Genomic DNA, 72,089 nt, shown 5'->3' on the forward strand with positions numbered 1-72,089 from the left:
TATTCTTTGTTCCCCATTGTCATCCAAGAATTTAATATCTTTATCATAGCAGTCAACCTTAGTCCTGTGAAGATACAACCAGTCCATACCTAAAAGCATACTATATGATCCCAATGGTAGTACGTTCAAATGTGTTGAAGTAGGAATACCATTCAATTGGACTACACAATCTCCCACCCAATGATGAACTCTCTTCTTTGTAGTCGTAGTCAATTGCACTAACCAAGATTCTGCATGTATTTCTTATTAAAACCACACTAATACACTAGGTCAGGACTTACATAACTATAATTAGATCCAGGGTCAATCAAACTATAAACAACTTGATCACAAATCTTACTGTCCATCTCGATAATAGATGACTGGTGATCTGCCTACCTGTTATTCAGTGCTACATATATATGTGGAATGGTCTGCCCAACTTCCCCAACTATCTGTGCGTCCTGTGGACTGTAAATCTGAGGCCCACCACTTTGATTATGTGGACAATCTCTCTTGAGATGCTCCTGACCACATGTCCAACATTGCAACTGTCATTTACCATCACCTTTATTCTATTGTTCTCAAGGCTGAGGCCCATTAAACTTGTAAGGTGCAACATTTTCTTTCTTACCTGAATCCTAAGGTCTTGTTCGTTTTGGCTCCCATTTACCTTTAGCCTTGTCTTTTCCCTTCCAAATTGCTGAGATTTTGTCTTATGCTTTTATTGGTCATAACAATGCTTCAATTTCTTAATGACTTCTTCAAGTGATCGAGGCTCATCATACTCAATCTGATCTCTAAATTCTAATGGAAATCCACTAACAAATCTATGAATTTTGGCTTTTTCATCCTTAAGATACGGTACATACCTCAAAAACTCTAGGAGTTTGGTCCTATATTCCTCATTCGTCATTGACCCCATCTTCAGCTCATAGAATTCGTTGGCTTTGCTATCGTAATAGCTCTCTAACAAATATTTATTCTTGAAATGTCTCTTGAATTCATGCTAAATCAACTCTTTTATCCTGATGTCTCTAACCTGCTTCACATCTTCCCACCAGATGTTTGCTTTCCCTTTGAAGTTGAAGATAGTTATTCTCGCCTTCATATTCTTTGTGTAATCATGCAACTTAAAGAACTTCTTCATCCCAATTAGTTCTACCTCTACATCTTCTAGTTTCTTCAAATTTGCATCAAAGGTATGTGGTTTTTCTTTCTTTAGCTCGTCTTGAAAATATCCCTTGTCACTCCTCCTATAGGGATGATAACGATGATGACCATGGTACCTGTTGTAGCTTATATTGTGTTTAAGGTTTATTTATTAGTTATATCACTATCGGGAGTTCAAACTCAATAAAACTCCTTTATATTCTTTACCCTCCCCAAAAAGTCTAAAAGAAATGAAATATTTTGTATTTTATATATTGGCATCGCTAAAGGAAGAAGTGTAAAAGAATCGGCCCGGAGTAGCCAAAGTTGCTATACAAACAAATCAAGTCATTATATAAACGGTTATATAGAACTAGACCCGATATATATATATATATATATATATATATATATATATATATATATATATATATATATAAAAGTGCATATTGAAACGAGAAGCAAATAAAGAAATATATCGGATTTACAAAGGAAACAAGTGTTAAAGTGTTAACACTGGACCTGAAATATATATATTATATTTAAAAACCCAGCTGGTCTGCGAAGCGCTGAATGCATATATGGGTTCCGCCGATTGCGATTGCGATGGATGGACCCGAAACACATATATATTATACTGTAAAGTTTCGGCGGGTCCGCAGTTTAACAAAGCGCCTTATATATATAGGTTGGATTTCGCCGATTGCGAAATGTGATAGGCCAAACCCGATATTACATGTACTATGTTTAACTCTCCCGTCGGGTCTGCGATCATCGCATAACCTTTATATATGTATATAACTTATGCCGATTGCAATTTGTGATTCCGGACCCGATATTATATTTGGCATGTTTTATCCTTCTGTTGGGTCCATCATATCGCAGATTGTTAAGAAGTGGGTCAATACAATGTTGAAAAGGGCCAATTGCGATTGCGATAAAGCTATGCCTCGATAGTTGTGCAAATCTCGCGTTAAAAGCGGAAAAGGCATGTTCATGTCGTATTTCTATTATAAAAGATATATAATAGAAATAACGCAAATATGGAGGATTTATGTGTAAGTCCAACATTATAATAGAAAGGTTGGACCCAAAGCGTATATATATTATGATTTATAAGCCTCGGTGGGTCCGCGAGGCATACGAAAAGGCAGATTTCAAGCTACAAGCAGGTTTTCGAGAGGAGCAAAAATGGTAAATGGTTTTATTGGAGCTCACTCGATCCCACTTATCATTCGACATGTAGCAGCTAGGTGGAGAGAGAAAACCGCCCATTTCGGGCAGGTATTCTCCGGGCTTATGTCCTACCTGAAATGTTTGTAGATCGTCTGATCCACTAAGTGCAGATCTACGATGGGGATCTATTGGGCAAATCTGTTGCCTAGAGAATTGTGCAGAGGCTTTGAAAGTGCGAAAAAGGTATGTTATGCATGCTTTATGGGTATGTTCATTATAAATGGTTTATAATTAATTTAGTGCGAATATAGGGGTTTATAAGTAAAGACCATGGCATAACCAATGTTAAGGAGTGGCTTAAGTAGGCATATATATATTTGGATTAATAAAAGGATATTGAACGTTTAGAAGGGTTGATTGAGTCCCGATAAGTGAATGTGACTAAGGGTTAGTCTATGTTGGGTTTAATAAATCATTCCGCATAGGGATTCATGAAAGGGGCCTTAACCATTATGGATTAAAAGTCTAACTCGGAAGATTATTAAAGACACAGGTCCTGGTACATGCGTAAGCCCAGGTTTACACAGGTCAACACAATTCATTACGGCTAAAGCGAATTAAACATCATTTAGGGCATTTACAAAGGAACTCGGCAACGGATTAACAGAGCAAGCCAACAGTTATCGTCCTCTTCTAAATTCAGTTATGTTCATGTTATTTCATTTTCTTTGAATAATTTTTACTTCATATAGTTAGAGAAGCAGTTAAATAATTTGGGCAGTTTCAGAAATTAACAACTGTTCCACAATGTACAAAAAGATGAAAATTTACAAAGAAAGGGTTCGAATTTTGGAGAACCTGGAGACTAGGCCACTGTATTCTTGATATCGTCGTTGATTAATGAAAGAATTAGAAGTTTCCATGAGTTGTTGGGTATAATTTTGTAAATTTCACCGTTATGTGTCATGTTATGTTTTCTTCTTTCAAGTATAGTAATGAAGCTGTAGGTCTTTATTTGATTATGTAGATAAAGTTAAAATTCCTTAAAAGAGCGCTCCTATACTTGAAGTTCTGACCTTCTTTTATAAGTTATAGATAATAGTTTCTGTGAAAGACCAGCATATTATATTTAACTTCTCCAAGAGTCACAGATAGTAGTTTCTGTGTTAAGCAACATATTGTCTATGATTCAGTTCTCATTTCCATAATTATTCTAAGTGATGGATAATAGTTTCTGTGAAAGATAAACATACTATCTTTAACTTTTCCTTCAAGCTTTCTTCATTCATCATTTATATGTAGCAACAAATGGCATTCTGAGATGTTCTGGTCATACATGTACTAAGGGTTATAGACCAAGTTTTCAGGTCCTTCATTTAAATACACAACATATATCTAAGTGACAAAAAAGTGACAGTAAATAATATTTATTAATGTCGTAAGCACAATTTACCTACAAGTAGGAAATTGGTTTCTTAAGGAACAACATTAATTGGCGCTATTGCCGGGGAGAGAAGACAAGAACACTTTTCCCTGGGTTTTTCATGTTTTCCTCTGGTTGTTCAGTGAGGAGGAAATATTTGTTTGTTTCAAATAAAAGCAATAAAAGGCGGCTCCATTGTAACAAAGATCACAACTTGCAAAACAATAGAATAAAAACACTTTTCTTGGGTTCATTAAGTTTGAACCTGATTCTTGAGAGTGACAAGTTTCATTGGTTGGTTGTACATTCACATCTGTGATTTTCACTTACCACATTGATTGGTGACTCCAATGGACTTTGAAGTTTTCTTTTCTGGGATTTAATGGATCTCCCTGCATTCTTAGTCCATAAATTTGATCCATTTGATTTTACTGGGATCACTGGCTATCCTCATGATATGCCTGCATTTTTTGTGTGGAATGAGTATCTTCCAAAATTTAGTAGAAAGGAATATGAAGATCTAGCTCAGCATCTCCAAGAGTTTAATGAATGCATGGAGCAGTAGGGCATCATTCATGAAGATGTGAAGATGAAGTTGTTTTTGCTTTCTTTAGACCTAGAAGATAGGGCTTGGTTCAGGTCTCTGCCTCTTTCAAGCATTTCATCTTTGAAAGATTTCCATTCAGTATTCAATTCTTCTTGTAGAACTTATTATCCACACAAGTTTCTTTTTGAAGGTTGTTGTGAATATTATGATTCTAAAGAAACTTTAAAGGCTCAATATAATCTTGTTGATTGAAAATGATGATTTTGTTGATAATATATCAAGCATTCAGAGTTATGAGCAAGTATCTAAAAGTGAGGAACTATCATGTTCTCAAAATGATGCAGAGAGGGTTATAAAACAATTTTCTTGAATAATCTCCCAAGCAGAGAATGGGTTGACTCTGTGCCAAGCAGATCAAGAGAGTATTCAGATAGAGGAAAGTTCAAGCATGCATCAAGAATTTCTGCTAAACAGTTGAGAGGAGGAAGAAATAATTAAGTTGCAAATAAATCCCCAAAGTTCTTATTCTGTTAAATTTGATGATCCTCCTATCTATAATGAAAATGGTTTAAATGGGGAACAGGATGAAGCTTTTCAAGTGCATCAGTTGGGTGTTGAACATACAGGGAGAAACCAACAAGTGGGATATGTTGAACAACAATATATTGAGCCATCTATCATAGAAAAAGAGGCTATCTCATGTAAAAAGGAAGCTGATAAAGAGGTTGTATATCATTGCATTGAAGAAGATAATGATGCTCATGGATTAGAGGTAAATAATCTATTTGAAGTTGATCATATGTCATATAGTAATGTGAAAAAATTCCTTTTTCTTCCTGAAGTTACAATTACAAGTTATTTTCAATCAAAGCTTAGAGATGAAAAGTGGAGACATGAAAGTGACATAGATCATTTTCTTAAAGATGTTACTGATTGTTCTGTTAAGCATATTATCCCAACAGAAGGTATATGTGGGCAAAAACCTTCTTACACAGAGTATTTTTTTTTGGAGCTAATTAGGATCATAATTTTTCTTATACTTTTGAAGATCTTGTGGCAGATTACATGAAGAATTTATCAGCAGTCTACAAATATCATTTTGTGGATACTCTTCTAATTTTTGCTGTGAATTGCCTTTATGCATAGTTTATTTTTCATTCAGGATGAATTGCATTTTAAAAATTCACTGGCAGAATAGTTCGATATTATGCACTCAAATGCTAATCTGGTATCATTGGAAGATTGACTTCACCTGATTGAGGTCAGTCATGTACATATGTAGGGCCTTGTACATAGATAAGTTCAGGTGTTGAGCATTTGGTTTCTAGTTGCAGTTCTTCAGTTTATTCATTAGTTGATGAATAAGGGTGACTTACCCAGTTGGAAACTGGTTTGTAGAGGTTTCAAACTTCAAGAATGTTAGGTTTCAGTTTTTCAAATTTTAGGGTTTTCACAGTTTTGGACTCCATGCCCAACTAAGGCTACTGATCTATGATTCCCAATATTTTGCTATCAAAGTGCAAGCATCTTATCACTACAGATATCGGCGTGGGATCACAGTACAAAATTTTTACACAGTTAAGATTGGAGATGCAATATATGACTCCATGCCCAATGGATAAGGCAGTGATCCGCGGTTCTTAGTGCTTCTGTGGCAAAAGCACTATCCCTAGTTGGAGCCAGATGTTGTATCTTATATTGTGTTTGAGGTTTATTTATTAGTTATATCACTATCGAAAGTTCAAACTCAATAAAACTCCTTTATATTCTTTACCCTCCCCGCAAAGTCTAAAAGAAATGAAATATTTTGTTTATTATATATCGGCATCACTAAAGGAAGAAGTGTTAAAAAATCGGCCCCGGAGTAGCCAAATTTGCTATACAAAGAAATCAAGTCATTATATAAAAGAAATATATCAGATTTACAAAGGAAACAAGAAGCAAATAAAGAAATATATCAGATTTACAAAGGAAACAAGAAGCAAATAAAGAAATATATCAGATTTACAAAGGAAACAAGTGTTAAAGTTTTAACAATGGACCTGAAATATATATATTATATTTAAAAACCTGGCGGGTCCGCGAAGCGCTGAATGCATATATATGGGTTTTGCCGATTGCGATTGCAATGGCCAGACCCGAAACACATATATATTACATTGTAAAGTTTCGACGGGTCCGTAGTTTAACAAAGCGCCTTCTATATATAGGTTGGGTTCCATCGATTGCGATATGCGATAGGCCGAACCCGATATTACATGTACTATGTTTAACTCTCCCATCGGGTCCACAATCATCGCATAATCTTTATATATGTATATAACTTATGCTGATTGCGATTTGTGATTCCGGACCCGATATTATATTTTCCATGTTTTATCCTTCTGTCTGGTCCGTCATATCGCAAATTGTTAAGAAGTGGGTCAATACAACGTTGAAAAGGGCCGATTGCGATTGCGATAAAGCTATGCCTTGATAGTTGTGCAGAGCCCGCGTTAAAAGCGGAAAAGGCATGTTGATGGCGTATTTCTATTATAAAAGATATATAATAGAAATAGCACAAATATGGAGGATTTATGCGTAAGTCCAACATTATAATAGAAAGGTTGGACCCAAAGTGTATATATATTATGATTTATAAGCCCCGGCGGGTCCACGAGGCAAACGAAAAGGTAGATTTCAAGCTACAAGTAGGTTTTTGGGTGGAGCAAAAACGGTAAATGGTTTTATTGGAGCTCACCCAATCCCACTTATCATTCAACATGTAGCAGCTGGGTGGAGAGAGAAAACCGTCCATTTCGGGCGGGTATTCGTTGGGCTTATTTCCTACCCGAAATCTTTGTAGACCGCCTGATCCACTAAGCGCAGATCTACAATGGGGATCTGTTGGGCAAATCTGTTGCCTAGAGAACTGTGCAGAGGCTTTGAAAAGTGCGAAAAAGGCATGTTATGCATGATTTATGGGTATGTTCATTATAAATGGTTTATAATGAATTTAGCGCGAATATAGGGTTTATAGGTAAAGACCATGGTATAACCAATGTTAAGGAGTGGCTTAAGCGGGCATATATATATATATTTGGATTAATAAAAGGATATTGAACGTTTAGAAGGGTTGATTGAGTCCTGATAAGTGAATGTGACTAAGGGTTAGTCTATGTTGGGTTTAATAAATCATTTCGCATAAGGATTCATGAAAGGGGCCTTAACCATTATGGATTAAAAGTCTGACTCCGAAGATTATTAAAGACACAGGTCCCAACACATGCATAAGCCCAGGTTTACACAGGTAAACACAGTTCATTACGGCTAAAGCGAATTAAACATCACTTAGGGCATTTATAGAGGAACTTGGCAGTGGATTAACAGAGCAAGCCATCAGTTATCGTTCTCTTCTGAATTCAGTTATGTTCCCATTATTTCATGTTCTTTGAGGTGTCTTTTACCCTCTGTAAAATTCTGTAATAGTTTTTACTTCATATAGTTAGAGAAGCAATTAAATAATTTGGGCAGTTTCAGAAATTAACAACTGTTCCACAATATAGAAAAAGATGACAATTTACAAAGAAAGGGTTCGAATTTTGGAGAACCCGGAGACTAGGCCATTGTATTCCTGATATCATCGTTGATTAATGAAAGAATCAGAAGTTTCCATGAGTTGTTGGATATAATTTTGTAACCTTCTCTGTTATGTGTCATGTTATGTTTTCTTCTTTCAAGTATAGTAATGAAGTTGCAGGTCTTTATTTGCTTATGTAGATAAAGTTAAAATTCCTTAAAAGAGCGCTCCTATACTTAAAGTTCCCACCTTCTTTTCTAAGTTATAGATAATAGTTTCTGTGAAAGACCAACATATTATCTTTAACTTCTCCCAGAGTCACAGATAGTAGTTTCTGTGTTAAGCAGCATATTGTTTATCATTTAGTTCTCATTTCCATGATTCTTCTAAGTGATGGATAGTAGTTTTTGTGAAAGATCAGCATAGTATCTTTAACTTTTCCTTCAAGCTTTCTTCATTCATCATTATATCTAGCAACAAATGGCATTCTGAGATGTTCTAGTCCTACATGTACTAAGGGTTAAAGACCAAGTTTCCAGGTCCTTCATTTAAAGACACAACATATATCTAAGTGACAAATAAGTGACAATAAATAATATTTATTAATGTCTTAAGCACAATTTCCCTACAACCAAGAAATTGATTTGTTAAGGAACAATAATACCTATTAGAACCAGAAAGAGAATAGAACCCGTGTCCATCACCTCTTGTATCTGGCATATCCAAGAACCTACCACCTCTCATCATGTCATCCCTATCCGATCAATTTCCACCATGAGATCTACTACCATATTCCCCATTAGCCCTATCCTCATTCCCATGTTTGATCCTAAGTGGTCCATGTCTCTATATGTCTGACAAACTCTAAAGGATTACTGCATTAAATTCTGCTTGTTTCTCCTATGCTTGAATGATTCTGTCATTATTTTCTTTGTGAATTCTTATTTGTTCCTTCAAACTTCTCAATGTGTCTACTAAGTTAGAAGAGTGCCCACCACCATGTTGCTCATATTATCCATAGGGATATTCTCATGAATTGTAGTCTACCATATTGTTAGTCATCTTTGATCTTCTTCCTGCAAGTATACCATGTCAGCTTAAACCAAAACATAACATAATTAACATACCCCATTATAGTTCACGGGAGGATATCTCATCTGCAAGATCAACCAGAATAGCTCAATACATATATATATAAACATAATCATATTACTACATAAACATCATTTCAACCATTAGCCAGTTACCATGGATGACTATATCAACCACATACCATGACCTCATGCACAACAACTATAACCGACACACACTCACGACAAATACATCCAACAACAACACCATCAACTTTCACACGATGACACAACTCCAACCATGCCTACACAACAAGTACATAACCACAAGCATAAAGAACACATATGCAACCGACATGTATGCATTCCCAACACATTCCTCCAATCTAGTCCAAGGGGTGAACCGTGCTCCAATACCACTCTAATACACCCTCCTCCCACATTTACCCAAGGAAACCGGTCCATCGAGGTAAACATGTGACAAAGACTTACTATGATGTCATTCAACTCCCCGTGTACAGTTAAGGAACTGGAATTAACAAAAAAACCAATTTGACCTTCCTCATAAGCTACCAGACTTTCAAGAGACAACCAACCCTTCCAGGTGCCCAATCCCTTAGATAACTTGTCATTTTGCTGAGCTAGACCCCTATTCATTCCCATGACAAGCCATGCATGCGATTGAGACCCTCCAATTTCTCCCACAAAAAGGCATGTATGCGAATGTGGCCTCCTTTAGGCAGTTCCGAGCCAACAACACTAGATTATGTGCCACTTTTTCAGGGCTAGGTCTCAGGCCCTTGCCCAAAACTTCATGAAACTTCCAGAAATAATAATTAACAAATAATCAAAGCTACTAATGCAAACTGGTACAAGGGATTAACATGACCCCTACTAGCCATGACATGCATTTCATCAAGCATATCACAAACATGTAATATACATGTCATAAAAACATATATGAGCATAGGGGTCTCATACTTATCTGGGAGTCGTCAAGAAAAATTTATGCCTCATCACAATAACTGCATTGACATCTATTAGGTTATATATTCATTCACATTTCTTTTACTAATCAAATCACAATGAGAGCGATAACCAAAGTCTGTTAAGAACTATGCTTATAACCAACATATAACCAACAAAATAACAAGAGTAGAACAACCATAAAAAACCACATATTAACAAGTAGATTTACACATGAAATACCAAAGGAAAAGGAGTTCTTATTAATGTATACATAAGTCAACTAAGTCAAGGACTTCCACGAACCACCCGACCATAGATTAGGATGATCTTTATTTAAGCCAATCACCCCAGTGCCATATTCCAAGCATGAATGTGGGACTAACAACATAATCAATCAAGGCTACCTTGGGCTTTACCATATATCCACCAAGGGATTCCTAAGCCTAAAACCCTCATCAATACAACTAGGCTTTACTACAATCCCACTGATCAGTAGGCCCTAAACAAGCATGGATGCCTCCAGATCTCTCCACCTAAACCATGAGGAATTCGTCTGTCTCTGCCTCTAGGCTTTACCGTATATCCCAACATTCACTGGTTGAGGATTCCTACACCCAATGAGGCTCCACCCTCTAGGATTTACGGTATATCCCACCATTCACTAGTCGAGGATTTGTAGGCCTAACACGGGCATACACAATCGGGATTTACCGCAATCCCACCTCCACTAGTCTAGGGATTCCTAGACCTTGCGTTTCTCCCTTGAGACCACCCCACTCAGTTTCGAAACCATCCAACAATCCACCTCAACCAAAACAAGAGAATCCCATCAAACCATGACTATCCAGAAATGGAAAGACAAGGCTGAATACCACTGTCATACCTGGAAAAACCCATGCCAAAGGCAACAAGAGAACCAAAAACACACATGCATGTACCATGCATGCCAAAACTAGTAAGGGAACCAAACATTCAAGTGGATACCTACAAGTAATCCTACTGTAGCCACTTGAATCCCGCTCTTCCTTGCTTGATTTTTGCTTCCTCTTACTCTCTTGTCCATCCTTTTCCTTCTTTCCTCTAATGCTAGAGTGCTCCAAGAATACTCTAAGTGTCCAAGAGTATGAGAGAGATAAAATAGAGAGAGAAATCCAAAACATAACTGAAAAAAGGTTGTGAACTAATCCTCATAAGTATTTTTATTAACGAGACCTCTATTCCTCATTTTCCATTATTTTCCTTCATTTTACTCCTCGCATGCAACATGTGACCTTTCACCTTCCTTTTCTCCTAATTTCTATTATTTTCATAAATAAAATGCCAATTAATGCCACTTTGCCTTTCCAAATTCTTTGCCATTTCCTTTGCCATAATAAAGCAAATGAACCCCCACAATAGGATGTTTTGCCCAACATTTAGCTTGGAATATGTGTCCCATGACCCTGGTTATTATTTTTCTTTTATTAACTTTATTACATGGAATTTTTTACTAGGGTTGTTACACTGTCAAACTCTGAGGTGGAGGAGGAGGTGGTTGGTATTATCTATATGGAGAAACACAAGGCACGTCCTATAGCTTTGGCATCTCAATATCAGGCGATCGAGGAGGTGTACTACCAGAAGGATCACTGACACCTTGATGGCCATGATTTGATGGGGTAGTACTACTAGAAGCATCATGCTCAGCACCCTTATTGTCATGATCATGATCACCACCTTCATCATCATCATTATGATCACCACCCTCATCTGATGTATATGTCGTTGCATGCCCTACATCCCTAATCATTGCCAATAACCTACTAGTTCCGAAAATATGACACATAAGGGGCATCATCTCACATGGATAGTCCCTATAGAGATCCATGAACCTAGGATCTATGTTGATATCTAGAGCCTTCGTAGGGCAGACTCCCTCCTCAACCAAAACTTTGGCCAATCTCTCGCAATAGTCCATCTGAAATCGCATACCAACCCTACGACTTTGGATGCCCATGGCCCCTTGAGGATGTGCCTTATCCTCTTGGGCCTCGTCCATCTCCTCATCTCCTCGATATGGTGGGGAAGGAGGCATTTCCCCATCGAATGTGCCGATTTATACAAAATATAGAGTACACAACAATAATTAGGAAAATTTCATTAAACAAATTAATAAAACAAGTTAAAGAACGTCTTAGAATAAAATTTATTCTAATTAATTAAAACAATAAAATTAAATTAGATTAATTTAAAGAAAACATTAATATTACCTCTATCATCTGGAGGCTCAACCAGTGTGGAGAGGATGTTGGGACACAATCTACAATTAATCCCCACGTATGGAAATGACAACAAGATAAACAAATAGTCAAACTCACTGGTCAGTAGCACTAGTGCCTCGGAGGAAATCCTGACCGGATACTCTGACAGGCCCCTCTCGGGCATGATATAGCCCCACATGCTCATCAGGACCTCTGTGATCGGCCTTGGAGGGTGACAATCAAATGTAGGCATCATTTGAAAACCTCTCAAAAAACAAAAATATAAAAACAACTTTGAAGTGAAAGGGAAGCTCGCCCTCCCATGTGTCAACGCACAACATCTATCAAAAGCCACACAAAACTGCCTCAAAAAAATGGTAGACCATTTGATACAATGTGGCACCCGAATCAATGAATCGACATAATACAAAAGAGGCTACCCAACAATAATAAAGGGTGAAATGGTGGTGAGTAATAACGAGAGGCACCTAACCTCCTGTGCAGCAAAAGAAGAGTTTTGTAGATGTGCACCACACACCTAAAAATTTGTTGGACATACTGCTTGAGGCCCAACATATCTTTGAGAGTAGGCAAGATCTACTGCAACCCCATGGGGGACATCGCGGAGCTGGGGGAAATAGCCCCCTCCTAGATAGGTCAATGATAAAGTATATGTCTTCTCTTTGCGGTGTGTTTGGTAAATATAAATGCACTAGGCATAACCTAAAAATGTACACACCAATGTACAATTTAAATATTTCCCGATGCATTTTCATTTAGGAAACACACCAGAACAATAGCGGCGCATTATGTTCACGCACTGAACTATGGTGCACATTGTAAATTTACAAGGTGTAATGCTATCGTTGCGAGCATAACATATCAAGCACACCGCACATTTAAAAACGAATTAAAAAACAATGATTTTTACAAGCTAATTTGTAATTCTAATCTGCTAAAAAAATAAATTAGAGAGAAACATAAACATTACCTGGGCATTTGCTCGTAGGGGAGGCATTTTTGACACGTAATTGAGAAAATTCAAATTTCAGAACTGTTTGAAAAAATTGGAAAGTCAGGCACTGAGCATGGTACTAAAGGATGGTGAGTAAGAGAAACAACAACATTAGGGTGCTTGCATGAGGCAAGAGTGGCAATGATGCTTCAGAGCTCTCCAACATTGTAGATGATAAAAATGAAATTTATGGACATGACACACATATATATATATATATATATATATATATATATATATATATATATATATATATATATATATATATATATATAAATCGCTTAGCGGTGCTCTTCAGAAGATGCCCTGGGGCATTTTAATACATTTACAACACCACTGCATCATTGGAAATTAGCACCACATTTTTTTGAAATTTAAAAAATATAGCGGTGCCCCCTCTTGGTATGCACCGAGTTGTTTTACGACATTAACGTCACTGATGCCGCAGGTGTATCTAGCACCGACTATTTTTAAAAGTTAACATTTTTTTGGTGTTATCAAATATTCAAGCACTCGTGTGTTGTGTTATTTAGCGCACCATGTTTTTTTATTTTATAAAACAAAATTTCCATGGTGTAGCATGTTCTATCTAACACCGGTGCTTGTATGGATAGTAAAGCACCAATGTGTTTTTATATTATATATGCACTGTCCAGAAAACATTGACCTACCCACCTCCTCTAGTGACCTCCGCTACAAACAAATTTTTGGGCTATTTTTATAGGGGTTTCCGCAATAACCTCCACTAGAAGGTCTTTTCCTTGTAGTGTTTCTCTTATGGCGAGAGTTAAAATGTCAAACCCTATTAGAAAACCCTGATTAAAGTATTTTTCATGGAGGTTGGAAGGGGCTTCAGCTTGATTGAAGGTCTCTATGAAAAGGGATTCACCTTGATTCAAAATTCCATGAAGATAGTGGCACAAACATCCCAGGGGTTTTTTTCTCTAGTTAAACAATGTCATGCTTGACACTTCATACACGGAACATGATTAAGGGATCAAATTTGGTTTAGGTCTTAACAATAATCACATTGAACAAATCATCATCACGATTTGTAACCTATCGTGATTAGAGCAACCCGAAGAACTTTACGACATGGGTAACCTGAAGACTATCCAAGAAGGAATCAGAATACGCTCGACTAGTTTCGAGCCAATTATAGGTATGATTTGTTCTTTACTTTTGTACATGTGGTGAAAATGATTTCACAATTTAAGAAACATATTTTACATTTTTGGAACTAGTAGGTTCCTTCATAGATATAAATATGTAATCATATCTGTAATGGGTGGTTATACTCTATTCGTGTAAACTTCAAACTATAAACTTGTGTCGTAAGACTAGTTTTCCTTTATGAATATAATCATGGCACTTTGGGTTTGACATGTAGGTTTTAATCATAGCTCTACTATGGTAACTTGTTGGATTTAGGCACAACCCAAACTTGGAGTAAGGCTTGCTCAAGGTAGGACATTGTGTCATATTTATTATCATACGTGAATTTGTTAAGGGTTGATTTGGTCAAACTATATTTTGTATCTTCATTCTCTTGTTGCTACACTTGCCTTATTGTATTGTATATTTGTTGTGTTGTTACTTCCTTCCGCATCTAGTAGATCATCAAGGTTGAATTTACAGTCTTATCCTTTACTACTTTGTATACTTGATTTTTTGTAGCTTTAGAGTTTTTATGTCATGTTGATGTGCTACAAAATAAGTTGTAGAACTAGTTGTTATAGAATTTAAAGTCGCGCCTTTAGTGTGTTAATGATTCTTCTTAATTAATTCTTGCTACATATAGCTAATGTTAAGTTGTGAATATGTTTTTCACGGATTATGACATACGAGTGGTCACTGACCAAGTTATAAATATGGAATAATATTGATTATTTTTTTTGTACATTTTCAATTTACATGCAAAATAATTTGTAGTTACTTTCTTTTTAGTGTGATGAATAGAATAGATTAGATCATGCAATAAAAAACCTATTTATGTTTTTACTGCAGTGAGTGCCTCTCAAGTTCCCAATAAACCTCAGGCTGAAAAACTAAAAGGTTTTGTTTCTACTAATTTATCCTAGATATAGGATAACATATAAAAACACAATCAACAAGTATGCAGTCAAGTTTATTCTTACTTGTTTTGAATACAAATTAAAGGGTTGCATGCAGTCTAAAGAGAGTTTTAATATTCGTTTTGGTGAAAATATTACATATATTACTTGTAGTGCGTTTTATATAGTGAGGATAAATGAGAGATAAGGGCGGGGAAGAGGAATGAGAGTTTTTATGTTTAGAATGTTAGGATAAGTGTAAGGTCTTGTTGACTTGAGAAATTCAATAACAATTAGCCACAAGGGCCTTAAGTATTGGGTTTTTTCCTTCTCAAATAAGTCGTGATCTTAAATTAAAATGACTTTTACGATGATAGAATTTTGGGAAGGGTGATAGTGAGAATGGACATGAAGGTGTTGATGAATGTGAGACTTTTTCCTATAAACTTGGTGGGTGAGAATGCCATTAAGGAAAGCAAGTAATGGGAACATCTAAATGGGAAGCGAGTTTTCAATTTGGATTTCATAGTAAATTATAGGTGGGGAAAATCTTGTTAAGATGGTTAAAGAAAGAGGTTAGAGAGGGATGTTTTTTGGTGTGTTGTTGGTCTCCAAACTGTCTCAACAACAAAGAACAATTTAGAAAGACATTCATTGAGGATCTAAAGATCCTTACACTTTATGATAGAGACTGATCCTCTCTATCCATAGCAGGTATTCCATGTATTTAATATTATTTAAATAAATATTTTACCAAAATAAATAAATGTAGCAAGAATATACATCATAGATTGTTTTAAATAAAATAATATCTCAATTTGTATTTGTCAAATAATATTCATATTAGGAGGAAAGGTGGATCAAATTATATTATAGTAGTTCAAATGATTGATCAAAACAAATACCCATCCAAAAAGATTAACGCATTCAAATAAACTCATCTAAAAGTAGATATTCTTTGAATGAAATTGAAGGTAAGTTGTAACCATCATTAGATGGAGAAGGGTTCCAAAATTTCCAGCCAACATGCAAGTCCATTGAGATATAAGGGTTCACATGAATTTTGATGAATGACCCATATTTAACATCAGACCAGGCAGTAACTCCTCAAAAACAATTCATTCGTATTCATTCAGGTTGGTCTTTATTATATACATGAGGGAGAGACTGTTCACTTCATCTCCCAGTGACTATTCATATTTCTTATTTTCTATTTACATCAATTACACTTATTCACCCAATCCTGATGATTAGGTGTCAACATTCCCCCCCTTAATTTGAAGGGATGTTGGTGAGTCCAAGCGTCGTTCTGAATCGTTCAAGCTTTTCTCTTCCAAGCACTTTGGTGAATATGTTTGCAATTTTCTCATTAGTGGGACAATGGCGGAGATGGATTGTTTTGGCCTCAACATGATGTCGAATCAGATGATATTTAATATTGATGTGCTTTGTTCGATCATGGAACTTTGGGTTCTTGGCCAACTTTATTGCCGAGGTATTGCCAATCATGAGTGGAGTCGATTGTTCTTGTTTTAACTGCAAATCTTCAAGAATTTTCCTGAGCCAGACAATTTCTTTTGTTGCCTCAACTGCTGCCACATATTCTGCTTCTGTTGTGGAATATGCTGGAACTGATCTCTAGGAGATAGCTCCCGATCCAAGACTCATAACATAACCTGGAGTAGATACCCCAGTTTCTTTGTCTCCATCGAAGTCTGAATCAGAGTATCCAATCAAGCTGAAGTCGTCCACCTATGTATACTTGATTCCAAAGTCTTGAGTTCCCTTCAAGTACCTTAGAACTCTTTTTGCAGCAAACCAATGTCCCTCACAAGGTTTTTTCATAAACCTGGAGAGGATTCCAACAACAAACGAAATGTCTGGTCTGGTAGTAGTTAGGTAGTTGAGTCTTCCTACAAGCTGTCTATACTTTGTTGCATCCTCAAATTCTTTTCCTTCAATGGATGTGAGCTTTAAGTTTTGTTCCATGGGAGTAGTAAGACGATTGCATTTTGTCATGCCAAACTTGTTCAACAGATCTCCAATGTACTTCTTTTGGGAAAGGAATATGGACTTCGGATGTTGAGTTACTTCAATACCAAGATAGTAATGAACATAGCCCAAATCAGTCATTTCAATACCTTTCTTCAATTCATTCTTTATGGATGCAATGTACCTTTCATTGTTCCTTGTCATCAAAAGATCATCTACATATACCACAAGATATAAAAATGTTTTGCCAACTTTCTTGACAAATAAAGTTGCATCCTCAAGATCATAATGTTTGAAATTGAGTTTTAGAAGATGCTCAGTTAGTTTTTCATACCAGGCTTGCCGTGCTTGTTTGAGGCCATACAAGGATTTCAAAAGTTTGCATACTTTATGTTCATGTCCTTTCATAGTAAATCCTTCAGGCTGGGACATAAAAACATTCTCTTTTAGATCTCCATTCAAGAAAGCAGTTTTTACATCCATTTGATGGACTTTCCAACCGTTCTAAGCTGCTAGGGCAAAGAGTGTCCGGATGGTAGCCCATTTTGCTGTGGGGGCAAAATTCTCCTCATAATCGACCTCTTCCTTCTGTGCAAAACCTTTTGCCACAAGCCTGGCTTTGTGCTTGTCAAGTGAGCCATCAGCTTTATACTTGTTCTTGTAGACCCACTTGCAGCCAATTGGTTTGGTTCCTAATGGAGGATCAACCAGCTTCCAAGTGCCATTCTTTATTAGGGCATCATACTCCTTTTTCATTGCTTATTTCCTTTCATCATGAGAAGTAACTTCTTTGAAGGAAGTTGGTTCGAATTCTGTAGACAAATTCAATTCACAATCATAAGAAACATCCATATCAACAGGTGAATCAGAGTCATCTACATCACCTCCATTTTGTCGGTTTGAATTTCTAGTTCCTGTTTTTCCAACCTCATCAGGATGAAAACTTTCAAGTGTCTTTTTTAGCCACTTTGGGGGACCTTTCTCAGATGGTCTAGGCTGCTCCGTTGATTGAGTTGGGACTGAATCAAGATTGAGTCTCCCAATTCTATCAATCACATCACTTAAAGCATCATCCGTTGTTGGGGTTTCATGCGGGGGAGAGAGTTCTTCAGAAGAAGATTCCACATATTGATCTAGTATAGGAATCCCCCCTTCAAGATGTGGAATCTGATTATCAAATTCTTGAAATGATTTTGCATTTGTGAATCTATCCAAGCAATCAAGTTGCCGCTCAACAACATTGTCAGTTTTGGATGACTCAAGAAAGATTACATCTCTAGATACAACAAACTTTTTATTGAATTCATCATAGAGACATATGCTTTGGAGGTGTTTGAATACCCTAGGAAGATACACTTATGACTTCTTGTACCAAGTTTGTTTCTATGTACCTTTGGTATCAAGGCATAATAGGTGGAACTAAAGACCCTGAGATGCTTTACCGAAGGAATGTGCCCATACCACATTTCATATGGAGTCTTGTTTCTAATAGCATTAGATGGACATCTATTCTTTATATATACAGCACATAGAACTGCATCAGCCCAAAACATCAACTTTACATTTTTGAAAAACATCATGGAGCGCACCATATTTAAGATTGTCCTATTCATTCTTTCAGCTACACCGTTTTGTTGGGGATTATAAGGCACAATTGTTTGATGTTTGATCCCATGTTGGCGAAGATAGTTTTCAAATTCATTTGAAGTGTATTCTTTTCCATTATCAGTATGAATAGAGCCAATATGAGATTGTGCATCATTTTCAATCCATTTATGAAAGTTCTTGAATGTTTGAAAATCATCAGATTTGTTCTTAAATAAATAAACCCAACACATTCTGGTGTAGTCATCAATAAATGTCATCATATATTTATTTCCATTTGCAGAAGGAAGAGGCATTGGACCACATAAATCTGAATGAATGAGTTCAATTTTTCTATGTGCTCTTGAATGTAAATCATGAAAACACTGTTTGCTATGCTTTCCTAGAATGCAAGCATCACATTGCTTAAGTTTCCTAGGAATTGTAGGCAAACCAACAACACCATTTTTCTTCAACAAGCGGAGGCTGTCATAGTTCAAATGTCCAAATCTAGCATGCCATAATAAACTTGATGGAAGTGTACCTTCTTCATAATTAGAATTGTATGAGAAATGTTGTGCACGAGCAGAGGTACCTTGCAGCTTGAGAAGCCTTTCTTCTTCTATTCCCCTCATGACAAGTGCGTGGTCAGATGCTTTTCTCACCTCAAGCTTGCCATCAAACATATGAATGGAGTGACCTTGATGGCGGATGTGGACCAAGGACAACAATTTTCTCTTCAGCTTTGGGAGATATAGAACATGATGCAGAAGGAAGTCTGGAAGACCAGGAAATTTAAGCTTGATTGTTGCAAGCCCTGATGGCTTGATTTTTGATTGGTCTACAAAGTATACTGCTCCATCAAAAAAATCTTTTCTATGAGTCATGTGGCAAGTTGCTCTTGAATCAAGCAACCAATCATTTTTCCAAGAAGCAAGTGAAGCTTTAAATAAGTCTTCATTTACTCCAATATTACATTGTGCCACAACATAATAAGCGGATTTAGGTGCTTTACCTTTGTCAATGTCATTAGTTTTACCTTTGGGTTGATTTCTTTGTTGCTCAATTTTGTCCCAAGGTAACTTGCATGTAGAGGCATCATGTGATCCATTTCTTTTGCAGCATATGCAGTGCAAATGTGACTTTTCTCCTTGAGATGTCTGCGCCCACTGCCTCTGAAATATCTTCCTCTTCCTCTTCGACCACCTCTTCCTATGGAAGAATCTTAGACAAGATTCTTTTCTTTATGAGCAGGGCACACAACCTCTTTAGAAGATTCAGGGGCTGTCCTCTTTCCAAAAGCTTTCTCTCTTTCAACAATTTTTTTCACAAGAGAGTCAAAGGTAATATCTTTGAGATTTCCATTTTCTTGCAATGACTCAAGATAATTGGAGTAAGTAGGATAAAGTGCCTTGAGAAAAGCGATAAGAGGAATATCTAATTCAACCTTAGTGGCTTTGATATCATGCATTATAGATTTTACTTCGGATGCAAGAACAAGAGGATCATTATTTTGTAATTCAAGAGTGAAGAGTTTAATCATGAGTTGAAAAACTTCAAGTGCAGAATGTGAGTCATAGAGTTCTTTCAGCTTTTGTAAGGATTCGAAAGAAGTTGAAAATGGCGAAATATGGCGACTCACCTCTTCACTTATAGATGCTGCAATTAATGCATAGGCTTTGTTGTTCTTATTTTCCCAAATGGCAAACTCTTTGTCTTAGGTAGGCTGTTCTGGATCTTTGTCTCCATCTCCAATACACACTCCTTTCCACAACTCATTGAAAATGAGGGTGTGTTTTATCATTCGGGATCACTCAGGATAGTTCTCCTTTCCAGTGAGAACTATTCCCACAATAGATATGATTGAATGCATACTGTAAAAAAAATACTTTTGCTGGAAAAAAAATCTGTGTACTGTAAAAAAAATACTTTTGCTGGCAAAATGTGCTTCAAAATAATACAACCTTATTCTTCCTTCTTGATTAGGTAAGAAATTGATTTAATATACAAAGAGCAAAACTATATTCTATCCATATAGAATATCACCATTTTTTTTGGCATTACAATATGGTTGCAATTTAAGAGAAATAAAAGATAAACAATATCAACTGCTCAAAAGCGAATTAGAATTCTGATGCAAATCAGAATTTTCCAAAAACTTGGATGGAAATATAATAGGCAATATCATCTCGCGAGTACCAAGATACCATAACTTGCATGAAAGTTCAAATCCTATGCTTTACACCTTGACTGCATACTTTTTCATTGGAAAATACATCTCTTTCTTTTTCTGTCTCTCAGTCTTCAATTCTTCTGGGGACGCAAATCAAGAGGCAGGTACTTCTTTTTCAGACCAGCTAGCCAAAGAGCAGAACTAATGCATGCTTGGAGCAGAACTATATTCTATCCATATAGAATATCAATGGAACGCTGGCCATCAACGTGGAGAGAGCAGCGTAAGGAACCTAGAACCTGGAGAACTAAGGTTTGAATGATAGACATAGCATGAATATACGGTTTCAGTCATGCGTGCCAAAGCTCCAGGAGATAAAACCCTATAGGTGTATATAACTTCTCCTTTTTCCGCGCGACAGTAAAAAGAACTCAGGTAAGTATCTTATAGAACCTCCGAGCAAGAGACAATTGAAACATCAATTTGGTAAGTAGAAGAATGTTTGTACAAGTTTGGAAGATGAAGGGTTTCACTCGTTTGGTAAGCTTTCACCCAAAGTGATGGGAGTAGGGCCTCCTTCTCTCGAGCGGGCAAAGAATGAATGTCAATTAGGGCCTATTCACTGAATACGGTTACCCAAACCTAACCATCTTTTGGTGAGCGTTTTGTAGGAGCAGCATAAAAAACAAAGTTGATCAACGGAGCAGAGAATAATGGTAAATAACAGATGGAGCAGGTCTAGAAATGGAGCGTTGTTATACCAGTGTGGAGAGAGCAGCAACATATGGAGTATTCAACAACATTTATGGCTTCCTCACTCAAGCGTTACCCAAATTATCATGCATAGGGCAAACCCTGAGTTAGATGGCAGAAGGGAGTTACAATGGCATAAAATGGCGCTGGCTCTGATACCATGTCAGACCAGGTAGTAACTTCTCAAAAACAATTCATTCATATTCATTCAGGTTGGTCTTTATTATATACATGAGGGAGAGCACAACTTTTCATCCACAAATAAATGGCCAAACAGAAGTGGTCAACATGACAGTGATCTAGTTGCTTAGAGGCTATTGCAGCAAGCATCCCAAGCTTTGGGATGAACATTTATGTTATGTGCAGCATGCTTACAACCGAGCTAAACATTCTTCTATACAGAGATCTCCTTTTGAGACATGTTTTGGTTTCACACCAAGGTCTCCCTTGGATTTTGTCTTTGGTAAAGACACAGCGGTTGGTGGACACAATGATGTGGACAAGGCAACCAAGTTCATCGAACAAATCCAAGAGATTCACCAGGAAATACAGGAACAGCTAGAAAAGAGCCAAGCCAAGTACAAGGCAAGGCATGATAAGCATCGAACTGAGCATAGTTTTCAAGTTGGTGATCAAGTCTGGCTGAAAATCAGCAAAGACAAAATGCAAGGTGAAGGTAAGAAGTTGAAGCCAATAAGGTGTGGACTTTTCAATATACTTGAGAAAATTGGTGAGAATGATTTTCGCCTTGATTTACCAGCTTACATGCACATCTACTCAGTTGTTAATGCAGACAGCTTGAGACTATTTGAACCTTCATTGGTTGAAGATCCCAAAGAGCAGAGTCAGTTTCCTTCTATTGATGATCTGTTACTTGAATATCTTAATGAGTTGCAGGAAGATATAGTTCTGGACAGGAAGGTGAGAACTACGCATAGGGGAATGTTGAGTGGCTTAGGATTAGACTCAAAGGTTCAAGACCAAGCAATGCAAGATGGATAAAAATTAAGCAAGCGAGGAAATTGTATCCTCATTTGATTGGTGCTTAAAAAACCAACTTTTGGTGGTCCAAAAGCTTTTTCAGTGGGAAGGTCGTGATCCGAATTGGATCCTAGAACACTCTCTAAGTTTTCATGAACTCTTTCAATTATGCCAAAAAGATTCAAGTCTTAAAAGGATTGAGCTATCAGAAGGAATCCTCGTGACAGTTGTAGATTGTGACCAGTGCGGAGCAATGAGGACCCATGGTAACACGCGCTGGGGGCAAACTGGAAAAACCGGGAGCCGGATCAGAGAACGGGAGCAGATTCTAATACGTGATTAGTGCTAAGCGCTAATCGCGTATTGCAGGGCATCCCCCTCAGTGAAGGAAAGCCCCGAAGCGCCCGGACTCGAAAAGGTTATAAAATGTGGAAAAGTACCGGTTTTGGTTCTGGCGGAGCAAGATTCCACAAAAACCAGGTAGGATATTGGAAGGGCCTCAAGGTGGTAAGTGGTTTAGACCGAGTCCCGCCCGATGCCACACAACGAGTGACACGCGTCCAACGGAGGAGAGAGAAAACTGTGCATATCGGACAGGTAACCGTCGAGCTAATTATTTGCTCGATATGCATGATGACTGTAGGATCTGGGGGGTCCAGATCAACGGTGGAGGCGCGTCCCGATGAATGACCAGATTTGATAGATGATAAAGCAAGATTATATGGGATTTGAAGTCCAGTATGGATGATTCGTTGGTAGGGATTCATATTTCGCGGGCAATCTTGGAGCAAATGGAAATAACGACCATTCAAACATTTCCAAGAGAACTGACACTCAGTTCGTTATGAAACAGGTGGCCACCTCCCTGTGAAGCGTTACACAGTGATGATGACACAGAACAGAGGAATTCAAACGGACAGAGAGGTAGGAGAACCAGAGCGCCGAGAAGTGGAAATGAATAGTCAGAAAGAAGATTGGCTTTAAAGCCACGAACTGACAGAAACAAAGGAGGCAGTGAGTTAGTCAAGGCAGAAAGCCAAGAGTAGAGAACAGAGAGAAGAAGCTGAGCTGACCTGTAGGCAACATCGAGCCAGACAGAGTCAGAGAGAGTCTGTGTACTCCAGAGAGGGCTTGAGAGGTTCAAGCGAACTCCTCTGTACTTGCCTGTCATGTATGAGTCTCAGATTGGGCTCATACTACTGTGACCAATAGAGGTCAAGTTTCAGTAAGGAGAGTCTGTGTACTCCAGAGACTTGGGGAATCCAAGTCCAGTCCTACTGATTTATATCTGTTGAGTGAGACTCAAATTGAGCTCACTATTGTAAAAACTCTGCTTTGAAAACATAATAGAGAGGCCACCATTGAAGGCTAGACCAGGAGACATAGCCTAGGAGCATTGGGTGAACTCCTTATTAAACTTGTTGTGTTTACATGTTTTACTGTTATGTTTTCTCTAACTGCTTTAGTGTCTATGTATTTCGCAATCTTATCGATCCGTTGCATAAAGTAACATAGGCACCTCCATGCACATGAGTCTGTAATACCTTTAATTCTTTATCCTGGATAAATTCCAGATCAATTACTCTTATGAAATGTTTGTTGTTAATGTTTCTTATGCCAGAGGCTAATACTTCTTATTGTTTATGGAGGACCATTTAACATGTTATTCTTGATTATATATATATATATATATTTTTTTTTAAGATTTAAAGACTGTAAAGCTTGAAGATAAAATTCACTCAAAATTTGTTAACCAAACCAATTGAGAAGAAAACACTTTTGATTAGAATATTAAATTCAACTTTCATAATTTTCTACAAAGCTTTTAACTAAATATAATTGGCACGAAATAAAGTGGTTTTGTTTTATAATATTTTATAATATCAATAAGATTTCAAATAAATGTTTTTGAAATTGATATCAACATGTGAACTTGCCTTCACATGTTGATATCAATTTCAAAACCATTTATTTGAAATCTTATTGATATTTATAAAATATTATAAAACAAAACCACTTTATTTCGTGCCAATTATATTTAGTTAAAAGCTTTGTAGAAAATTATGAAAGTTGAATTTAATATTCTAATCAAAAGTGTTTTCTTCTCAATTGGTTTGGTTAACAAATTTTGAGTGAATTTTATCTTCAAGCTTTACAGTCTTTAAATCTTATAAAAAAAAATAAAAAATAAAAAATAACATATATATATATATATATATATATATATATATATATAATCAAGAATAACATGTTAAATGGTCCTCCATAAATAATAAGAAGTATTAGCCTCTGGCATAAGAAACATTAACAACAAACATTTCATAAGAGTAATTGATTTGGAATTTATCCAGGATAAAGAATTAAAGGTATTACAGACTCATGTGCATGGAGGTGCCTATATCAACATGTGAACTTGCCTTCAATAATTTGACTGGGATGCGCTGCGATGCTTCAGGGAGTGAATTCGAACCTGGGTCGACGGTAGGGTTTCTGAGTTGCAGGTCAAACGGAGAAAGCGTAGACTAGGGAGGCGGAGTAAGGCAGGAGGGCGTAGACATAGGTAACGGCCAGGTACAATTGACGCCTTAAGTAAAGTTGGCAGCAGAATAGTGGATTGGGAAGGACTGAGAGAACCAATGGAAGAAAGGCAGGGGGGGGGAGAGATCCCCTCCTACAGAAATGTAATGCTAGGAAACTCAGGGACCGAAGAAGGGCAGAGGGGAAGACCGGAAATGAGCAGGGAACCTCCAGTCTTGGGGAATAAATGGCAAGCAAGAATGGTAAACAGATGCCTTCCTAGGGCACAGAAAAAACCGAGGTATGTGATTCCAAATAATAAATTGGAGAATTACCGCTGCTATATGAGAGATCACGCTTTAATTTGCAAATTTATAGGATACTGGCCATCTGAAAGGGACCTCACGAGATGGATTCAGCAGAGATGGCGGCCGAAAGGGCATATAGATCTCAAATTGGGGGCTAAGGGATTCTTTACAGTCATTTTCGCAAACCTTGCAGATAAGGAAAGGGTTTTTGAGGAGGGACCGCACTTCATGAACAATGCGGGTTTGTTTACAAGATATTGGGAAGATAGATACAACCCTGATGAGGAGAAAATTATGGCAGCCCCGATATGGGTCAGATTATTTGGGTTACCGGATGAATTCTGGGATCCTGAAATACTGGAAGGAATAGGAAATTCGATTGGTACTTTTGTCAAGGTGGCAGAATCGACGAAAAGAGGAAAATATACTTCATATGCTAGGATCTGTGTATATATGAATATAGCAGACCCTTTACCGGAATCCATTGAGCTTGAATATCAAGATGAAATATGGCAGCAGCCCATAGATTACGAACATATACCGTTCAGGTGTAGGAGATGCCATGTATATGGACACCTCGCCAAGGAATGCCCACAAAATCGATCAGTAGCGGCAGAGAAGGACAACAGGGAGGAAATCAAGAGAGCAGAGGGATTGGAAGGGGCGGAAAATGAATTTAGAGAGGTACAGAGGAGAAGGAAGCAAATTTCGGGAACATCAAAACCCCAATTCAAGGAGACCACTTCATCAATTGAGAGTCGAAACAAGTTCAATATCCTTCAAGAGAAAGACGAGGAGCTGGAGGGGGAAAAACAGGTAAAGGAGGTTAATGAGATAACTCCAATGGAAATTATTAAGGATGGAAAACGGAAAAGCATGAGTCCAAGTAGAGAGACGGAAGGAGAAAGGGGAGAGAGAAAGGAGAATATAGAAGAACAATCAATGTTAGTTACGGAGAGTATAAAAGAAGTGGGTGCAGACGAAGAAAAGATAATGAAAAAATTACTCAATGAATGGAAACAATTGGACGAAAGATTCATTCCGGAGAAAGATAAACAGTTGTATAAAGAAACCTTTCAAAGATATAAGGAGAAGAAAGGAGGACTGATAGAAAACAGGATAGATCAGGCAGGAAACCAGGAATCCCAATGTTCAGAAGGGGATGGACAAGGAAAAGGTGGAAGGAAGAAAGGGAGAAGAACTTTAAATGAATCAATCCAAGCAGTGGGAGAGACTTTAGTAAATTCAGGAAGGGTGATACCTCTGTCAGAGGTATTTCAACAAACTTCTAAAAAGTTTTAAATGATTGTTACAAGTTGGAATATCAGGGGATTAAATAGTAAAGGGAAACAAAGATATTTGAAAGAAAGAGTTAAGAAAGATAGGCCAAGCATTATGATCATTCAGGAAACGAAAATGGAAAGCCAGCAGATGGCAGGTATTATTAAGCAATTAAAAATTGGATATGAGGTTATGGCGTTGGATGCAGTTGCAACAGCAGGAGGCGTGGCTATTTTGTGGAACCCGGAAGAGGTAATTTTTGAATACTGGTTTAGTTTGCCTAGAATCCTTTCAGGGATGTTTAGATTAGTGGGAATGGGGGAAAGAATTCTTATCACAGGAGTATACGGACCTCACAATCATAGGGAAAGGCATGACTTTTTAAAGAATATCTATACTATGAGAAGCTTAATTCCGAATACCCCGTGGATAATTGGAGGGGACTTCAATATGATAAGGGATCTACGAGAGAAGAGAGGGGGAATAAGGAGAGAGGACCAGAATATGGAGGAGTTCAACGACATGATTAGGGACCTGAGGTTAGTCGATATTTATACAAATAATGGTGTCCATACCTGGAACAATCGAAGAGGAGGACAACATCAAATCGCTTCTAGATTGGATAGATTCTTGCTGTCAGAGGAAATTTTGAATCGAGATGTGTTTATTGAAGCTAAAATCGTGCCTAGCCTGGGTTCAGATCATTGGCCAATACGATTAGATATTGATATCAAGAAGGTTAAGGGGAAGAAGCCTTTCCGATTCGAATCTTTTTGGCTTAGAGACCCACAATTCATAAAGAAAGTGGAGGATTGGTGGAATCAGAGCACTATCAGGGGTAAGGGGAAAATGCATACTCTACAATTGAAGCTCAAGGAAATTAAAAAGAGAATAAAAGAATGGAATAGGAAAGAATTTGGGAATATTATGGAAGCAAAGCAGAAACTAGAAAGAGCAATGGAGGATATCCAGCAAAAGATAATTTTGGAAGGACGGGATGAAGAATCGAGTAGGGAGGAAGGCAGAATAATAAGTCAGTTGGAAGAGCGAAGAAAGCAAGAGGAGATTCTGTGGCGACAAAAATCAAGGATAAAATGGTTAAGGGAAGGAGAACGGAATACAAAATTTTTCCATCAAGCTATGATCCAACACCGGCAGAGGAATAGAATCTTTTCAATTAAAAATGCTGAAGGAGACAGAGTAATAGAACAGGAGGATATAGAAAAGACTCTGGTTGATTACTTTAAAGGAATTTTGACAGAAAACCAAAGGGATAGAGGAGAAGCTATAAATAATATTTGCAGAGAGATTCCAAGATTAGTAACTGAGGAGCAAAACAAGGCATTAATGAGGGTAGTGACAATGGAAGAATTAGGAGAAGTGGTAATGAATATGAGTAAGAATAAGGCTCCTGGTCCAGATGGGTATACGGTGGAATTCTTCCAGGCTAGTTGGCATTTTATGGGAAAAGAAATACTAGAAGCCGTAGAAGAATCCAGAATGAGACAGCGAATATGGCCTGGAATAAATTCGACTTTTCTGACCTTGATTCCTAAAAGTAATAACTCGGAGGAGCCACAGGGTTTTAGACCCATAGCCTTGTGTAACGTCGTCTATAAGATGATTTCCACTTTGATAGCGAAAAGGTTGAAACCTCTCTTACCTAACTTAATTGCGCCTGAACAGACTGGGTTTGTGGAGGGGCGGCAGATCCTAGATGGGATAGTAGTATCTCAGGAGGTGATACATTCCCTAAAGGTGAAAAAACAGAAAGGGATGCTGATGAAGTTGGACTTATCCAAGGCCTATGACAGATTGAACTGGGACTATCTCAGAGCGGTTTTGGAAGCTTACGGTTTTGAGAGAAGGTGGATAGCATGGATAATCAGTATGATCTCTACTCCAAATTTCTCAATCTTGGTTAATGGTATTCCTACAGACCCGTTTAATGCTAGCAGGGGAATTAGGCAGGGGGACCCAATTTCTCCGTTTTTGTTCATCTTGGCTATGGAAGGATTAAGCAGGAAAATTAAAAAGGAAGTAAGTGAAAGGAGAATCAGAGGAATAAGGTTGTGGGGGAATAATTTGACTATCACACATCAACAGTTTGTTGATGATTTGATGTTATTTGGAGAAGCGTCGCTTAAGGAGGTGCGGAATTTCAAGAGGATCTTAGAAGTCTTCAAGAGCGCATCAGGTATGGAGATTAATAACGATAAATCTTGTACTTTCATATTTAATTCGCATGAGTCTATCAAAACTCATTTAACCAGAGTTCTAGGTTTTAGAAAGGGGGAGTTACCTACCAAGTATTTGGGTATCCAATTGGATATAAACCCTAATCGGATTAAAAACTGGCAAAGTCTGTTGGATCGAATTAGGAAAAGATTAGATAGTTGGTCATTCAGATTGTTGAATATAGCAAGTCGAATTGTCCTATTAAAATCGGTCTTGTTATCTATCCCCGTATACCACCTGTCTATTATGGCTGCTCCCAAAGGAGTTTTTGCAAAAATGCGAGAAATACTTGGAAAATTTTTATGGGGCGGTCCCAAGCAGCAGAAGAAATGGACTCTGGTTTCATGGAAGAATGTAATTAAGAGGAAAGAGGAAGGGGGCCTGGGAGTACGAGACCCTGAAATTGTAAACAAGATTCTAGGGGCGAAATTATGGTGGAGATGGGTCCAGGGAGGATCTGATGTGTGGAAAAGAATATGGTACCAAAAATATGGCATGCCTGACACCACTGAAGGGCGCTTAAGAATAGAGGAAACACCAAGAGGTTCACAGATCTGGGATTTTGCAAGTAGAAATAGGGATATAGTTAGGAACTTTGCCTTCTGGGAAATCCGTGAAGGAAACTCAGCAAGATTTTGGGAGGAAAGTTGGCAACAACGGGGCACTTTGGATAGGCTTCAAACTCTTCATGAAGTTCAAGAAAAAGCGCAAAGAGCAGGATTGAAATATGTAAGGGACTATTGGAAAAGAGGCGAATTAAATGATATATGGAGAGCTTGGAAAAGACCGGAGGAATGGGCTGATAACATAGGTCAGGAGGCTGGGCAAGTGTATAACAGAGAAATAGAATCAAGGAAAATCAAGGTTCGAGAAGGTAAGGATATCCTTAGATGGGGTAAAGCGACGAAGGGCATGTTCACAGTAAAAGAAGCCTATTACTGGGCAACGAAAGAGGAAAGAGAGGAGGAACCAATAGGATGGAAAACGATTTGGGAAGGAAAATGGTGGCCAAAAGTAACATGCTTCGTATGGCTGGTATGCAGAGGAAGGATCCTAACTTGGGATAATATGCAGAAAAGAGGAATGATTGGGCCATCAAGGTGTAGTCTCTGTATTAAGGAAATAGAAACTCAGGAGCATCTATTGAATAAATGTATATATACTAAGAGCCTATGGGAAGAAATTAGAGTGCTCTTTGGTATGACAAAAAGGGATCCCGACAGCATCAGGAATACTCTGTTTCAGTGGGGAAAAGGGAATTTCCAAAGCAAAGTTGTAAGGAGAATATGGAACTTAGCGGTTGGTTTTGTAATATGGGCGATCTGGAAAGAGCGAAATCGACGAATCTTTAGGGATAATAGTTGGCAAGAGTCGAGAATTTGGGATGAAATCTGTAGTTCGATTAAAGAAATGGTTTTATCAGAAGTGTGGGAGGAAGAGGATTGGAGATTGAACCCGGAGGAGCAGAGAATAGTCTCCAAATTGAATATGGAATTTCAGATGATTTATCCTCATGCAGAGCGGAAGATTAGAAATGGAATGCCGAGCCCCAATCATTATAGGTTACCTGGTGAGCGACGGGTTAAATTAAACTTCGACGGGGCCTCAAAGGGTAACCCGGGACAAGCAGGCTTCGGAGGTATTTTCAGAGATAGCAGCGGAAACACGCGGTGGGTTTATGCTGAAGGGGGAGGGGAAATGACGAACAATGAAGCAGAATTGTGGGCAGTGCACCACGGACTCCGGATAGCAGTTAGGAACGGGTATATGAATCTAGAAATCGAAGGCGACTCACAAATCACGATTGATATGTTGAAGAAATTAAGGGATGGGAAGAGCTGGGAACATGTATCGAAGAGTTGGCGGACAACAGGGATCCTACAGGATATTGAGGCGATGCTGAGTAGGATCGAGTATACTACAATAAACCATGTACTGCGAAATGGAAACCGTGTAGCTGATCTATTGGCTAATTGGGGAAGCGGAGGATCGAATAGGAGCGTAGATGGCAGCTGGATATCATTACAAGATGATCCAAGGTGGAATGAGTTAAAAAATCTATTAAGTCAGGATCATGATGACGCGACTGCACAGGGAAGGAATAATTAGGCGCCTCCGGATTATGGTAAGGAGGGGGAAGGATAGAGTAATAAATGTTCGATCAAAGTGTTTGCAGGATCAAGATTATGTAATTAATGTCATGAAGGCTGACAGCAATCAACCCACGGGAAGGATGAGCATTCCAAGGGGGAAATCGGGCAAGGTACCGAGGAGAAGCGGTGGCAACGTCAGAGCGTAAGCCAGCGTTTTCCATCATGGAAGAGAATGTAGAATGGGTATTAATGACGATGACAGGTTGTAGAGAAGCTTCAAGAAGGCAAGGTGGCAGCATAACGATACTATAGGGCTTGCATGCAATCGACCAAAGCAAAAGGAGACTTCAGAAGAGAAGCAAAGCAGAGCGAGGAAGTGTAGAGAGAAATTGCAACAGAAGAAGGACTGGAAGATGGTAGAGCACCAGGACAGGGGAGCAGGAAGGTGGACGAGGAGCAAGGCAGCAACTCCAGCGGAGAAAGGAAAGAGCACGGTCGAAGAAGCTTTGCAGAGGATATATCTTACTATCCAGGATGACTCGGAGGAAGAGTTTGATTTTCGCAATTATATTGCAGACGAGGAGCCTCAATGCGCAATGCACGGAAAAACGGGTACGGGGAAGGTCCACGAGATGGAAAAGGGGGACCGCGAGGAGGAGTATGAGGATCAGGAAGACGACGACGAAGTGGAGGTGGATAGACGCGGACAGGGTAGAGGAGCGCGAGGAAGCGCTAACCAGAGAGGGAGAGGGAGGCCTGGAGGACGAGGCGACCGAGGGAATAGGAATGTGCGTTCTGAATTTGAGGAGGCAGCAGCTAGTGAGGTAAGAGGTAGAAAGAGAGGCAAGAAAGACATGAGGAGGAAATTACAGGAAGTAGAAGAAGCATATGCCCAAGATACCAATCCAAATATCAGAAGGATTATAGAGCATTTGGAGGAAGAAGATATGCAAGAGATCTCAGATCCTGAAATGGAGGATTGGGAGCAGTTCCTCCCTGATCCGGGACATACGGGAGGACGAATGTCCTTGTATAAACAGTCTTTACATGTTTATTGGGGCATGAAGCGGTTATTGGCCAAAGCTATGGAGCAGGTGGCTCTAGAAATGGCTGAATTGGTCCAGGGCATTCCAACCATGAAAAGGGAATTGAAGAATATTCAAGTTACTCTCCTTATGCAAGACAGAAAGATGGATGACATCATGCAGATGCTTCAAGTGGGTGGAATGGGCGTCAAGGTCGAGAAAGAACCAAAGACAGATGCACCGAATCAGTAGAAGATGCAGCTGATGCTAGGAGGTTTTTATATAGATTGTTATTTTGTTTTTTGGTTTTGTAGATGATAATGATTCAGAAGGAAAACAGTTTACCTATAGTAAGAATAGAAGGATATTTAGCGTGGGTAGATAGGCTGATAATATACTGTTTTTGGATGGCTTTGAAAAACTTCAGATGGTTAAAAAACCCGGTTTCCCTTAAGGGCGGGTTGAGACCTGTCCAACTATGTAATATCTTTTAATTTCAGTAATGAAAAAACAGAGTATCGCCTTAGCTTACAAAAAAAAAACATGTGAACTTGCCTTCACATTAATATTTTATTTTGACATGATACAATTTGAAATTTTACAGTTTCTGTTAAGCTAAATATGAGCATAAGATTGGTCAATAAGAAATGATATGATTTTTACCCCTATTTATTTGGGTAGGATTATGTTATAATTTAACATATGCAATATATATATTAGTTAAAGAATATGAGTTAACATAATCGTCTTTAAATCAACTTTATTATAATACATCCTTTATATTTTCCCATTTTTGATGGCACTTTTCTCCCCTTGTGTGGACACCATAGTTATGATTATGATTGTTAATAATATTTAGTGATATGTATTGTTATGGAATTTAGTTGGTAATGTTAATCATTTGATCATAGGCATACATGTGTATATGTTTATATGTGATTAATAATATTGAAACAACAAAATATTAATAATAATATGCACATATATTCTTATTGATATGTGACGTTATTTAACTAATGTCGTTCACGATTCTTTAAGCATTACCCTTTGTGATTATCAAGATTAGGTTTAGATGATTCGAGGGGAAAGCGATTTTGATTAGCCAGGATGCATTTTGAGAGGCTTAACAATGTTGGCAATAACAAGATAAGGGTTCTTGTGAGGTAAATTTTATAAACGTAACCCAATTTTCTAAGAGGGTCAAATTGCGCTATAACATTCGACTTCTAATAGGGATGGTGCCTCATTGTTGTAGGTTTTAACCCCGTACATAAATTACCTGCATACGAATTCTAAAACATAGAAAATATACAATGTGAGAGCATAACACATAAAACACATATACACAGAGATTTTCCTGTGGATCCCAAAACCGAGACTACCAGCTTGATTTTTCATTATGTTCCTTTCAATGTTACAATACATATTTATACATGCTGAAGCATCTAATACCATGGATTGAAAACCACCGCGTCCAAAACCATGGACCGAAAACCATCGCGTCCAAAACCATGGACCGAAAACCATTGCATCCAAAACCATGTGCGAAAATTATGCACAAAACCATAGGTAGGTCCACCCAACCTAACATAGGGTCCAAAACCAAAATTTTTAGTGGGGTTACCTGCAACCCTCAAACCCCCTGTGACCCCCCTGCTACGCAATCGGCGCAACAAATGGGGGGCTCCGCCCCCCCTCTAACCCCTCGGTTAACTACGTGGGCTAGTCGTGGAAAGAATACAACACAACCCAACATTCTCCCACTTGTTGTTTTCTTTCCACAAGGGGCCACAAGAGAGCTTAGTCATTTATCCAGCCCTGCAACACCCATTGTTTCTCTACACCAAGAGAACTTCTCAGAGCTCACAAATTTTGTCAATGCATCTGCAATATTCTTCAAAGTATGCACCTTTACCAACAACACCCTTTTGTCTTCTATCATATCCCTCACAAAGTAATACTGAACATCAATGTGCTTTGTCTTTGAATGATATGTAGGGTTCTTTGCCAAGAAAATTGTACTTTGGTTGTCATAGTCTATCCTTATAGCTCCCTGTACTAACTCCATACTTGAACACAATATCTGCAACCAAACTGCTTCCTTGCTTGCATGGGTGGCTGCCATGTATTCTGCCTCTGTAGTTGATAGTGCCACTACAGATTATTTCTTACTCATCCAAATGACTGCACCTCCAAATAGGTTAAACACATACCCACTTGTAGATATTCTCTGATCCAGATCTCTATCCCAGTCTGCATCAACAAAGCCATGAATATCCAACACTCTGTCCAATCCTGGTCTTCCTTGGTAGCACAAACCATAATCACTAGTGCCACGCAAATACCTGAAAACCCGCTTCATTGCTGTCCAGTGCTCCTTCCCTAGTTTTGACATAAACCTGCTCAATACTCCCACTGCATGTGAAATGTCTGGTCTAGTATAGACCATCACATACATCAGGCTACCGATTGCACTTGCATATGGAACACGGGACATGTCCTCTTCCTCTTCTTGTGTCTTGGGACACTGTTCAACAGATAAATTTACACCTACAGGAATAGGAACCTTCACCAGTTTACTATCCTGCATATTAAACCTCTGCAATATTGTCTCAACATACTTCCTCTGGTTTAACCAGAGCTTCCTCTTTATCCGATCTCTTTTAATTTCCATGCCCAAAATATAGTTTGCAGCACCAAGATCTTTCATGTCGAATTTGGAGGACAAACGGGTCTTAAAATCCTGGATAATTTCTTTGTCATTTCCAACTAGCAACATATCATCCACATACAAAACCAGATAAATAATGCAGTCACCAACTAATTTAAAATACACACAGTGATCTGCTTTGCTTCTGGTGAAGCCAAGTCCCAGTATAAATGTATCAAATTTCTGATACCACATCCTTGGTGAATGTTTTAACCCATACAGAGACTTCTTTAACTTGCATACCAGTTCTTTCTTACCCTTCACCGCAAAACCTTCAGGTTGCTTCATGTAGATCTCCTCTTTCAGATCCCCGTGAAGAAATGCTGTCTTCACATCCATCTGTTCTACCTCAAAATCAAAAGCAGCAGCAACAGATAAAAGTAATCTAATAGAAGTTACCTTGGCAATAAGAGAAAAAATATCACCAAAATCAATTCCCGGCACCTGGGAATGATCTTTTTCTACCAACCGAGCTTTGTATTTCTTCATCTTTCCTTCTACATTTGTCTTCTTCTTGAACACCATTTGCTGCCAATGGGTTTCCTTCCAGCTGGCAACTCCACCAGATCCCAAGCCTCATTTTTGTGCAAATATGCCATTTCATCAACCATGGCCTATTTTCAGAGTTTGCCATCCTCTAAATCTACTGCTTCCTTCAAAGTTCTGGGATCATCATCAGTAACAGATGAAGCAAAATTTGAACAGAAAGAAGATGGACTATACCTTTCCGGTTGCCTTCTTTCTTGAACTGATCTTCTCACACCCGGAGTTTGTGGATCTCCATCTTCTGATTCCTCCTCTATTGTAGAGTATGATTCTTCCTCCTTAAGCTCAAACTCTATCTTCTCAGGTTCCTTTGGTTGGACTTCATGTTTAATAACATCTTTCACCTCTCTGAACACCACATCTCGGTTGTGCACAACCTTCCTTGTTACTGGGTTCCAAAGCTTATAATCCTTTAAACCATCCTTATACCAAATAAAGATGCACTTTTCAGATTTACTATCCAACTTGGTTCTTTTCTCCTTTGGAACATGTACATATGCATCACATCCAAATACCCTCAGATGTGAAAGAAATGGTTTCTTACCAGTCCATACCTCTTGTGGAGTCTTATCCTCCAACGTTGATGAAGGTGATCTGTTGAACAGGTAACTTGCTGTCTCCACCGCCTCTGCCCAGAATCCCTGTCCTATCCCAGCACCACTGAGCATGCTTCTTGCCCTTTCCATCAACGCCTTGTTCATTCTTTCTGCAACTCCATTTTGCTGAGGTGTATATGGAGTAGTCTTCTGCTGTGCTATACCACACTTCTTACAGAATTCTTCAAATTCCTTACTGCAAAACTCTCCACCGTTATCTGTCCTCAGCACCTTTATCTTCTTCTTTGTCTGGTTTTCCACCAGAGCCTTAAATTCTTTAAACCTTTCAAAGACTTCAAATTTCTTCTTAAGGAAATATATCCATGTATTCCTTGAGAAGTCATCTATAAATGATACATAGTACACAAACTTACCCAGTGATGGAACCTTCATAGGTCCAAACACATCACTGTGCACAAGCTCTAATATCTGTTTTGCCCTCTTACCACCAGAGGCAAAACTCACCAGATTTTGCTTCCCATATACACAATTTTCACAGAAATAAAAATCCAGAGAGCTATTACTCATACCTTCTACCATACCTTTACCATGAAGTATTTGAAGGCCCTTCTCTCTAGTATGTCCAAGCCTTTGATGCCAAATCATGGTCTTTTCTCCAGAGACCACTAGATTTTCTGCTCCACTTTCAGGAACCATTGAAATTTTGCACCCATCAACAACTGTGCTACCTTGCAGCTTGTACAGAGTTCCAATCCAAACTCCCTGCACCAATACCAGTGCTCCCCGAACCATCTTGCAGGTATCCTTCTCGAACACTGTTTTTACACCTGCATCATCCAGCTTGCTTATAGAAATCAGATTTCTGGCTAATGCAGGAATATGTAGAACACCCGGAAGTTTTCTAATCCTTCCACCTTGCAACTTCAACTTTACTTTTCTGCGACCAATGATTCTAGCCTTCCTATCATCCCCTAAGAAGACATCACCACCATCGTATTTATCATACTCGCAGAACCACTATTTGGTCCCAACTTACCAATGCAAGTTAAGCTCTTAATTCTTTTATCAACCCATGAAAGTACACTTAGAGGTGCTTACCTAAAATATATAGATCTAGAAGGTTCTAAGATTCTAATGGCTACCTAGTGGACTAAATTAACACTGCTTTCTACAAAAGATCCTTAATTATCACTCAAACATCAGTCTAAATGAAACAAATCTTTATGAAATTCTGGTTGCAAAATTAACAAAACCAGAGTGTTGATGATTGATTGTAATCCTACATTCCCTTACAAGAATATTGCTTCAAAGAATTTTTACAATCACAACAATACAAAGTATTTTCAAATCACACAATGAGTAAGACAAGCAGTGTTATAAACCAATATCACTTAGATATTTTACAAGAATCATTTACCAAACTGAAAATTGAATTTTAAAACTCCAATCTTAAATCACTTTGGAAATAAAACTAGAACTATCCTTCAAAACTAAAGCTAGCAAACAAATCTGGAAATTGTATGACAACAGCATATAAATATCAATTTCAAGATCAAGATTAGTTGAGTCCTCTTACAAGGCTCTCTCTTCACAACAAATTCAAGTTCTCTTAACTGATAATTCTGCTAACATAACTTTTAACTCTGAACATGGAATGACTAATTGCTGAATTCAAATTTGCAGCTAGTAAGAAAAACAGAGTAAAGATAAAGTGTACCAGCAAAGTGGTGAGGGCCCTTCAACACTCCACAAGCACACTATGAAATGATTCAGAAGAGTGTAGCTGCTAAATATTGAAACATAAAATCACTGAAGAAGTTTGTATTAATTTTGGAATCAAAGATACACAAGCTGTCTTCTCATATGTTCATAAAAACCATTCTAAAACATAGTTTTCCCATATGGGTTATTTATCATGAATTCTATAACAAAAGCAACTATTGTTTCTCCATATAATACTAACAATATTCTATTAATTACATCCCAAGGAGGTCAAATTTAGGTCTGTTCCTCCATTTATACAAAAATTTTAAAACTGGAAAATATCTTGTGCACAAAAATCAGGAAAAAGTGATGAAGTGGCTGGGTTTGACCAACTTTGATTGGACACTTGTTTTCTCCAAAACTGAAAGTGAATAGCTGTTTCACCATCCTTGTACATTGTAATTTATGCCCATAATCCTCGAATTTTCCCACCTGTGCTGCAACATGTCAAACAATGGAGCAATCACAGGTTGTTACAACTTCCTGTGATTTTTCTGAAAAGTGTCATTTAAATATAAAAATTTCAAATATTAATCCCAAGCTCAAAATAACGAAAATGACAACATATGACTTAGTTTCTAAGGATTATTGCTGAATAAGAAAGGTTAAATGACCAAGAATGATAGTTAAAAGATGAAGTTGGAGTGGAATGGACAGTCAAATTTAGATACCAACAACCACTCTCTATGGGGAGTGAAGAGAAAGGATGCACCTGAGTCAATCAACCATGCCTCATGATCTGCATGTGTACTTGAAGAAGCCAAGTACACATCCACACCTTCATTTGAGGTGGTTTTCGCCTCTACAGAAGGAGCATCATCAGATCCCTTTCCTTTATCAAGAGCTTTAGATTTACAGTCCCTTTTGTAGTGCCCTTCCTTTCTGCATTTCCAGCACACCACCTTTACAAGTTTTCATGGAGATTTAGATCTCCCTCTAGATTTAGATCTCCCACTCGATGACTTATTTTTGTTTCTGTTCTGGGACCGTCCTCATACAGACAAAGCATCGCCATCTTGGCTCTCCATATTTTTCCATCTCATCTCCTCTGTCAGTAAGGATGAGACTATTTCATCAAACTGCAATGCAGTTGCATTGCTACCTATTGCAATGACCAGACTATCCCACGAATTTGGTAGAGAACAAAACAAGCTAATGCACTTATCTTCATCTGAAATTTTAATATCAACAGATAATAACTGACTTACCATAGTATTAAATGCGTTCAGATGCTCTGTCGCCGAGTCTCCATCTTTCATCCTCAGATTATACAACTTTTTCTGCAAGAACAGTTTATTCACCAGAGACTTAGATTGGTACAAAGTCCCTAACTTGTCCCACAAAGCCTTTGCTGTAGCTTCCCCTGATACATTTAGCAATACTGAATCTGAGACACACAATCGTATTGTGCTCTTTGCCTTCCGATCCAATTTCTTCCATTCTTCATCGGACACTCCCGTTGGTTTAGTACCCGAATATGCTGCGATCCACTGATCTTTATCCACCAACAGATCCTCCATCTTGAGTTTCCACAGCTCAAAACTTTGACCATTAAATTTCTCGATCTCTATCTTTCCACTGCTTGCCATCTTCTTTTACCATTGGAATCGATCTCGCAGATCTCCCACTGAACAGGGTCTACTACAAGCCCCAACGAAACCTCTCAGCAACAAATGCATCCCCTTGAAGCCAAAACAACTCTAATACCAAATGTAGGTTTTAACCCCGTACAGAAATTACCTGCATACGAATTCTAAAACATAGAAAATATACAATGCGAGAGCATAACACATAAAGCACATATACACAAAGATTTTCCCTTGGATCCCAAAATCGAGACTACTCGATTGATTTTTCATTATGTTCCTTTCAATGTTACAATACATATTTATACATGCCGAAGCATCTAATACCATGGACTGAAAACCATTGTGTCCAAAACCATGTGCGAAAATCATGCACAAAACCATAGGTAGGTCTGCCCAACCTAACACAGGGTCCAAAACCAAAATTTTCTGGGGCGCTGCCCCGAACCCCATAGAGTGGGGTTACCTGCACCCCTCAAACCCCCTGTGACCCCCCCGCTACATAATCGGCACAACAAAGGGGGGGCTCCACCCCCGCTCTAACCCCCCGGTTAACTACGTGGGCTAGTTGTGGAAAGAATATAACACAACCCAACACTTGTGAGGCACCAACAATTGTAGACCCCATGCCTTCAAACATTAGGCATGGAGTCAATTTGTATCAAGAAAAAAACATCCTTTGAAATGTATTAATACCCTATAGCACATTAGTAGATAAATATAAATGATGAAGGTTGATGTGTTACAAATTTGTCATATGAAAAAATGTTTACCCGTAGTTCTTCATAGTATGCGAGAGATATTTCTTTTTACCACTATTAAAGATTGATATTTGAGTGAAATATTAAGGCTTTAAGGCTTATCGATTTCCTCACTCAGTTTATTTTTACCTTTGTCTTGGAAGTGTGCGAGGTGCGAGCACACTTCTTCTTTAATTGTCGTTCAAGTTAGAATCTCACGTGATTTATGATCATTAGATGGAACCAATGTCAATCACCGGATCTCATGAGATCACACACTGTGCATTAACTCTCACATTTTTCCAAATCCGATGGAAATGCCCGCCAAACTGCGCAGAATTTCAAACAATTTAGCACAGAGTTTGTAAAATTTACGCATACATAATCGACTTTCAATGAAAATAAAATATGTACCAAAAAGGATAAAATGTTAATACTATACATTTTTGATTTATACAATAAGATTACATCATTTCAAATAAATAAGGCATTCTTGTATTTTAAACCATTTATTTGTTAATGGGGAGGAGGAAGGGAAGCTTGTAATGCTGGAAAGTACAAACCCTAGTCTATCCTAGAAAAAGAGTGAAAATATCTTGCATCTTAATTTCCTATTTTTCTAGCAGCAAGAATTACATCATGATTAATCATGCAAGCTCCTAGCATAAGGGTGATGATCCCAGTCATTATTAACATATAAGACATTCTTCATACCCTTCAGTATACTAGGGTGATTATGGTAATGAATAGGTCACGATGATCATAGCTTGATATGTGTCTCATCCTTAATGGGGGCATTTCAAAACCATATATAAATGATTGCATGGTTACGATTATTGATTAAGAGATTGTAAAATTTGGTACTAGTTTTTAGAAGCACAATAGGACATTCATCTCATAGTAAAGTTACTATGACACTAGTTATTAGGGATTTTTGTTCCCCATTTTGTGTCCACTACATGAGTTTCCAGAATTGGAAATTTCTCCGCTTCCAACAAGCATTCATAGCCTTGGTAGACATATCAACATTCCCTATTTGAAGTAACTTAAATGACTATGGGATGATTACGCACTGGGGTAGCCCAGTACCACATATATTGCTCCTCTATTAGTAACGTCCATAACCCCAATAGACTTATCTGCTTCCTCCATTTAAAAAAAGTATTAGTTTCTATCAGTAAAATGTAGTATGGTGATTAAGGAAGGTCACATGCATGGAGTATCTGTATAAATAACCAGCACAACAAATAGCCTAATTATCATTAGATTTTGTAAATGTCAATTCTCGTGTTTATAAATTTAGTACTCATAAGGTAATATAATCTCTCATGATATTTATGTGTAAGGAGTACAAATAAAAGAAATATGTGGCTGAGAAATACTCAACATGAACTTTGAAACTAGTCGAGGGATGATGTACCCGCCTTTTAGCAAAATTAAATACCCTCTAGCCTTCTGACATGAACAAATATTTAGTGATATTTCCCAAACTCAACAATATGAGATATACTAGGGAGTTATTTTCAATCCATAACTCATTCTTGCACAAATCACCTAAGGTTTTTAAAATGCGAGTATTTCATATTTATTTGTCCAAAGTTCTTAAAGTACTGAAGTACAAGCAAAACTAGTTATAAACATGGCTATTTTTGTACACAACTTGCATAGACACGTGTTTTTAATATCAAAATTGTTTGACGAAATCAAAGAGCCAATGTAACCAAGTTAGCAATTTACCAACTACATAACTCCTAACCTTGGGCTTCATGCCTATAGAAATAGTAATATGTTGAATTGTTGGAAGAAACATGGAAATAATTCGTTTACCACACCTTCAAGAAATGTGCTAATATCTATTGATAACATTATTTTTTTTCAAAATATTTGTTCACCCATTCCTCGACAAAATCACATGGTTTTATATGAATCTCTGTTAGATAATTCCTTGGAATATCAACAATTTGTTCATGAGAAATTTTTCTGTATGTTTCTATTTCATGGCTATCATGTACACTCATTGGGTTAGTCATATTATAGTTTGAAAATAAGCCAATAATAATAAGGTTCAACATATTAATGGCCATAAGGTCCAACATATAATATTTCCTCTGTATAATATAGTTATCATGGATAGGTTCATTATTAGGAAAATGGAAGGTTGTTAAATCAGTTACATGTTCATTTTGATTAAGCTTATTAGTATCACAAATGTCATAATTACACAACGACTATGAACTGGAACATGTATATGAATCATCACCTATTTCAAGATTATGATAGGAAATTAAATGTTCATCGTCAAATTATTCATATGTCGGTGGTTTGGAATAATCAACATGAACATCAAGTGAAACAAAATTAGAAGTATTATAAATATCACCACATACCGTCCGGTCTGAAAAGATCGAGAGACTGAATCACCTTATTGAAAATAATCCATTAGTCGATTTTGTAGGTATATATTGATGATTGTATAAGTTTGATTTTCCATCATCGTGTGCAATTTCTCCTTCAAAATTTCTTTCTTCACAACTATCAACGTTAGTGTGATCACAAACATGAAATAAACCAAGACTAATGTCATTTATACGACTTTTAGACAACTCAGGACATATATACACTTTTCGAGATTCTGTCATATCATGTTCAATGGAACATTTAAATTGTAGAGCAAGAGAAAATAAACATTGTTCCTTGAAATCATCAGGTGTGTAATCATCTTGCAAACTTAGAATTTCATATTCATTATGGAAACTTTCAAGTTTGGGTTCTTCATCACTGTCATAACATTGATTTTCTAGATCAACATATTTCTCTAAATCACAACAATTATCAGAAAATGATTAGGTTTTATACATAATACTTTTGAAATATTTATAAAAGACAGAATGTAAATATACCAGAGAGGAGATACTAGTCGGAGGAAGTCTCCTATACCATCATCTAACATCCCCTTACAAATACATCATAAATAATTTCACAAGAACATCCTCGTGATAAACTGTAATCTTGAGAATGCACCTGTGGAATTCCATTAGATCTTGAGCTGGTTTGTCATTGTCATCTTCTCAAAAGTGAAGAAGGTATTTCTCCCATAAATCTGTATCAGGCATATCATTTGGAAAACCAGGTAGGTTAGAAAAATCAAGAAGAGCAAATCATGTGCATACCAAAGAAGCCCTTGAAAAATCCATTTAAATAATATGAACAATGCAAATAAAATAAAGAGTCGCACAGTGAAAAATTGAACAAAGAATTTACTTGAAACCTTAAAAGTGCATGCTATATATATATATATATATATATATATATATATAGCATGCACTTTATGTGTCGTCTGAGATATATATATATATATATATATATATTTATGTGTCGTCTGATATATATATATATCTATATATATATATATATATATATATATATATATATATATATATATATATCGTCTGATATATATATATATCTATATATATATATATATATATAGATATATATATATATCAGACGATATATATATATATATATATATATATATATATATATATATATATATATAGATATATATATATATCAGACGACACATATATATATATATATATATATATATATATATATCAGACGACACATAAATTCATTATTGGATGCAACAAGACAATATTGATCATGTCAACAATTAACTTGTTACCAGATGTCACGACATAAACATGTAAATAAATTGAATTTAATAAAAGGAACCATAAAGCATATTATTGATATAATTTATATTTATTTGAAATGTTGTAATAGAACCATTAGCGTTAGTCGTTTTAAATTAAATTAAACAACAAGTCATATAAATATCTCAATTCATAATCCTCAGATAATTTTTTTTGTAAGCTTGGTAGGACTACATCTTCATCATGTCCAATATATTATTCCAATTGGGGCAGGGAATTGAACCAATAACTTCACATCAAGGAGTGTCTTAACAGAGCACCCAATCATTGTCTATCCAAAACCCTATAAACCCTATTCCTAGATAATATTCATAAAAGAGGAAAAATGAATTAGATTATACTATAGAAATTCAAATAACTAATCAAGTTAATAGAATAAACTACTAACACATCACGATCTAGTGAGTGCATCAAGTGCATTTAGATCATAAAAATATAAGTTTCATGTAAAAAAAAAACACCAAGCTCCCTCTCAAATGACAGTGATAGTCATTTGTATCACTGTCTTTCTTAACTGCATAATTATTTTCAAAAAGAAATTTCGGTTTTTCGTAAAAGACTTAAGAGTTTTAGTCTTTCCATTAGACACAGACTTGAAGACTTCGTACACTCTTGGATTTTGAAAAACAATAATGGTTTCCTCTTTAAATTAATATTAAACATAATTCTTCATCGAATTGCTCCTTAAATTAATATTAAACATAATTCTTCATCGAATTGATTGGATTAAATATAATTTGGATTAAATATAATTTTTATTACTTACGTACCTTGTGAAATGGGGCTTCTAAATATCGTCAAATAACACAACTTTACTTTCTTATCTCATTTTCTCCCTCGACGTCTTTCTAGATCCTATGGTGGGGTGTGATGGTTCTTATCATTTATAGAGGACCATTTAACCTGTTATTTTTAATTTAGAATAAAATTCTAAATAAATAAATAATTCTGAAAGATTATGGAATTTGAAGATAAAATTTGCTTACAATTTTAATGAATCCAATGAGAAGAAAAACATATTTGGTTAGAAGATTAAATTCACTTTTCATAAATTTCTATAAAGCTTTTAACTTGTTTTTTCAATGTGGTTCACAGAGGCTAGAGATTGGTGGTTGCTACATCCATAAAAACTATTCGAGTAGATCCACTCGAAGGAATCACAATCCCGCTAAATTGTTGGTAGAGCCTAACCCCTTTAGTTGGATCATTGTGTATATTTATGTGCCTCTATGAGACTAGTTGTGATTATTAATCATGATTTCCACAAGGCACTTGTTACTTTTGGGGCAATATATATTTTTTCCTTTGTGATGAGGACAAAATACCATTTTTTTTTCCCTACAAAGAAAATATCTTCTAGTAAAGATTATAACAAAGGTTTTTAATGTTATAAAATTGGAAAATTTTGTTTAAAAAACATCTGCTAAAACATTCTTTTGTGATAACGAATGTTGTAGCGGAGATTATAATGGAACTTCATCAAAAATGAAAAAATATGGGTGGTCAGATGTTTTAGCAGATGTTTTTTTTTTTTTTTTTTTTTTTTTTTTTTTTTTGCGGTGCACTTCATGGAACAAGTAGCACCATAACACATTGGGCAACATACATAACAAAAAGCACCAAGACATCGAATGCAAATAACATTAGTACCTAAAATGTATACCGCCCCAGTGCATTTTATAACCAAAAAAGACCAGGGGTGTTCTTTTAAGGAACGACATCGGGGCATGCAAAAAATAATTGCAGTCCTAGTGATTTTGTTTAAACTTGCAGTGTCGATGCATATTCTTTGTATAAACACATAAATGTGTTAGTTATACAAAATGATTGATGCTATTAATTTTAATAATGCATCAGAGTTGGAAATAATATTTTGTAGGACAGGGGTGTTAGTTCTATGAAAGCACTGGTGCGTTAAGAATTACAATACATCGAGGTGTTAATTGCAAACAATACAGGTGCTTGAAGAACTAAATGCCCCAGTGCTGTCATTTTTCGAAAAGGCACCAATCATGCAAAAAGATGTTGTCATGGTGCTTTTATAAAACATAGCGCACTAATGCATTTTTATGTTGTCGACACACTGACTTTTTGTATGGGATTGTCTCTTTTCTTGGAAACATCGACTTGTGACAGTGCAATTATTGTAATTTTTAAAATATGTTATTCATTGAAAGGTCGACATATATCTTATAACAATATTCATATAAATTAAAATTTGATTAGTCCATTTGTATATGATGTTTGAATTAATTTGTTATATTATCATATTTTGCATCTCTTCATTATAATATTTAATCATCCATATATTTAATCAATGGTGTAACATTTCACAGTAACATTGGATAACACAATACAATAAATTAAAATGTATTTTTTTATATATCAATAAGAGGATATTTGCCATACAAAATGAGATTCTTATTAGTAGCCCCTTGTCTTTCAATTGGGACACTATGTCCATTACATTAAACAACATGTCTGATTTTCACGGTCAAGTATTTCAAAAAATACAACAGGTTGCATTTATATCCAAATAGATCATCATTCTTTGTTGGAACCGTTGTTAGTGCTCGAGCTACTTCTACGACTTCGGTTATTTGAAGGAATATTTTGTTGATTGCATCAATTGTTTTCATCTTCTTGATCTTGTTCCATCTACAAACATAAAAATAAAGTGTAATGAGTGTATCTACATCAGTGAGAATAATAAAAATTGAAATAAATAATATACATCAATATAAATTGAATAGCAATGTACCGTAGCAGTACATGGTTTCAAAACTAAGTCTCATGCCTTGTTGCAACAAGTGTTCCACTGACATAGTTCCATACTTTGTTTCCTGCATGTTTAAACCCCGTTTTAAATCATTGATATAATATAAAGGATTTTTTTGTTCTATTAATTATAAACTGAGAAAAGTAAAACATAATAGATATTTACAAATTCCACAATTAATTTTTATATGCCAACATATACTCACAACCCATATTTAACCCAATGTCAATCAATTCTTTCGATGACTCTTCTTTGTATGTTAGCACCTATTTGAAAACATTCAAGAATGGTTGTTGTAAAACAACTTAAAATATATAAAACTGAAACCTTTAGTTGTTATAAGGAAATATTAACAATTACTTACAAACTTTGATACCAACCATTTTCTTCCTTGTCGTCTTGTTTTATGTGCTGAATGAGTTCCCGATTTTATTTTCTTTTCTGCAAGAAAATACTTGAAAATTAATATTTAATACTATTTTTTTATATGTACAAAGTCAATCATGATTACATATATTTGAAGCACATTGTTGTTGATATGACTCCTCCTGTGATGCAATTATGTCCATTTCTTTGACCATCTCCTTGTACACTTTTTTAGACATTCCCACTGACATGTTTCACATATCAGCTCATTGATCATTTGAGATTTTCTTAATCTTCCTGAAAAAAATAATAAACTATTTTTATATTGATATATGAAAACTAAATATAACAAAATTGATATCAATAAATGAATATTTGTAGTAATATATACATATTTCTAGAATTTTTTTTTTTATTTAGGAATATTACCTTTTGAATTATTCTTGTTTGTTTTTATATTTTTTTGTTATTGCAAGTATGACATGTCTCATTAACCATTTCTCTAGAAATGCTTCTTGTAGTTTAGATAACTAAATTGATTTAATTTACTAAACTGAATTTATATCGTTTACTTTTGGCACCTGGGGCATCTATGCTATTTGTACCTAATTACATATCTATTTTTTCATCGTTGTCCTGAGGATGAACCATAATAGATGGTTTGAAATGTTGAATAAAAAAAAACGATGTGATTATTCTGAAATACATTTTGATAACGATATGGATCACAAAAGTCTGAAATCAATGATTATATCCCTATACGGAAGGGAAATGGTAGATAAAGTTCAACTATTTGAATGATCCCATTTGCAGGTTTCCAAGAGAAAAACCGATATGGCATTCCTTAAACATTGCAGAGATGCCTCTATCGTCCCGGTGTTTTCTCATATTAATCACCCTCTTAACAAGTCTAAAAATAAAGCCTCTATTCTTAATAACGAGTTTATCTTTACTCTGATATGAAATTCGAAGGATAAGAAGGGATTTGGATTTCTATGACAAAGGTTACTTTCACTCCACATTGGGCGAGCGAATGGAATTTCTGGCGATCTGTGGAAGGTGATTGATGGTTGTACTTTTTTGAAAGAATCGCGCCTTGAAGAAGTATCTAAGGATAAACAACCTTCTAAGTTTCGCAGGCTACATAATGAAAATTCTCTCATCTGCAACAAGTTGGCGTTCTCAGTTTCAACATCACACTAGATTGGAAAAAAATCAGATATCAACACTCTGCTCCTGGGTTAGAAAACTCAATTCTGAATCCATTCATGAGGTGATTTCGTCTCCATGTCACTCGCCGATCATGCAAATTCTAGCAGTTCACCGCAGCATCACCAAGATAATTTTGGTGTTTCGGTTGTGACTTCCACCTCTTTGCTGGTGTCTTCAGATTCCTGCCCTCATCCAGATGGCAATTATGATGGCGTTGTTTCAAGTTCCCTGGATTCGTCCAGCCTAGTGAGTTCGGTCCTCAACGTCGACGTGGTTAAACTCCCCATCCCTGGCAGCGACATGGGGGCAGTGGACTGAAACTCATCGGATTTCCTACTTTCGACGAACCCTACTCCTTGTGGAATTCACTTTCCTTCTGTCATCTTCATTGCCCTGCCAGATCCATCTCGCAGTTGACCTACCCCTAACGCTTAGTCCTGTCATATCTCATCCCTCAGACTCTGTTTTGCCTGGTGCCTCTCCCTCACAATGATTCTGCTCTGGTGTGGCTTGTCACTCTCCTTTACCTTCGTGTCTCTCGTCTTCTTCCACCGTTATCTCCCCTTCAAATCCCTCCTTCCTTTGTTGCCATCTCGCTCACCTCCGTGTCCCTCGGCTTCCTCCCTTGTTGACTCCATTTTGAATCCTTCTGTCCCCTATTTACCTACCTCGTTGCTCTACAATTGTGTTAATAATTCTATTAATAATATCTGTTGTAATAATAATAGTAATAATTCAGATAATAATAATTATTTAAATGATGATGATAATAATAATAATAATAATAATAATAATAATAGTAGTAGTACTACTACTACTACTACTTATCCCCATAGGACCGTTATCAATTTATCTAGTTTGAATTTTGACCCTTATGTGTTTCACATCCTTGAAAAAGGGTTGAATTTCTCCTTGGCCCCGCGAAAAGTTCCCAAAGAGGATATTATTTGTAATATTGAACTTGGGATTAGAGGTCTTTCAGATAATATTAAGGAAGCCATTAGGCAGGATTGCATCGTTATCCGAAGGAAGGCTAAGCCTCCCAAGAGTAACATAAGTGTTGTAGCCGCTACAACACCACCCAAAAATTTGAGTGGTACCCAAAATTTTGGGTACCCCACTTCTTGCCCCAGGTTGCTAGGGTTTTCGATAAGACCTTCAACCGATTACTCTCCCCGCAACCCTTCCTATGAAACCCTTTTGACGCCCCCACTTACGTAATGCATACCGCATTGATGAATTTGTTTTTTGTGGGCAGTTTCTCTGATAAGGCGTTAGAGTCCTCACGTGCCCCCCAAGCCCCATCTTGCCCTACTGACATTGCATAGGGAGAGATATCATGAGATTGACGAGCATGGTTTCCTCTAAATTACGTTAAGGTTTAGGTAGGTGTGATTTTCCCACACACTTGTTAAACCCTAAATGATCTTGTAATGCCTCATCCTCGAAGATGCTTTTCACTAAGCACATGTAAGCTTTGGTTCCAAGTCATTCAGGTCTGCAAAATCATGACCCCAACAAATGTTTTGAATATGATGATTCCGAAGGTCTTAGGGACACCCACAGTGCTTACATTTTCTATTAAGAATACACATTTGCATTATTGGACATCTAAGGTTTAAATATTTGACTGACAAAATCATTGCCTTATTTAGTGTAAGTGGCTTAATTTTGTTATTTACTAATGTGCAGGGTTTTTGGAGCAATGATATCATACACATATACAACAACGCACATGCTTTGGAAAAGAAGGTTTCCAAGGAGGCAAAGAATGAAGCCCATGAGGTTGGCATATATGGCATACAATTATGGAAAGCCAATGCGATGACAGTGTCCATGGAACGCATGCCATTATCATTACACCTAAAGTGCCAGCGAATCCTTGATAATCACATTTTTCATGATACAAGTCTCAACGCAAATTTCAGTTTTGATTCTTTATCCCAACAACTGCTTCGCTGGCCACAGTGTCCTGGTTGCGACCTGCTCATTTGCTTGACCTAGTGTTGCCTTCAATCATCCACGAAGACAGGTTCCAAGCCATAATAAAAGGAACGAAATGCGCTGCCAGAAAGCACATTTAATACACTAAGGGGTCTTTGGAAGGGGGGCTATTGTCAAAACATGTAACAAGGCACCATAGCAGAGGCCCATACGCCCATATGCACAAAAGTTCTCCACATAGTTCCCAGGTGCCAATAACGCACACAAAAGGTAGTGATGAGGTCGTAGTCCAAGCAGGTAAGGGAACATATCGACGTTGTCCTCACGTACCAGGCATTGAGTTTGAATGTGCTGCATTAAGATAGTATAAAGGCTCACATCTCAAAGGCAAAGGCTTATCCAATAAGGAGACGACATCCACAAAGGGAATGATTTGAGCCCAACCAGGGGTTTAGATGCCAAGTCGGAGCAGTGCCTTGAGCATAGCCAAAAGGTCATATACCCATATGAGTGGTGACGACATGGGTTGTTAATGCAAACTATAAGAGAGGACCCTAAAAAATCATTGATGTTAAAATAAAAGGCATTGAGAACCTTTTAACCACATTTTAAACCTGTTATGATTCAACGACCTGTTTCGATGCAGTTAACATAACCCTCCTAGCATTTGGATCTCATGGCAGGACGACGTGTCTTGTTGATACATTGAAGTCACAATTAACTTGATCCTTCAGGTGTTCGGATCTCATGAACAACGCATATACAAACATGCACGAAAGGTATAAGGAGCAGCGTTGTTTGAGATTTCATGGGATGAAGAAATGCGATCGCTTAAAGGCAAACACCACCATCTGCTGCGCATAAGCTGATCGATGAGCCAGACTCGATGTCATTTGTCAAAGCCCATAAGTCGCAACCTTATTTTTCAAGCTCGTAGGTCGCAGAATCACATCCTAACAGTAGCCAGGGAATGCGACCCCTTACGCAGTGCGACTGTGCGACCCCTGGGAAGTCGCACCCCGACCAAAGTCGCAACATCACAGTCCATGAGCGCCAAAGGTGCGATTTGTCATTACAGTGAGACCTTGCGACTTCTCCAGTAGTCGATGAACTACAAAATCGAACCCTTATCAATTAACGAAGACTGCTAAATCTAGCATTCTTTCACTCCTCGCTGGCTCCTCGCCAATATATATACAATCTATGTCAGTTTGAGTGAAAGATCCGCAGGTAGAAAGACACCATCACCAAGTTCTAAAATCAATCGCATTATTTTAAGAGAGTTTGTTAGTCGCCAGGTCGCAGAATAGGATCTCAACCGGAAGTATGAACAACTTTGCTGCAACTGTGTGACCACCACTGAGTCGCATTCCAACTCTCAGTCGCTGGATCACATTTTTACTCCTCAAGAAAGCCCCCAAGGTGTGCGACCTGCCTAGAATTGCGACTGTGCGACCTCCCAAAAGTCGCGCTCCCACTCATAATCGCCCATCGCATTGTGAAGCCCCAATGTCCCAACCGCAGGTGTTGCCTCCATTATAAGACCACTACGAGATCTCCTAAGTGGCAGTCCTTGCGTGCAACTAGTCGCAGGATGTTTTGCGACTTGTGAGCAGAAAGCAAATCCTTCTGGTTCAGTCAACAGGAAACGAGAGTAGGAGGAATGCACTATACCAATGCACAGTCCCGAAAGGTCAAATTCAACATTGACTAACATATAGGGATAGCCACACGATATGATACTCATGCACGAGAATGGTTCCTCAAGGCTGGAAGTTGAAATGTTTCCTAGGGTCGAAGAAGACTCGATAAACGAATCTTTACATAAATGTTTCAGGGCTATGAGTTATTTTCATTTCTGTCTTAAATGTTGTTATGGGAATCTATTATTTTCAATAACAGTTGTTTCTTATGTTTATTGATTAAATCTGACACCTGTTAAGTGACCTTGTGTTTGCAATGTGTACGTGGATAATATGATGTGTTTTCTTGCAGATCACGGAAGAAAGCAGGAATGTGACCTGGAAGAAGGGAACCAAGGTTTCTGCAGAAGCCACATGACCAAGGGTTTCAATATAGAACACAACAACCACAGGTGATTGGATTTAAGCAAGGCACAATGACAAGAAATCCCACAATCCATGTTTTCATGGTTTCACAACAATGTTAGCAACGAGATCCAGCACTAGGGTTTCCTTTCAGCAAGCGAGCTACTCTTTTCCAGGTTCCAAGAAACATGCAATAAACTCGAAGGTGCACCACCAAAAGATATATGAAGGCAAGTGAGGCATAGTGGCAAGGAAACAAATCAATTTCAGGACCAAGCATCTGCATCATTTTGAGATTTGGGCACCAAGAATTCCAGGGTTTCCAATAACCTTCCACATCTTTCTCTCTATCTCTTTCATCATGATGTAAATATCACCCACCATTATATCATCCACTACGTTAGGTCTAATCTGGGCATGTAATAATCATTGTGGCCTAAGGAAAAAGTGGGTAATCTCAAGAGTCATGAGGGTAGCCGAAATGTCATAAGGGAGGCCAAGGGTCACGGTAGGTGAGCAGTCACCTCATCTCTATAAATGTTCCCTTTGGCCTCATTCTTATGGACATTAGCACTTGATTTGAGGCGAATATAGATAGTTGATTGATGCTTGAGAGCTAGGGCCACTTAGCTCTTGGTAGCTAGGAGAGTGAGTTTGCAGTAGGGCTAGGGTTTTGACATCGGGAAATGGTATGAACAACCCATTTTCCACTATTGGGTATTGATTGCATGATATGTATTTGAAGTTGCATCATATTAATAAGATGTTTGCTTTTATATTTGGCACTAATTCCCATGCTCACTCATGGTGGTTATATTAGCTCTCTGGTACCTCACCATATTTGTATGTGTGCTTTCATATACACAAGATGTTATGTTCTGATACATAGTGGTTGTATGTATCTTTTCGCTTTCGAATCTGTGTTTACTTGTTCCTTGCCATGTCGGTGACCTATTGTGAACTACTTCACAATTGATCTCCAACATATTCCTGTTTATTATGTCCGATGGGATTTTTAACTCACTAATCGCCCTAATCGTTTATCTCTTCTTATCGTTGTTGTGACTCGTTTAAACCTCTTTCTGCAATTTGTCAATCTTGGGCTGATTTTGTTTCGTTGCCCGAGCACTTCATTCTCACCCCACTCTGACACCTTCTTTGATATGAAACCATCTCAAAAAAAGGTAGAATGGATAGATCAACACCTTAGAATTCAACCTCTTCGAGGAGGCAACCTCCTTTACATTACATAAATGAACTATTCTTGGATGATTCAAATGACAAAACCTCCTTTCTATATATAGGAGTCTAAGGAGTCACAATATAACCTAGCCGACCTAACAATAATAATATAAAGCCACAAAAATAACAATAGAGAGATTCAATGGGGCACAATAATAACAATATGGGGACAATAGGGGCACAACAATATTAATAAGGGATACAACTACAATAGTAATGGGGTAATCACTAGTATTATAGGGACCTAACATGCCCCTCTCCTTCAAAAAGGTGTTTTCCTCAACGCTTGAGTAGTTCTGGATGTTTCTGTATAAAATTTTCATCCTCCCATGTGGAATCTTCAGCAGATAAGTTTTTCCACTTGATAAGATACTCTGAAATTGATCGATTTCATAGCTGTCGAGTTCTTGTTTCTGTGATTGCTTCCGATTTCAATATAATTTTTCCTTCCTTATCAAGTTCTGGCAATATTGTTTGAACTGGGGCCTTGTCGCCTATAACCTTCTTTAAACATGAAACATGGAAAACTGGGTGCAATCGAGAAGTTGTAGGAAGCTCCAATTTGTAAGCCATAGTACCAATCTTTTGCAACACCTTGTACGGACCATAATACTTTGGTGATAATTTATTATCCTTCTTAGCTTGCTTGAGAGACATTTTCTTATATGGTTGTAGCCGTAGGAATACCCAATCACCTACATCAAAACTTCTTTCGTTGCGATGTTGATTTGCCTGTTGTTTCATTCTATTCTATGCCAACACGAGGTTATCCTTTAAGAGTTGGAGGACTTGTTGTTGATGTTCGATGTGATGTTCCACTGCTTGAACCTTAGAATTCTCTCTTAAATATGATGTGATGGATGGTGGCTGATATCCATAAAGTGCCATAAATGGGGTCATTTTTGTTGCTGTATGGAAGGAAGTGTTATACCACCATTCAGCAAGAGGCAACCATTTGACCCATTGTGTCTGTTTATCAGATATAAAGCAACGAAGATATCCTTCCAAACATTTGTTTACTATCTCAGTTTGCCCATCAGATTGAGGATGATAAGATGAGCTATGAGCTAACTGAGTACCAAGACAAGAAAATAATTCTGTCCAAAAATTTCCAGTGAAAATGGGATCTCTGTCACTTACAATAATCTTAGGGTTTCCATGTAGCTTTTGAATTGTTTCCATAAATGCAGTAGAAACTGTATTGGCTTTAAATGGATGTGATAATGCACAAAAATGTGCATACTTGGTAAGTCTGTCAACTACCACCATGATGACACTCTTTCTCTCAGACTTGGGTAAACCTGTGATAAAATCCATTGAAACCTCCTCCCAACATTGGCTTGGAATGGATAAAGGTTGTAATAGACCCGATGTCTTAATTGTTTCAACTTTATTTTGTTGGCAAAACAAACATTCCGCCACAAACTTTTGAATATCTGATTTAAGGCCATCCCAAAAAAATTCCTTCTTAACCCTGTGGTAAGTTTTTAAAAATCCTGAGTGCCCTCCTAAGGGAGAAGTGTGCAATTCCATAAGAATCTTTTGTTTTAGTTGGGAATTATTACAGAGGTATAAGCGATCTTTGTACCATGACGAATCATTTTGCCAGCTAAATGTATAAGATGTACTAGAATCTTGTTGTAACTTTCGAATAAGTGCCCAAACTTCTTCATCATTCTTCCATTCCTCCCTTGCTTCGTTTATCCAATCTGGTTGGATAATAGAAATGGCGCTCAACAATGCTTCCACATCCTCATCCTTTCTTGAGAGTGCATCTGCCACCACATTTTGCTTCCCTTTCTTGTAGATGATTTCAAAGTCATAACCCAACATCTTTGTGACCCACTTTTGTTGCTCTTCAGAGGATAATCTTTGTTCTAAAAAGTGTTTAAGGCTATCATGATCCGTTTTTACCTTGAAGTGTCTTCCCATTAGGTAGGGTCGCCATTTCTTAAGTGCATGGAGTATTGCCAACATTTCCTTCTCATAAATAGCTTTGTATAAAAACTTTCCCTTGATTAGACGACTTTCAAAAGCAATGGGTCTTTCATCTTGCATTAAAACAGCACCAATTCCATTTCCTGAAGCATCACATTCCACAATAAAGGTTTTTGTGAAGTCCGGTGTAGCTAAGACCGGTGCTTGGCACATTCCTCTTTAAGATGTTCGAAGGCCTTTGTTGCTTTTGGAGTCCATGAAAATGCATCTTTCTTCAATAATGTTGTTAGAGGTGCTGCTATTCTCCCATAATTCTTAACAAACTTCCGATAATACCCTGTCAACCTGAGAAATCCTCGCAGATGCTTTATGGATGTGGGGATTTTCCATTCCTTAATGGCTTTAATTTTGCTAGGGTCTACCTTAAATCCTTCATGAGATACAATATGACCCAGATATTCCACCTCTTGTACTCCAAAGAAGCATTTGGATCTTTTTGCATATAATTGTTTCTCCTCCAATAGTTGTAGCACCTTGTCAACATGTTCAACATGATCCTTCCAAGACTTGCTGTAGATTAGTATATCATCAAAAAATACTAACAAAAATTTTCTAAGGAAGGGTTTAAAAATGGAATTCATTAAACCTTGAAATGTAGAAGGTGCATTGGTAAGGCCAAAAGGCATGACCAAAAATTCATAATGACCCTCATGAGTTCTAAATGCTGTTTTCGGAATGTCTTTAGTCTTCATTCTGATTTGATGATATCCTGAATGAAGATCCAACTTGGTGAAGTAAATTGATCCATGCAATTCATCCAGTAACTCATCAATGACAAGAATGGGAAACTTATCTTTAATAGTGAGCTTGTTGAGCTCCCTATAATCTGGACACATGCACCATGATCCATCCTTCTTGTGCACCAATACTACTGGAGCAGAGAAAGAACTTTGACTAGGTTGAATTATACCTGCCTCTAGCATTTCTGCAACCATACGTTCAATTTCACTCTTTTGGGCATAGGGATATCTGTACGGCCTGATGTTTGGAGGAACACTTCCTGGAATCAGATGAATAGCATGATCATGATCACGAATAGGTGGGAGACCTTTGGGAGTCTCAAATACCTTGGAATGATTGTCCAAGGCTTTTTGGAGATCTGGAGAAATAGATCATTCCAATGTGGAAACATCTAGCGAACATAATTGTGCAATTACACCTCTTTGTTCCTTTTTTAGAAGCTTTGTCATACCGTTAGAGCTTATTATCTTTCCTGGTTTCCCTGCAATACCCCTTAATTGAACTTCCTTTCCTTCCACAGAAAATTTCATGAAAAGTTCTTGAAAATTAAAAGCTATTGTACCCAAAGATTGTAGCCATTGGACTCCTAGTACAACATCAACACCTCCCATTGGAATGGAAAGCATTGGGCTATTCAATACATATTCTCCCATGGATAGCTTGATATTATGGCACTTTCTAGAGCAATTTATCGTTCCTCCATTTGCAACCATCACTTGACACTCTGGTGTTGGATATAGGAAGCAATTCAATTCTTTTGCTATCTTACAATGAATAAAATTGTGGGTACTTCCTGAATCAATCAACACTATTACCTTTTTCTTCTTGATTTGTCCTTCTATCTTGATGGTTTGAGGACTGGTAATTCTAGCCAATGCATTACAAGATATGGTCGGATTCATTTCTTCTTTATCTAGGCTTTGTTCCTGGAGTATATCCTCTTCTTTTGACCTTTCTTGCTCCTTTTCTTCTTCCTCTTCACAATCGATATAGAATAATTTCTTCTCAGCACACTTATGACCTTTAGTGTATTTGCTATCAAAACTGTAACAAAGCCCTTTTGCTCTTTTTTCTTCCAATTGTTGTGGTGTCAACCTTATAGGTTGTGGAAGACTAGGGGAAACAACACTTCAATCTTTATAGTTGTGAGTGGTATGCTTCTTGGTTGCCATAATTTTTCTTTCCATTTTTCTTGCTAACCTAAATGCCTTCTCTAATGAATCAGGTTCCCAAAGGCGAACATCATGTTGGATATTATCCTTTAAAGTCCCTATGAACACATCAATCCTATGCCCCTTTGGAATATTTTTTACCCTTATGTTCAATTTTTGGAACTCCTCAATGTGCTCCATTATTGAACCCTTTTGTTTGAGACTTATCAATTGGCTAAAAAAAGTGTTGCTTTTTGTATCCTCATAATGTGCTGTCAATTCTTCTGTAAAAATTGCCCAAGTGATAATTTGTTTACGAGAGCAAAGCCATTGATACCATACAAACTTATTTGGTTCCAAATATAAAGTTGCAATACGTACCTTTTTGTGTGTTTTGCACATTATTGAGATCGAAAAATTGCTCCATTTGTAATATCCATGTTGCGGGATCCTTGCCATCAAACTTCCTCATATCGATTTTTGGAATATGGTGGGTCTTTGGTCCAACATTAGACTCTATGAAATCATGATTAACATTTCTTTTGTTCTCATCATGAGTTTCCTTTACTACCCTTTCACCATTAGTAAGCATTTCTTGTAAAAACTTTGTCAAATCTGTGTTCAAATCTTCCATGCCTGTCTTCAAATCTATCTTCAAATCATCCATCTTAGCTTCTGTGCCATTCATATTAGCTTCCACACCCTTTATCTTAGATTCCACACCATTTATCTTAGCTTCTGTTAGCTTTTGTGAGAGTGACATTTGTTGCACTTGGTCTTGTAATTTTGATATATCATGTAGCATTTCTTCCTCTTCTTCATGAGTCATGCTAGGGATTTCAGGTTGCTTACTAGGTGTTTGAATTTTCTTTCCTCAGGGCATTAGTTGCCAATAATAATGCTCTACTATGCCCTTTGAATTCTTCAAAATAATTTTTCAAACCAAGCTTAAGAAAAAATTTAAAAAAAATCTACACACCTTTTTTCACTTTGTAGGAGCTCGATATTGCCTCTGATGTATCTTTGTAATTTCAGATCATCCAGTTCTAAAATTGCGACCTACAGTAGTCCTCTATGTCCTCTTTCCAATGCCACCAGTCTGATCCAAATTGGATTCTCCAAGGAAGAGTTATGCCAAATCTCCCACAGTGACCTGATTATAGACTAGTTCAGTAGAGCGAACTTGTACGACATTCCACGAGTCATTGTTTCGACCTTTTTCTTTGAAAAATATATACAAGAAACTATATTCTGTCCTCTTTCTGTACCTTCTTATGAAATTTCAATCCGATGCCCAGAGAGAAAGTTATGACGATTTTCCCCAGGTCACCTGTTTGGAATGTAACTCAGGAGTCTGTAAAAAGACCAACTTCCTTAGATCATATCTCCGCAAATATAGTGCAAAAAGCTTTGAAATTCGGACCCGAGGTTCAGTGTGATTTCTTCTCAAATGGGGTTTTTTTTAGCTTCTGAAACATCGCAGAAAAAAAGTTATAGCGAAAATGCCACGATCACCTATTTGGAGCAGCGAAACCCTAGAATCCAAAGCTCTGATACCAAATGTTATGAAACCAGTTCAAAAAAAGATAGAATGGATAGATCAATGCCTTAGAATTTAGCCTCTTCGAGGGGGTAACCTCCTTTACATTACATAAATGAGATATTCTTGGATGATTCAAATGACAAAACCTCTTGTCTATATATAGGAGTCTAAGGAGTCACAATATAACCCAGCCGACCTAACAATAATAATATAAGGCCACAAAAATAACAATAGAGGGATTCTATGGGGCACAATAATAACAATATGGGGACAATAGGGACACAACAATATTAATAAGGGATACAACTACAATAGTAATGGGGTAATCACTAGTATTATAGGGACCTAACATTCTCATTTGATAACCAAGAGCAAAAAACATTCACGGTGGTTGTCGGGCCCACATACCGGATGGGGCTTCTATCCCAAACGGTGTGAAGTCTAAATTGGGACTTCACACTGGGGAGACCCCTTAGTCATTGGCGGTACATTTTGGCCTATTAACAATAAGCAAGGATGAGTTTAGAGCCCTTAAGTCCCTTAAAGATAACGCTGACATTGTCATTCTCAAAGCTGATAAAGGTGGCACCGTCATTATTTTAGACAAATACGTCTACATTAGCAATATGTTGGACCATCTTCACAATAGTGGGAGTTACAAAAAACTCAGTAAGAACCCCCTTAAAAAATTTGCTAAAGAGGTTGTCTGTGCCATAAAATCTAATCCTATCCTTAATTCCCTCAACAAAAATCTTATTGAGAGTAACCCTCTTTCCCTAGGATCTATGGTCTTCCCAAGATCCATAAGGAAGGGGCCCCTCTAAGACCTATCGTCAATACGATAGGTTGTCCCACTGATTTTCTTGCTAAATTTCTTGCCCAAAATATCAAACCTTTGGTTGGTCGCACAAATTCCTTTGTTAAGGACTCTGCTTCTTTTGTTCATGAATTTAAATGTTTGAAGCTTGCCCCTGGTGATTTGTTGGTGAGCTTCGATGTGGTGTCCCTTTATACAAATATCCCCATCAATGAGGCCATTAGTGTCATAAATAGGATCAATGATGATGACAATGACAAATTAGTGGGCGTTTGCCTTAACTCTACCTTTTTCAGCTTCCAAGGGGAATTATATGAACATACATGTGGTGTTGATATGGGATCCTCACTATCCCCTATCGCTGCTAACTTATTCATGGAGTATTTTGATACCAAAGCTTTGGTCTCCACTAATTTTCAACCCAAGCGTTGGGAAAGGTTTGTCGATGACACTTGTGTCGTTTGACCTTTATCATCTTAACTCTCAATCTGACTCCATCAAATTCACAATGGAGGTTGAGGCTGATGGGTGCCTTCCTTTCCTCGATGTTATTCTCTGCAAGTTGGATGATGGCTCCTTGTCGCATCGTGTTGTTCGTAAAAAAACTCACATGGAGCAATATCTTCATGTGAGCTCCCACCATTTTCTGGCCCAGAAGTTTGGAGTTCTTAACACTCTAGATACCCGTGCCTTAAATTTCTGATGTTAGTCACCTGGAGGAGGATAAATCTCATCTTTTGAAGGTTTTTGAAAATAATGGATATAGCAATCATCAAGGTCTTAAGGATTTTTAGAGAGCCAGTAAGGCTCCCAGGGTTTAAAAAGTTATTGATGATCCAGTTTCCATGGTTAAACTTCCTTTTATCCATGGAACCAAAGACAATATTGCTAATATCCTTAAAAAACATAAGGTCTTAGATACCTTTAACCCCCATAGTACCATCATAAGCTCCCTTAGATCTGTTAAGGACCCAGTTAACCCTAACTACATGAAAGGGGTTTATTCAATCCCTTTCTCTTGTGGGATTCCCTACATTGGGGAAACATGTCGCTCCATTAATCTTAGTATTCAGGAACATGCCACAGACATCAGACACAAGCATTCTTGCTCCCCAACTATTCCTGAGCACGCAGAGAAATCTATGCATCATGTCTGCATTGAGGACTCCCAGGTCATTGCTAGGATTGATCACTTTCATCATAGGAAGTTGTGGGAGGCCATTGAAATTGAAAAGAATACAAAGAATCTCAATATGGATGATGGTTGGAAATTAAGTAGGAGTTGGGTTCCTGCCCTTTCATCTTGAATTATTTGTTTATTTTAATATTTAATTTAATTTTTTCATTATTTTGTTTTGTTTTTATGTAATTTTTTTGATCCCTCATGCCTTTTTTCTTCTTAAATTTTTTTCCATTTTTCTATTTTATGGCTCTTCGTATGTTCCCCTTTTTTTTTACTCCCCTTTTTGATATTTTAATTTAATATTATTAATATTTTAATAATAATATGATTATTTGTTTTAAATATTAACTCATGCACATTAGTAACATTTAAATTTGTTACTATATTTATACCTCATTTCTTTTATGTGTTTTGACCTTCCCTTATTCGTTATTTAGGTTCCTTAATATTAGTAATTATTTTATCCATTTTATAGTTTTTATTTAGTATATTTCCCAACTAATTAACTTTAATATTATTTTGACCTAACTAATCTTTAACGTTTTTCTTATAACTGCATTTATTTAATTTACTAAACTAAATTTCTAACATTTACTTTTGGCACCTAGGGCATCTCTGCTATTTATACTTAATTATAGATCTAGTTTTTCATCCTTGTCTTGAGGATGAACCACAATAGATGGTTCGAAACGTTGACTCAAAAACAACGAAGTGATTATTCTAAAATACATTTTGATAACGATATGCATCACAACAGTTTGAAATCAATGAGTTTAGATATAATTTGGTTCTTAGAATTATTGGATTTAATTTTGTATTGTAAGAGAAAAGTACGTCTATACGTTCTTTCCATTAGATCCCTCATAGTTTTGTGAAAAAATCCCCCCCTTTCATTAACCTCCAACACCACTCCAATGAAATAAGGACCAATTCATCGTCATTTACATGTTCTATAATTTTTTGTTTCTTAGAAAAGACATTAATTTTTTCTTTTGTTGTTGCTCCTTATAGAACATTAATCATATATGAATTAATAGATTGTTTGAAACATGTTATCTAATGTTCTTAAGTATATTATTAGCGAAAAAAACACTCATATTGAATATTATTTTTTCACTTACCTCGTTCATCCTTCTGTAATTTTTCTATCAAGCTTTTATGCTCTTCTGCACTTAGATTAAAAATAATCTTACCGACCTTCTTCATGTTGTGGCTCTACATGACACACACTAACCAATACATATTAGTTAATCTTACATATAGTTCAAACATATTAATTTTGTAAATAATTTACAAAAAACTTGCCTTCTCAGCTTTTTTCGATGTGCTATCATTGTGTCGATCAATATTTTTGTTACTTGACACCTCAAACATTTTTTTTTACAACCTGTACCATTCAATACAGAAGCCATTAAATATATTTTATACACAAATTAAATAATTTTCATCCAAGAAGAGATATCATAACTAGTGCGGTTATTTGAACATAAATTCCTGGTGCATTTAATATATTAAACACATCAGGAGTTTAATTGTTCAACACCAACAACGAAAATTAAATTTTAAAATAAATTTAAATTCTGATGGTGCAATTTTTAATAATAAAAGCACCTCCATAACAGTAAAAAACAAACACATAAAAAATTAAATACAAGTCACTTAATGACATTATTTCGCAGAGGCGAGTTGGTGCATTATATTACAATGGGTGCACCAATAAACATATTGTGTTTTGTAAAAACAAACAGGGCTGAATAGATTTAGTGTGATAGAGACTCCACCAACACCGGTGCATTAGATTACATAGGCTGCACTATGAAACAAACATTGTTAAAAAAAATGGACCAGACATTTAGTTGTTCGGCACCGTCAGTGAAAAACATTATTTTAAAATAGTTTTAAATTACAACGGTGCTATTTGGCAGAGGTGAGCTAGTGCGTTATATTACATCAGGAGCATTGATGAATACACTGGACAGAACGAACAATGTTATAATATACCGGTGCGTTGCATGACACATGACACACCAATATGTTATATTACATTAGTGCACCGTAGAACATATATCCGTTTAAAAACGGACAAGGCCGACAAGGTTTGGATCTAATTCAATAAGTGACCCCCCTACTTTACATGTCAAACACCCTATATAGTAAGGACACAAACCCATTAAATCTAAAATGCATAAAATGAAAATCCCTAATTTGAAGTAGTAGAGGGAGTTAAACCCTAAGGCAAAATTTTGTAGTCACATAAGCAAGAAAAAGCAAGGGTTTAAGGTAAGTATTATTATTATTTATTTTCTAAATTTTAATTAAATTTAAATAGGAACAAAGATCATAATTTTTTTTAATAGTAAAATCAATAGTAAATTTTTTATTATACGTGATATATATATATTTTTGAATCGTGAATAAATTTAACAGAAATTGTAAAAAAAATTAATAGTAAAATTATAAAAAAAAAATTATCCAGGGTATTGAGTGAATCACCATAGATTTCAAATTTTGACATTTCTGTAGTTCCAAAATAGTTTTCTACTTCAATGTGCTCCTAGTATGTCTATCTTGCAAATCATCTCTATTTCAATTAAACCCTAATAGAAATCGCAAAACTTTTTATTAGCAAAATAAACAATATTTTTGTTTTGTTTTGTTTTTTTTTTAACTATTCAAGGTTTGAAGTGAATCACCATACTTTTCAAATTTTGATTTTCTGAATAGTTCTTTTGCTTCAAATTATTATGTTGTTCCACAGTGCTCCTGGTATGTCTCTCTTGCAAATCGCTCCCTTGAAATTTTGGGAAAAATAATGAAATAATGAATAGTTTTTTACTATTTAAAAGACTTTATGAAATTAGATTTCAAAAAATCACTTACCAATCGTTTTTGTAATTAAAAAAAGAAAGTCACGTTTTTTTTAACATCGGTGTATTCGATAGTAAAGTGCACTGGCGCGTTTATAATAAACGTGCACCGAAATTGCTGGGGCGCCAAATTTTTTCAACGCACCGACATGATACAATTTATTTTGAAATACCGAAATGGCGCGATTAATTTTTTAACGCAATGATGCAATTTGCATTTAAATGCATGAGTGTTGTAAGTGTTATAAGAGCATCGAGATGGTTGAATTCATTTTTATTTTCTAAATTCTAGAAACGGGTGTGTACTGACGCTGTTTTTTATTTAAATACACCGATGCGTTTTTTGTAAAAGAGAACTGATATGATAACATATTTTATATTTTTCAGAATCCTAGAAACTAGTGTCGGTATTATTTGAATGCCTTAGTGCTATTATGACGCATTGGTACGATTTGTTTTGATAAGCACACCGATAGGGTTTAAATGTTATCTGAAATTTTATTTTCACATAAAATAACATATTAATCTCAAATTATCCTTTAAGGCACATCTACATGAATTACAATAGTTCATAATATACATTTTTTTCTTAAAGTCATCTTATTCTTGAAAAATGGTTTGAAAACTATACTGAAATTCAAATTATGGTTATATGGTTCCCGACATTAATTTTAGATATGCACACAAAATTTTATTTTTGATTTTTCTCAAATGCAAGGACAAAATCTCAATAATATCAAAAAATTCCAGCTCATTCTATATTGCTAATCAAAGTCGTTCAAGGAGTTCTCCCTTTCCATTTCCAGTAAGTTAAGATTTTATTTATATTTCGATTATTTATTTATTATTTATATTTTTTTAAATCCATGTCAATTTGAATAAAAATGTATCCAAATTTGCAGGATGTTGATTCAAAATCGAGTTCAGATGCATAAAATATTCTCGTATTTCAAAAACATCTGAATATCTTATGAGGAGCAACATATTGCAAGTACTTGGTAGATGAAAATGGACATCCTCTTCACCCTACCAATTGGAACATGGCATCTTCCAACCACAATCTTGGATCAACAATGGTGATAATTATTTGGTACAATGTAGTTTCAACAAACCAATTGCATTGACGTGCTTACTAATATCATTGATATTATACTAATGACGTTCAATATTTGTTTAAATTAGGATTTTAGTGATGATGAGAGAGCCAGCTACCATCTTTTAGTGCACCGCACTACAATGCCAACTCAAGAGAAGGCTGCATTAAGAGAAAGACTCAGAGACGAAGCTTACAAAGAATGGTTGAATCAACCACCTATTCAATTCCCACAATGTCTAGATTCACGAATTAGGAATGACTACAACAATAGTAGTTCTTCATCACAAGTTGGCAATGGAGGCAATCAAATAGAGGTTGGTATGGATGAATACTTACGAGATACAACTTCCATGGAGGCAATATTGTTAGATACATTCAAAATGATGAGCTAGGGGATGATGCTCATATCACTGATACCTTATTCGAAACCCTGAAATGTACCTCCACCACACCTCTCTTTGGACTTGGCGGCAAGTCAAAGTCTACTTAGTTGGGGACAACGATGTTGTTGTACAACTTGAAAGCAAAGTTTGGCATGTCGAATGCATGTTTCTCGACAATATTGAGGTAATTCACTTGCATGATCAATCAAGTCCCTTATATTTTGAGAAATATTGTCACACAATCAATATTAAATATGGTCAATTTTACGAACATTAAATATTGACAATGTACAATTATATTCCCCACCAACTACAGGCTATTCAAAGATAAGGTTCTTATGAGTGATAATGTGTTGTCAAGTAGCTGCGATGAGGCAAAACAGTTGTTGAAAATGTTGGGTGTTGAGTACATATCATATCATGCATGTCCGAATGATTGTATTCTTTATAGAGGAGAATATTCAGACAAAGAGATAAGTCTGAAATGTGGGCATGACAGGTACCATAATTAAAAAAATAAGGTAAATCACATGGTCCTCCTCATAAGATATTTATGCACATGCCTATAATCCCAAGGATTCAAAGACTCTTTTGTTGCAAAGAATTAGCTACGTTGTAGGGATGAAATGCCTCACAACGAAGTTAGTCAGGAGTTATGCAAATCCCAACGGATTCAATAGCCATGAAGCATATAGAGGATACATGCTTAAAAAATTCAAGAATGAATTACGAAGTCTACGACTCAACATAGCCATGGATGACATCAACCCATATTCCCTCCAAAACACCAACTATTATGTTTGGCATGTAGTAGTGATCAATAACAATATCCCCCCATGGTTGTCCATGAAGAATGAACATCTTATGTTGGATCTCATAGTCCCTGGTAGAAGACAATTGAAGAATATGGATGTCTACTTACAACCATTGGTAGATGAATTGAAGGAATTATGGGAAGGGATACATGTGTACTATGTATCAAGATCGATCGCAACAGACAAGAGTTTTACATTGTAAGGCATATGTGCTTACACCATACATGATTATCCATGATTAGGAGTTTGCTCTATAAATTACATTTTTATTGATTTGTTTATATATGTAATAATATTGTTTCACATATTAATTTAATTCATTGCAATTGTTCTGATCTTCATGGTCACTAACATGCTGACCTGTATGAATTAATTTCACAGGTCTGGTAACAAAAGGGTATCATGAATGTAAATGTTGTGGACCTTCTCTGAAGGCTAATTAGTTTGACCACCTATGAGTGTATGAATTATCCACGACATTCTTCCTAGAAGAACGCCTTGATAGAAGAGCAACATCTGCTTTCAATGGTAAACCAGAGAGAATGGAGAGTCCTACAATAATGAAACCAACTGAATGGCTTAGAGCACATGAGAGAGAGAAGGATAAGAAGTTTGCAGAAATGTTTGAGTCAAATGGGGAGCCTATGTTTGATGATCCAAAATTATTTGACACCTATGTTGAGAAATTGCCCATTGGGATGAAAAGGGAATATGCTTTTTATGAGCTCCCATATTGGAAGCATATTAAGATTACCCATCTACTAGATCCCATCCATATATTTAAAAATGTTTCATCTTCTTTATGGAGGCACATATCATCGAAAGAAAGTTACACATTGGCTATTAGGAGAGATCTTATTTCGTAAAAAACTAAAAAGAAACATTAGCCAAGACAAGAAACTAGAGGCGAGGCTGCTCCCTCTTGATCTTTCAAAGAAGGTGATATCCCATGGATTTTAAAGAAAGATGATATTTCTTTGGCAAAGGAAGTTATGATGAGAGTGAGGGTGCCTTCTTTATATGGGTCTTCACTATGATGTTGCTTCATAGTGGAAGACCATTTGTCGAGGTTGAAATCGCATGACCATTTGAACCTTCTAAGAGTACGTATGTCAAAAACATGGTTTTATTATTATTTTTTATTTTTATGCAATGCAATATTTTATAATTAATTTTTGTATAATGTACTATTTACGGTGCAGTGTCATTATTCTCTGCTTGTGCGTGGGTGTGTGAACCATGAATTCCCCTAAGACCTACGATGTGTCATATCTAAATTATCTGCATTTGTACATTGGATCACATCAAAGGAGATTCATATGCCTAGCATTCCACTGTGGTGTAAATAAATAGTTGAGATTGTATGTTTGAGAAGGAACTATCGACGAGTTTCGTGGACTTGTAGGTTCATATTCTAATTCACTTAATAGATGAGGTTGAATTAGTTGGGGTGGTTTCTTGTCGTTGGATGTTCTTCTTAGAGAGGTGCATGAAGGAATTGAAAGCTTTTGTTCAACAAAGGGAAAAACCCAAGGGGTTTATGGCAGTGGGGTATATATCATATAAGTCTTTCTATTACGCTAGTGAGTACATCAAGCATATCAACAACACACTAGGTGTGGCGATTTGGGACAACGAAAGGGATGAAGAAAAAGAGAAAGGGAGCTTCTTGAAATGAATGGAAAGAGGCACATGATAAAGAGTAAGCGACTTATCATTTGTTAAAATTCTACACAGTAAATATTCACATAAAGCTTCATATTAGTGCATATTTTGATCTCATACATACTATGTGTGTGTGTGTGATTTCATAAGCCATCGACAAAATTCATTCTTTACAATATGGAAGTGACACAACCGTGGATCACATTGTATGAACATAAGAGGAAGAAATGGGACAGTGACAAGAAAGAATTCAAATGGTTGAATGGTAGAAGCGTGCCTTATCTTGATCATTTAAAAGAAAATATTCCAATGACATGCTCTAACAATTGGGTTGTTGATCAAGTTAGAGAGAAATACGGTGCCTCTGGCCATTACCTATGTGCTAAAGAGGATGCGCTAAACATAGGGATTGGGTGCAACAACTCCGTAATTATAATCTATTTCTGTACATTTTTAACTTCATATTGCACCTTTGAATTGTAACATATATATATATATATATATATATATATATGGATTGGGTGCAACAAATTCGTAATTATAATCTATTTCTTTACATTGTTAACTTCATACTGCACCTTTGAATTGTAACACACACACACACACACACACACACACACACATTTATATATAAGCTTCTGTGATCGATATTATGAATGTTGAGAGATCTTTCGGTAAAAATCACATAGGAAACTTTTAGTCAACGTGTTTCGAACCATCAAGTGTGATTCATCTTCGTGAAAGGATAAAGAACCATATCATGGCATCAAATTAAATAGATTTACAGAGATGTTTTCTAGCCGTTAGAATATAACATTTAGTTTTGACTAAAGAATTATCATTCAAATTTTTAATATAAATAAATTAACAGTTGGAAATTAGTTGTAAATAATGAATTAAATTAATTTTATTAGTATTATTATTTTAATCAAAATGAAGGTCCAATAATAATAAGGTCAAACTTAATTATTTTAAACAGTGAAACAAATAAACAAAATAAATAATAATAAGAAAAAATAAATGAATAAAATAAAAATATAAAATAAATCAAAATAATGAATTAATTTTACTATTTAAATAAAAAGGAAGGTGCTATAAAAAAAACAAAATTAAATAATATGGTCAAATTTAATTATTCCAAATAATAATTAAAAAATAAAAAATTGAATAATAAAAAAATAAATATGAAATAAAGGAACACCAAAAATTCTGATTAAAAAATATTAAATAGAAATAAAAATAAATAAACAAATAACTAAATATTATAAAAATTTAGGAAGACAAGGCAGGGATCCAACACCTGCTAATACTCCAACCATCGTCTCTATTCAAATTGATAGGTCTCCTTTCAATTTCCATGGCCTCCCTAAACTTACGGTGATGAAAATGATCAATCCTTGCAATGACCTCGACCTCTTCAATGCAAATGTGATGTTTTGTCTTTTCTGCATGTTCTTCCAAAGCAGAGGAGTGAGACCTTCCATGTTTGATGTCAGTTGCGTGCTCATGAATCCTCTGATTAATTGAGCAACCAATTTCACCAATGTACAGAGTCCCACAGGAGCATGGGATGACATAAACACCTTTCCCATCTTTAGGGTTCACATGGTCCCTCACTAAGTTTAGGGAGCTTTGGATAGTATTCAGAAAGTATCTAGGGGCCCCTAAATACTATCTAAAGCTCCCTAAGATCAGTGAATGACCTTGTGAACCCTAAATATGAGAAATGTGTTTATGTCATCCCATGCTCCTGTGGGACTCTGTACATTGGTGAAACTGACCGCTCAATTAATCAAAGGATTCATGAGCACGCAACTGACATCAAACATGGAAGGTCCCACTCCTCCGCTTTGGCAGAACATGTGGAAAAGACAAAACATCACATCTACATTGAAGAGGCGAGGGTCATTGCAAGGATTGATCATTTTCATCACCATAAGTTTAGGGAGGCCTTGGAAATTGAAAGGAGGCCTATCAATCTGAATAGAGACGATGGTTGGAGTATTAGCAGGTGTTGGATCCCTACCTTGTCTTCCTAAGTTTTTATAATATTTATTTATTTATTTTATTTTATTTTTTAATCAGAATTTCTGGTATTCCTTTATTTCATATTTATTTATTTAGTATTAATTTTTTAATTGTTATTATTATTATTATTTTCTTTTTATTTATTTTTTAAATATTGTTTGGAATAATTAAATTTGACCATATACTTAATTTTCATTTTTTCTATAACACCTTTCTTTTGATTCAAATTATAAATTTAATTCATTATTTTGATTTATTTTATATTTTATTTATTTATCCATTATTTTTTTCTTATTATTGTTTATTAGTTTCACTATTTAGAATAATTAAGTTTGACCTTATTATTATTGGATCTTCATTTTGATTAAAATAATAATACTAATAAAATTAATTTAATTCATTGTTTACAACTAATTTCCAACTGTTACTTTATTTATATTAGAATTTTGAATGATAATTCTTTAGTTAAAACTAGTTGTTATATTCTAACGACTAGAAAACATCTCTCTGCATCTATTTAATTTGATGCCATGATCTGGTTCTTCATCTTGTCCTAAAGATGAACCACACTAGATCACTTGAAACATATTGATTAAAAGTTTCCTATGTGGTTTTTACCAAAAGATCTCTCAACATCTAAATATATTTTATATTTTTAATTATGTTCGGGAAATTAAACACATGACACTGTTGTTGGGTTGTGTTATATTCTTTCCACGTAGTTAATAGGGGGTTTGAAGGGCACCCGTAAACCCACTTTATGGGGTCCGGGGCAGCGCCCCAGAAAATTTTGGTTTTGGACCATATGTTAGGTTGGGCGGACCCACCTATGGTTTTGTGCATGATTTTCGCACATGTTTTTTGGACGCGATGGTTTTCGGTCCATGGTATTGGACGCGATGGTTTTCGGTCCATGGTATTGGATGCTTCGGCATGTATAAATATGTATTGTAACATTGAAAGGAACATAATGAAAAATCAAGCTGGTAGTCCCGGTTTTGGGATCCAGGGAAAAATCTCTGTGCATATGTGTTTTATGGGTTATGCTCTCGCATTGTTTATTTTCTTTGTTTAAGAATTCGTATGCAGGTAATTTCTGTACAGGGTTAAAACCTACATTTGGTATCAGAGCTGTTTTGGCTTCAAGGGGACACCTTTGTTGCTGAGGGGTTTCGCTCGGGCCTGTGGTAGACCCTGTTCAGTGGGAGATCTGCGAGATCGATTCTAGTGGTGAAAGAAGATGGCGAGCAGTGGAAAGATAGAGATTGAGAAGTTCAATGGTCCAAATTTTGAGTTGTGGAAACTCAAGATGGAGGATCTGTTGGTGGATAAAGATCAGTGGATCGCAGTAGATCTGGGTACTAAACCATCGGGAGTGACCGATGAAGAATGGAAGAAGTTGGATCGGAAGGCAAAGAGCACAATATGATTGTGTGTCTCGGATTTAGTATTGCTGAATGTATCAGGGGAAGCTACGACAAAGGCTTTGTGGGTCAAGTTAGGGACTTTGTACCAATCTAAGTCTCTGGTGAATAAACTGTTCCTGCGGAAAAAGCTGTATAACCTGAGGATGAAAGATGGAGACTCGGTGACAGAGCATCTGAATGCGTTTAATACTGTGGTAAGTCAGTTATTATCTGTTGATATTAAAATTTCAGATGAAGATAAGTGCATCAGTCTGTTGTGTTCTCTACCAGATTCGTGGGATAGTCTGGTTATTGCAATAGGTAGCAATGCAACTGCTTTGCAGTTTGATGAAATAGTCTCAGCCTTGCTAACGGAGGAGATGAGATGGAAAAATATGGACAACTAGAATGGTGATGCCTTGTCTGTACGAGGACAGTCCCAGAACAGAAACAAAAATAAGTCATCGAGTGGGAGATCTAAATCTAGAGGGAGATCTAAATCTCCAGGAAAACCTACAAAGGTGGTGTGCTGGAAATGCGGAAAGGAAGGGCACTTCAGAATGGATTGTAAATCTAAAGCTCTTGATAAAGGAAAGGGATCTGATGATGCTCCTTCTGCAGAGGTGAAAACCACCTCAGATGAAGGTGGGGATGTGTACTTGGCTTCTTCAAGTACACATGTAGATCATGAGGCATGGTTGATTGACTCAGGTGCATCCTTTCACTTCACTCCCCATAGAGAGTGGTTCTGCGAGTATGAGAAATACGACGGTGGTGATGTCTTCTTAGGAGATGATAGGAAGGCTAGAATCATTGGTTGGGGAAAAGTAAAGTTGAAGTTTCAAGGTGGAAGGGTTAGAACACTTCCGGGTGTTCTACATATTCTTGCATTGGCCAGAAATCTGATTTCTGTAAGCAAGTTGGATGATGCAGGTGTAAAGACGGTGTTCGAGAAAGATACCTGCAAGATGGTTCGAGGAGCACTGATATTAATGCGGGGAGTTCGGATTGGAACTCTGTACAAGCTGCAAGGTAGCACTGTTGTTGATGGGTG

The 72,089-nt window shown here is 36.7% G+C and overlaps 1 protein-coding gene across 1 annotated transcript; it reads left to right on the forward strand.

Annotated features, from left to right (window-relative positions):
- Positions 1–25,399: 25,399 nt before the first annotated feature.
- Positions 25,400–31,120, forward strand: LOC149138196 (uncharacterized). The gene is made up of 2 exons (XM_089450280.1): positions 25,400–26,764; positions 26,900–31,120. The coding sequence occupies exons 1-2, from the start codon at positions 25,400–25,402 to the stop codon at positions 31,118–31,120; spliced, it is 5,586 nt and encodes a 1,861-aa protein (XP_089306406.1).
- Positions 31,121–72,089: the final 40,969 nt, after the last annotated feature.

Source organism: Pinus tabuliformis, chromosome X, assembly GCF_031772625.1.
Source record: "Pinus tabuliformis cultivar Carrire ecotype Pingquan chromosome X, CPIR1, whole genome shotgun sequence".
NCBI classification, from domain to species: domain Eukaryota; kingdom Viridiplantae; phylum Streptophyta; class Pinopsida; order Pinales; family Pinaceae; genus Pinus; species Pinus tabuliformis.

Excerpts from the sequence above, each read along its gene's own strand:
- LOC149138196 (XM_089450280.1), top strand. The coding sequence starts at position 25,400 with ATGAGCAGGGAACCTCCAGTCTTGGGGAATAAATGGCAAGCAAGAATG. Across the intron at positions 26,765-26,899 it reads GGGTGATACCTCTGTCAGAG|GAAACGAAAATGGAAAGCCA; the intron begins GTATTTCAACAA and ends ATGATCATTCAG.